At 43.1% G+C, this 72,089-nt stretch overlaps 2 protein-coding genes and 1 long non-coding RNA gene across 13 annotated transcripts in view; 1 reads left to right on the top strand and 2 right to left on the bottom strand.

Annotated features, from left to right (window-relative positions):
* Window positions 1-1,934, top strand: part of LOC307025282 (uncharacterized protein) — a gene marked incomplete at its 5' end in the record, with an annotated part of 5,633 nt that extends 3,699 nt beyond the window's left edge. The window contains 3 exons of the mRNA XM_079659920.1: window positions 107-171; window positions 461-495; window positions 1,705-1,934. Of these exons, the coding sequence (XP_079516046.1) occupies window positions 107-171; window positions 461-495; window positions 1,705-1,741 (137 nt within the window). The 3' untranslated portion in view covers window positions 1,742-1,934. The remainder of the gene's footprint in view (window positions 1-106; window positions 172-460; window positions 496-1,704) is intronic.
* A 6,562-nt stretch (window positions 1,935-8,496) lies between these two features.
* Window positions 8,497-18,379, bottom strand: LOC307023732 (uncharacterized protein). 11 transcript variants are annotated; one of them, XM_079657226.1, is made up of 19 exons: window positions 18,159-18,375; window positions 17,125-17,432; window positions 16,812-16,932; window positions 14,925-14,999; window positions 14,236-14,625; window positions 13,912-14,010; window positions 13,446-13,678; window positions 13,141-13,319; window positions 12,883-12,976; window positions 12,678-12,787; window positions 12,054-12,405; window positions 11,878-11,940; window positions 11,525-11,579; window positions 11,209-11,300; window positions 10,808-10,969; window positions 10,610-10,693; window positions 10,351-10,519; window positions 10,009-10,185; window positions 8,497-9,644 (listed from the first exon to the last, which is right to left on the bottom strand). In XM_079657226.1, exons 2-11 carry the CDS (start codon window positions 17,221-17,223, stop codon window positions 12,351-12,353), a joined length of 1,455 nt encoding a protein of 484 aa, XP_079513352.1. In that variant the 5' UTR covers window positions 17,224-17,432; window positions 18,159-18,375; the 3' UTR covers window positions 8,497-9,644; window positions 10,009-10,185; window positions 10,351-10,519; window positions 10,610-10,693; window positions 10,808-10,969; window positions 11,209-11,300; window positions 11,525-11,579; window positions 11,878-11,940; window positions 12,054-12,350. The 11 variants fall into 11 exon arrangements, with proteins under 11 accessions (XP_079513352.1, XP_079513354.1, XP_079513353.1 ...); XM_079657228.1 differs by having other exon boundaries at window positions 10,610-10,635; XM_079657227.1 differs by having other exon boundaries at window positions 10,837-10,969.
* Window positions 18,380-58,380: 40,001 nt separating this feature from the next.
* Window positions 58,381-61,641, bottom strand: LOC307024673. The gene is made up of 3 exons (XR_013803957.1): window positions 61,619-61,641; window positions 61,085-61,182; window positions 58,381-60,879 (listed from the first exon to the last, which is right to left on the bottom strand). It is a non-coding gene; the product is annotated as an uncharacterized lncRNA (long non-coding RNA).
* Window positions 61,642-72,089: the final 10,448 nt, after the last annotated feature.

The raw sequence follows: 72,089 nt of genomic DNA, 5'->3' as shown, positions 1-72,089 counted from the left end.
ATGTCACACAGTGGAAATGTTTGTGCATTCTGAGTTGAGCCCTATACAAAACGTACTTTACCTGTTCTGCACATTTGTGCAAATAATGTATTCCATACAATTACAGATTGCTCTCACAACCAACTCGAGGTGTTCCCTGTCCGCGAAATACTAAGGAAAAGGAACCGGAAGGTAGGATAATGATTACCTGGATGACAGTGTTTGCTGTTGGGTAACTTTTCTGAATGTGTATAGCAATTACTTTATCTTACCTTGAAGGAATGCTGTTGTCCAATTCACAATATTAAGCTATTTGTGTAAACATCCTGTAAATCCCTCAAGTCTGTCAGATGTCTTTTTTCATGACTATTTTTTTAAATATATGCAAACTATTTGAACAATACATATATTATAAGTACTTGTGAAAGTTCAACGTTCAAATAACATGCAGATGTACAATGTCTTTGTCTGCCTGCCACAGAGGGGGACGGAGCACCTTTACCAGTGCACCATTTGGTATGTTAATTTGCTTTTGTACAATTAAATCTATGTGTGCTGCTAACATTTGTGGTAATTGTTGGCACGCCATTATCTTATCATTTGTTAAAGAAAAATGCAAAAAGTTCTGCTGTCTGTAGCACCAGCTGTACACAAGTTCATTAATCTACAGATGTGCGAATTAACAACAGTGACAATCAAGTGGTGAAACCGTAAACTACAACAAAGGGTAATATATCAGTACCCTATTATTGGGCAGATCAAATTGTAACGTAACAAACGAATCTATCAAATGCTATTTGATCCCTTATCTTGGAATACAATGTGCCTGTTGGAGTAGTTATTATTCACTTGAAATGTTCTGCTGTAAGGCTCTAGGGATGCAATGATTTTACATGTTGATGTTATGATAATAGTCTGAGGAAACATCACCTTTGTCAGGGTTTTACAATTATTACACTAAGGATGGATGAATGTGTACTTATAATTCGAGGTTTTATAGGATCTTTCCACAACATTTTGGCATTTTCAGCTGCTGTGCCTATTTACCTTTATTAACCCGATTAACCAGTTTTCCATATTTGTCAATGAGCAACAGTTGCTGTAATGAACCTTAACGTACCATAATGTAGTTGTTTAGAGAGTGAGAACAAAAACACTCAGTGTAGCTGAACTGTTAAAAGTGACATTGGTTAAAGGTGGGGTAGGTAAGTTTGAGAAACCGGCTTGAGATACACTTTTTTTATATTCCATGGAATGCTCTTAACATCCCGATAGCAATGAATATCTTAAGTGCTTTGACAAAAAATCCATACAAAAATATCCTCTCTGGAAGCCATCATCTGAGCTGGCCCGGCTAAAATAACTGGATGGCCTACCTGCCTGTCAGCCTTCCATCTGTGCACAAACTTATCTCGTGCCCTCATTGGTCATGTGCGTGTTCGTGTGTGTTGGAGGAGGGGCTCTGTAAGGAAGTGGCAGATTTTTTCCTGCTGTGTGTTTTCAAATCCTAGCGCACTCGAGCTGGTTTCTCAAACTTACATACCCTACCTTTAATCGCTGCATCCATACACTGGAATACCAAATACTTCATACAACACTGCACTTGTCTTCAAACGTTTATAAAACAGTATACAAATGTTACAGTAGCCTAATGAAAATCGATTGAATGTGTATTACTGCTCACTAATTCTTCTTCACCCTCCCTTTATTTTATTTTTTTCTCAGTGGTATGTCCTGGCCTCCATCCTGGCAAGCAGCCTGATTCCCACTCCATGCAAATCCCAATGCAATGCAAATAAAAATGATTTGGTGTTTGTATGTAATTAAAGTGCAACAGTTTAACAACTGCAACAGACTTACATTGTTTTTGACTTGAAGGATCCCTGTATGCATTGTTTTATGGCCACTGGCAATTAATTTCACAGGTGAATTGCATATTGATGTAAAAGGAAGCTCAGCGCAAGTTCTTTCAGGAAGACTGGGTATATATATATATACATTCACTCCGCAGCTGCATATAATCAGCTCATCACAGTCGTTCTCTTTAACATATTACATTTCACCTCATTCTCCAGCAGCCAATCACCGTGCTAGAGCCAAACTTTAAAATGGCAGTCAGCTGTTATTTCAGGTGTTCATGCTGCCTCCCGCCTCCTCCCCATCCACCTCCTTTCATCACATCCAGTGCCAGGAGAGCTAATCCAAAGACCTCATCACACCTCCTCTTCATCCCATCTCCTCATCAAATCCAGATCTTCAGCATCATCACCAGTGTCTAGACCCCGGGGGGTTCCCTATACAGTATGCTCACGGCTGCTTTTCCCCCTTTAGATATACCATTTCAGGATCGGGGTCTAATCGCCAAAGACTTAACATTTATCGTATGGCATGTGTCAATAAATGTTCTTTAAACAAAATGAAGTCTCTCCTGATTGAAATACACAGAAGCAGCCCACAAGGGGTCCTTGAGACGATAGTACATTATTGAAAACATTAATAACAGAATGCTTAATGCACAAAACATCAAGAAATAAGTAGCCAATGCTTCAATCCTTTGAGAATACACTGTTTGTAGTCTATTTTAATTTAATAATAGATTACATTTATAAAGCGCTTTTCCTGGTGCTCAAAGCGCTTATAAGCAAGTAAAACAAAAATAACAACAAAAGTAGAAAGTGCTAAGCTAAGTGGAATAAAGGCAAGGGGTTAGTTGATTAGGAGTTGAAGGCAAGAGTGAAAAGGTGAGTTTTGAGGGAATGTGTGTAATCGGATCTATGGGAGTCCGGCTGTTTCCGCACGGACATTTTAGTTAGCCGGACTCCCTGTTTCCTGTGAAATCCGGAAAAGTTTTTTAAAAATAAAAGAATACTTTATTCCGAGTTTGCTTGCTTTTCTCTTTGGAGGTCATGACATAACGGCAATATAATACACGGTTCGGCTGCATTAAATATTACACATCTGCCGTAGTTCTGTATTTATAGAGCCCTGATGAGAAGGCTTCTGGACAAACAGGAAGAACTGCCCCCAAAACTGAAAACGTGACGTGAATGATAAATATGTCAGCAATTAAACAACATCTTAGATTTATTTTCACGCAATACGTCTCCTTTCAGTATCAACACTAATTCGGCTGACTTTTATATTCGATCCATTTGGTAGATAGGCGATATTTACACCATAACGGTGGACAGCTGATAGAAAGCAAGCCTATTGGTTGAAGCACGTTATTGAATTTTAATATTTTTATTATTAGATATTAATAGGAGAGACAGACAGACAAACTAATAAGTGAGAATGTGTTGGTTTGTTCCAATCAGAGGCACATTTAGCAAATATGGCAGTAGCCATCGATCATCATAAGATAAGATATACTTTATTGATCCCAAGTTCGACATTTTTTCGTTACAGCAGCATGTGTAACAGTTGTAAATATGCAGTGGTGTTTATTTGTAAATCATTTAGTATAATCACACAAATTCTGTGTTTTATATTTAATAATTCTGTGTTCTTTATTTATTGAATGTTCAATACCTGACAGTATAATACATATGTATAATATCAGTTAAAATAAGTGCTTAAACATAGCCTACAGTAGTTAACATGGCAGGAAAGCAATATATCAATACTTTGTCAGGCTTAGATATTAATAGGAGACACAGACAGACAAACTAATGGTCTAAAGGCCTCTTTTGAATAAGAAAAAAGCTATCTGCTATACTACTATCATATTTCAAAAGAATCAAAGGAACAGTTCAGCGCCCCACAACTTCATTGCAAACAGTTACAACCTTGACTTTACATCAGAAAAAACAAACATTAAAGAAGTGACTAACTGCATCAATTAGGGTTAAACGTGTATTCAGCTAAAACATATACATCGCTGCAGTTATTATCCAGTGGAAAGCCCTTACCTACTGGCCTAGTTGAATGAAAGTGGTTACTTTTTTTACTTTTTTGTGGCAGACAAAGCTATTATAGTAGGAACCTGCGACCCAAGTTTTTCATCTCCGACCTTTTTCATCTCTGACCTTGTTAAACATTGAACATTCAATAAATGAGGAACAAAGAATTATTAAATATAAAACATAGAATTTGTGTGATTATACTAAATTATTTACAAATAAACACCACCGCATATTTACAACTGTTACACATGCTGCTGTAACGAAAAAGTCCAACTTGGGATCAATAAAGTATCTTATCTTAACCTCTCTGAAGAACCAGCACCTTACCGTGGTAGAGAGGTTTGTGTGCCCTGATGAACCTGGGGGCTGTGTTGTCTGGAACCTTGTGTTCCTGGTAGGGTCTCCCATGGCAAATTGGTCTCAGGCAAGGGGCCAGACTAAGATTGGTTCAAAAGACCTCATGAAAGACGACACACGAAGTGAGGATACCCGGCCCGGAGGAAGCCCGGGGTCCCCTTCTGGAGCCAGGCCCAGAAGGAGGACTCGTCGGCGAGCGTCTGGTGGCCGGGCTTGCCACGGAGCCCGGCCGGGCACAGCCCGAAAAGGCGACGTGGGCTACACCTCCGCTTCTCCGTCCCGCGGGCCCACCACCTACGGGAAACAGCGATGGGGTCGGGTGCGCTGCCAGAAGGGTGGCAGTGAAGGCAGAGGGTCTCGACGGACCAGACCCGGGCGACAGAAGCTGGCTTTGGGGACGTGGAACGTCACCTCTCTGGGGGGGAAGGAGTCGGAGCTTGTGCGGGAGGTGGAGCGTTACCAGTTGGATCTGGTTGGGCTCACCTCTACGCACAGCGTCGGCTCTGGAACCTTACTTCTGGATAGGGGTTGGACTCTATTCTTCTCCGGAGTTGCTCAAGGTGTGAGGCGCCGGGCGGGTGTGGGGATACTCACAAGTCCCCGGTTGGGTGCTTCGTTGTTGGAGTCTACCCCAGTGGACGAGAGGGTTGCCTCCCTACGCCTGCGGGTTATGGGGGGGAAAACTCTGACTGTTGTGTGTGCTTATGCACCCAACAGCAGTTCAGAGTATACGGCCTTCTTGGAGACCCTGGAAAGAGTCCTGTATGGGGCTCCTGAAGGGGACTCTTTAATCTTGCTGGGAGACTTCAACGCACATGTGGGCAATGATGGAGACACTTGGAGGGGAGTGATTGGGAGGAACGGCCCCCCTGATCTGAACCGGAGTGGTGGTTTGTTACTGGACTTCTGTGCTAGTCATGGATTGGCCATAACAAACACCATGTTCGAACATAAGGATGCTCATAAGTGTACGTGGTACCAGAGCACCCTAGGCAGAAGGTCCATGATCGATTTGGTTATCGTATCATCGGACCTGAGGCCGTATGTTTTGGACACTCGGGTAAAGAGAGGGGCGGAGTTGTCAACTGATCACCATCTGGTGGTGAGTTGGGTCGAGTGGCGGGGGAAGCCTCTGGATAGACCTGGTAAGCCCAAACGTGTAGTTCGGGTGAACTGGGAACGTCTGGAGGAGGCCCAAGTTCAGGAGGCCTTCAACTCACACCTCCGGCGGAGCTTTTCGGGCATTCCTGTGGAGGTTGGGGACATTGAACCAGAGTGGTCGGTGTTCAAAGCCTCTATTGCCGAAGCCGCGGCGGGGAGCTGTGGTCTCAAGGTCCTAGGTGCCTCAAGGGGCGGTAACCCTCGAACCTCCTGGTGGACACCGGTGGTCAGGGAAGCCGTCCGACTGAAGAAGGAGGCCTTCAGGGATTTGTTATCCCGGGGGACTCCCGAGGCAGTTGCAAGGTACCGACAGGCCCGAAGGGCAGCAGCCTCAGCCGTGGCCGAGGCAAAGCAGCGGGTGTGGGAGAAGTTCGGAGAAGACATGGAAAAAGACTTTCGGGCGGCACCAAAGTTGTTCTGGAAAACTGTCCGACACCTCAGGAGGGGGAAGCAGGGAACCATCCAAGCTGTGTACAGTAAGGATGGGACGTTGTTGACCTCAACTGATGGAGTGTTAGGGCGTTGGAAGGAGCACTTTGAGGAACTCCTGAACCCGACAACTCCACCCTCTATGTTAGAGGCAGAGCTGGAGTATGAAGGGGGATCGACACCAATCTCCCGGGGGGAGGTCACTGAGGTCGTCAAACAACTTCACAGTGGCAAAGCCCCGGGGGTGGATGAGATCCGCCCAGAAATGCTGAAGGCTCTGGGTGTTGAGGGACTGTCATGGTTGACACGTCTCATCAACGTTGCGTGGAAGTCGGAAACAGTACCGAAGGAGTGGCAGACCGGAGTGGTGGTTCCCCTTTTCAAAAAGGGGGATCAGAGGGTGTGTGCCAATTACCGAGGCATCACACTACTCAGCCTCCCCGGGAAAGTTTACTCTAAGGTACTCGAAAGGAGGGTCAGGCCGATTGTCGAACCTCAGATTGAGGAGGAACAATGCGGATTCCGTCCTGGTCGTGGAACGACGGATCAGCTTTTTACTCTCGCAAGGATCCTGGAGGGTGCCTGGGAGTATGCTTATCCAGTCTACATGTGTTTTGTAGACTTGGAGAAGGCATATGACCGGGTTCCCAGGGAGTCACTGTGGGAGGTGCTGCGGGAGTATGGGGTGAGGGGGTCTCTACTCAGGGCCATCCAATCTCTGTACTCCCAAAGCGAGAGCTGTGTCCGGGTCCTCGGCAGTAAGTCGGACCCATTTCAGGTGAGGGTTGGCCTCCGCCAGGGCTGTGCTTTGTCACCAATCCTGTTTGTAATATACATGGATCGGATTTCGAGGCGTAGTCGTGGGGGAGGGGGTCTGCAGTTCGGTGGACTAAGGATTGCACCACTGCTTTTTGCAGATGATGTGGTTCTGATGGCTTCATCGGTCTGCGACCTTCAGCACTCACTGGATCGGTTCGCAACCGAGTGTGAAGCGGCTGGGATGAGGATCAGCACCTCCAAATCTGAGGCCATGGTTCTCAGCAGGAAACCGATGGACTGTCCACTCCAAGTAGGGAATGAGTCCTTACCCCAAGTGAAGGAGTTCAAGTTTCTCGGGGTCTTGTTCTCGAGTGAGGGAACAATGGAGCGTGAGATGGGTCGGAGAATCGGAGCAGCGGGAGCGGTACTGCAGTCTCTTTACCGCACCGTTGTGACGAAAAGGGAGCTGAGCCAGAAGGCAAAGCTCTCTGTCTACCGGGCCATTTTCGTTCCTACCCTCACCTATGGTCATGAAGGATGGGTCATGACCGAAAGAACGAGATCGCGGGTACAAGCGGCCGAGATGGGTTTTCTCCGCAGGGTGGCTGGTGTCTCCCTTAGGGATAAGGTGAGAAGTTCGGTCATCCGGGAGGGACTCGGAGTTGAACCGCTCCTCCTTCGCGTCGAAAGGAGCCAGTTGAGGTGGTTCGGGCACCTAGTTAGGATGCCACCTGGGCGCCTCCCTAGGGAGGTGTTCCAGGCACGTCCAGCTGGGAAGAGACCAAGGGGTAGACCTAGAACCAGATGGAGGGATTATATCTCTTCTCTGGCCTGGGAGCGCCTTGGGATCCCCCAGTCAGAGCTGGTTGATGTGGCCAGGGAAAAGAAAGTTTGGGGCTCTCTGCTGGAACTGCTACCTCCGCGACCCGACCACGGATAAGCGGGAGAAGATGGATGGATGGATGGATCTTAAGATGATCGATGGCTACTGCCATATTTGCTAAATGTCCCTCTGAACCTTGACAAGTGCATGTTTCAGGCTTATCAATTAACAACAGGAGGGGTCACAGACATAAGACCAGCTGTTAAATAAAGCTCTTCTGACCTTAGCTGTCATGTGGTATATATTAATGATGCCCATTATGGACACAAGCAATTTTCACCCATGTATTAATTATATGTTTTAAATTTGAGTTTTTCCTATCCCCTAAACCTCCAGGGATGTACACAGTTTAATACTGGCAACTTATAATTATGGGAAATACGAAAACGTCTTATAAAACTACAACTCCCAGTAGAGACGTGCCATAGAACATGTTGCAAAACACACAATAGCCAGCATGTGTAGTTCTGGGGACGGGGTGGGGGAGGGGGGGGTGGACCCGTCCGAGTCCAGTTTTGGATAGTCTGCCGTGGTTCCATCCCATTTCAAAGTGCTGTTTGACACTCGGCGTAACGGGCGTAACCCTCTGCGCATTCCAACATCCAATCACAGCTTGAGGACTAATCGCGGGGGTTGTCAAACATAGCGGAGAGAATACTTACTTCCGGGTGTAAAATTCTCTAAAGCAACTTCTATGAGCTGCTCCGACCCTCGGTCCTGACGGACTCCAAATGTCCGACATTATACAATCAAACAAATAAACACAAGGATAATTGTGTCTTATTGTTGAGTAAATAACACTGTGTGGTTTAGAAAATAAGACAACATTAGAAGTACGAGTTGGGAGTGAGAATGTGTTGGTATTTACCCTGCATTATGCACATGTTACTAATAAAGGATTATGTTATTGTATGAACTCTATTTACAATGTATTCACATTAATAGTTAATAATCAACGAATGACAAAATGCAGTGACAAGAAAACAACCATTGTATAGCATTTGTTTGAGTAATAAGAGGCAGTTAAATATAAAGGCAAGGCAATTTATTTTCATACACATCAGCAAGTCAAAGCGCTTTAAATAAACGGAAGTACAAAATATAAACACATTTTCACATTACTATGAACTCGGGCGAAACAAGTGCATAGTTTCATATCGTTCTCATATATAGTGTTTTATAAATGTTACATTACATTGCATTTAGCATTGCATTTTGCTTTTATCCAAAGCGACTTACAATAAGTGCATTCGACCAGGAAGATACAAACTTGAAGAAAACAGAATCATATAAGTACATCAGGTTTCATAGAGCCAAAACATTTAAAGTGCTACTCAACTGGCTTTAGATAAGCCAGTCCTTTGTTAGTATATAAGTGCTTTGTTAGTACTTTGTTAGTAGTTCTTTGTTAGTAATTCTTTGTTCATAATTCTATCGCTCGAAGTGGAGTCTAAAGAGATGAGTTTTCAGTCTGCGCCGGAAGATGTGTAAGCTTTCTGCTGTCCTGGTTTTTAATGGGGAGCTCATTCCACCATTTTGGAGCCAGGATAGCAAACCCACGTGATTTTGCTGATGGGAACTTGGGTCCCCCTCGCAGTGCGGGTGCAGCGTGCTGTTTGGCCGATGCAGAGCGGAGTGCACGCGCTGGGGTGTACAGTTTAACCATGTCCTGGATGTAGGAAGGGTCAGATCCATTCGCAGCATGGTACGCAAGTACCAGTGTCTTGAAGTGGATTCTGGCAGTTACTGGAATCCAGTGAAGGGAGCGGAGGAGCGGCGTGGTGTGGGAATGTTTTGGAAGGTTGAAGACCAGACGAGCCGCTGCATTCTGTCTTTATTTTGTATGGCTTTAAGTGTGTTTTAAATGTGTTTTGTCATTATTATGGCGTGCACCAGCATGTGGACGTGACACGTCGCTTGCGAAAGAGCTCTCCAGTGCCTCTGTGTTGCTTGGCAGAAACCTTTACAGGTCTTCTTTCTCAGACTCAGGGCTAGTGTAGCCATTGTCATCCGACTCCTCAATGTCCTGGTGTAATTGAAGATCATGGCATTAGCGGCTACACCGCTATACGCATGTACAGCCTGTTTGTGTTGGCTTTTGAGGAAGTGCCACCTCCGACTGAGGACACTCTTGAGCCCATGTGCAGCATCCTCTGTCAGGTCACCAAAATCTGTAGAGGAATAATCACACAGCAAAAGGGCTCAATGTAAACAAACCATGACAATTGCAAATCTCTTTGCATTGTTCAATGCTGCAAATGTAAAAACACTACAAAATAGGTAAATCCATCTTAAACTGAAGGATGTTACTATATATTGGGTGCCAAATGGGACATGTTGATTAATGTTTATATAGTGCTTAACAAATAGTCAATAGACAGAAAATAATAGATTATGATCTTGATAATGAATAGTTTCAGTAATTTACTATTTAGTTTCGGCCTGACACAGTGACAGATGTGTTCTACTTATGTAAGACATTTAATGTGTTGAAGAGGTGATGAAAATATTCAAATGTTAAGATCTCAGACATACTGCTGGTTTTGATGCCCTCCAAAGTCTGTCCTCTGAGTGCTTCCACTTCTTGCACTTCCTTCAGAAGGAACATGATGTGCTGCGACATCTCTTTCACCAGGATGCTCTGCTCCTCCTCCAAACGTCTGACCAGCATTACCTGGTCAAAGACAGACCTCTTCAACCTGAAGGTGTTGCCTTTAGGTTGAGGAAAGGAATGGAGTAGTGGACAAGGAATATTTATTCATATATTATATTATTACAGAATGATTTTCATTTCTGAGACACAAATCTTTGTAGCGATAGCATTGGTTCTTTCATATTTTGGTATAAAACAAAAAGCCAAACTAGCAATTATCCTACCATTTCCATGCCTCTCCCATGGTAAGATGTAGCCCTCTGTCAGACTGCAAGCCAACTCCTCGTCAATCTGTTCTTCCTGCACTCCTGAGTTGTATTGCACAACTTTTTCGCGAAGCTTCTTCTTCAGCTCTCATTCTCTTCCTCTTCCTTTGCCTTGCCTGGTTGCTGTCTGCAAAGTGAAACAAAACTGTGTCATGGTGCCAGAATGTTTTTGTTGTTTTTTTAAAGGTAATTTCAATAACTATGTTTGACAACAAACCATGCTGACGATACAGATCTTGCTTCCTGCGCAAAAGAGTGACGGTGATGTTCTCAATATCCACCCTCAGTTCTTCAGTACACCCTGGGGCGTAGACTCTCTCCAAATAGTTGCAAAAAAACAATTGGAGAAGAGATACAATCAGTGACAGTCTCAGTTTCAACATATGGCCAACTTATATTGTGTGTCTAAACTTACAGTTATTAACAGATGTATATATGGAAAACCTGGGGTATGTCTTCATGTGACCGCCCATTGCCTGACATCATACACCCACTGCTGTATGGTCTCCTGATCAAGGTTGTGCTCCTTTTTGAAGTCGCTGAAGCTGGCAGTTTCCACCTTTGCCCTCTCTGTGATCTTTACAAAAAAAAGAAAATGTCAGCGAAAAGCACCATGCAACACCATAATGCAAAGAACACCAGTTTTCAGTACAAGACCTTCAGAAGAACAGTTGAAACATTCCATGACACCATCTGACTTGCAAGAGGAAGTGTGGATAAGGGAGAACATAATGTATATAGCTATGAGGTTACATTGCAGACATCCTTCATAAATATGTAATGTCAGATGAGAAGACAATTGTAATTTGCCCTTACTTTGACATATCTGTGGGCTAAAACTTGATGAAGGTTGTCCCTCTTCCTTCTGTTCCAACCCATGGCCTGTTGAGTGAACATGTTCCCTCTTCCTAAAAAACACAAAAAATATATCCACAAACAAAAAAGTAAGTATTCACATCAAAAAGGCAATACTGAGTGAGAAACCTGATAGACATGACTAAACCCAATAATTAAAAGGTTGTTGAACTGGTCATTACAGTAAAGTAATACACCAATAATGTTTTTAAGGAGGGAACTCTCTGTAAAATACTTATCAGGGCTGCCTTATCACATGTGTAGTGTTAATACCAACCTGCTTTTGTCATGTATTTTGTGACCAGAGCTGCCCTGGAGAGAAAGCTGTTCACCTATAATGAATGTTACAATTAATGTTCGGTCACCATTACATAACAATATCACCTACACATCATAGATCTTGAACTGGATGGTTTAAGAGAAAACTTGTGTACTGACTTCTTACAATATGCATGCATTTAGTGTTGCTGAAATTATGAGCTGCCTATCTTTCATTTGAACTCAGACATAAAGGATATGCTTGAAACTAATCAACAGGCTTGTTACTGAGATGACACATACATATTTGTACTGCTTTCTATTAAGACTTTTTGTATCCATACAGTTACAATAATGCCATTAATAACATACCTGCTCTACTTCCTCTCCCAATGTGTTTCCTGCTCCGTCCTGACTTCTGCCACCCCATCTCACCTGCAACACAGCGCAAGTAGTGTTATGTAGCATTTCTTTAGAAGTTTTTGATATCCAATAAGGCACGACATGCACAACATTTAAAAATCCTTTGCATTAAAGGTGTTATGTACCTCGCATTTTGCTGTATGGGCTTTAGCATGCATCACTAAGAAATGGCCTCATTTCGGTCAACGGCAGAAGCTCTGGTAATCCCCCGGCTATTTTGTTAAGGTATGGCCAGTACCTAAGAAGCAGGAGCAGCATTTTGTGACAATATCAATATCATCTAAAATGACTGCTGAGGCATGGGCCATTTTAAAAATTGTTGTGGATGTGCAATATGACAGTGAGGATTACCTGCATGTTACATCCATACAGAAGAAGTCAACATTTACCTTCTTCGACATCTCTTTTTGGAGAAACATTGGTTAAGCGTATATTTCTCCACGGAAGTGGTTCAGTCCTCGTAAGAGAAACCCATGTCTGATTAATCAGAAGAAAATCTAGTTGTTAATAATAAACTGACACAGCAAGGCCTGGCTTAAGCACTCATCTCTGTCATCTAGGTGGCTATAACAACAAATATCACTTGGATGCTACAAATGATGGATAAATTCCGCTTCACCATCAAAAGTGTTTAATGCTTCCAATTCTTACCAAGACTTAGACTTTGATTGCTATTAAAACTGAAATAATGAGACCAGACTCAAGAACCAAACACATATACACACACAGACACACTTACAAATACATACCTGCAAACTGCCACTTGAATGCCCTCCTCGTCTATCTGGGCACCAGACTTTTTTGACATCTCTCTGCCAGCGGTGAATTTGGCAGTACCACAGACGGCACTGTCATTTCCCTATAAAGTCAGTTTATTACACACAAGTTTTGACATATATAAAAAAGAACACCACAGGTGTAACTGCAACTATCATAATAAGAAAAAAAATGTACACTTTTCATGTTGCCTCTGACAAGGTCAACAAATGTTGCGACTTCCTGGTCCTTGGCCAGGAACAAGCCCTCATAGATTGGCGGCTCCTCAGTCCTGTCCATGATAAGTTAACATACAAGTCAATAATAAAAATCACAAAGCACTACATTACTATGATTTGTTTTAATGTCTGTTATGGCTACTCAAAGACAACCCCAAGGGCTACTATTTGTATTAGCGGTGTGTTCTTTATCATTTTCATTAATACCTATACCTACTCTTTTGACTTGGAAAAGCGGTAATGCTTGCAGTTTCCATCGCAGCAGACAGCCAACATGTCTGGAGAACATGCTGGACAAACAAAGTGATGGACCTGGCACATATCCTCTTGTTTGTACTGACAGAAGCAAAACTCGAAGAAGATTCGCTGAAATGTATCAGCACAGATACTACCTGTCTGTATATTGATTTATTAAAAGTGGATTAGTAATTGTTTTGAAAGCAATGCCAACAATTAATGATATGGTATACAGTAATATGATATTGTTTTTTGTATGTTTTCGTGTGATTCAGGCAGATTTACCCGTCCAGCTTGAACAGATCTGTGCTCCAACATTTTCAGAAATGCCTGCCTGGACATGGCTGGTGCTGTCACCTTCATGTGCTCGAATGAGGTGAACACATCATATTTGTAAAGCGTCTGGCAGCTGGTGTTAGCTGGCCAGTACCGATACAAAAGCAGGTCTTTAACCTCAGGAGTCCATTCTGCAGAGCAGGATGGACCGGATTTCCGAGGCAAGCAGACATTGTATCGTCCTGTGAACAAATGGACAAAGTAAAAGGTATTTCGGTAATCAAACTGTGAGTTTGCCTTAACATATTGTATTTTATACATAGATGTGCATATATGATATATTAGCTATTTGACATGGCATTTGGATGTTGTCTGAAAATGACCAGGTGATAAAAATCTTTGCGTTGCACAAAGTGGTAAAACTCTGCCGTACAATACTACTTGTACAAAAAGAAGGGCTTTCAGAACAACTTACCGTTGATGGTGACCACAGAAATATGCTTCCAAGGAGTAACTGTGACGTCATCGGAGCATTCACAGATTGACCTTGGAGTAGGAACAGGCAGTTGACATACTGCAATATAGAAAATATGTTAAGAGGGGGTATTTACAGTTTTTCCTTAATTCTCCAGATTATCAAGATATTCAATAACATTTAGCATAATTTCCACATATCTTGCAGCCCTAGTCAAAACCAATCATACTTTTTTTAATCAGCTATGTACACTTCCCATTCACACTTAATTTTGGGAACTACACTATAATGGGACATTGTAATGTAATGTTAATCTTTACATACTTTGTTCACAAAACTGAGGCTGGCCATTTTCATCCACCACCACAGCAGTTGTAGGGGGAATGGGCTCCAGAAATCCATTGAACACAGCCTCTCTGTCATGGAAGATATTCCTCTTGTGGGCCTCCATGTCACAGGTTGCAAAGAGGAACTCCATGTCCAGTGGAACACAGTCCAGGCACCTAATAGCCACTTCTTCTGCACAGCATCTGTGGCACTTCTGAATGGCTATTCTCTCAGCTGAGAGTTTTGCATTAAAAAGCATTGGCCTAGCAGTTTTCATTCTCACATCTGTGAGAAGCTGCCTTTGTGCCCCAGCAGAAACCGTTCCGTCTGTTGCCTCCAGAACCTGGACTGCAGTTAGGGTGTCCCTTAACTCTTGGAGATGTGTTTCTAAAAAATAAAACAGCTGTTAAGACACCCTAAAACTGGTATGATGGATATTAAGGTAGTATACTGAAACACTTTTGAGTTGGAAAAATATATGCGGACTAATAATAGCAACATGCTATGAATCATTATATGCATCCAAAGCAATATTAGCAGGTGATACTTATGCCAAATATGCATTCACTTGTCATGAAACAGTCAACACTCAATACTTTATTATGATTAACTAGATGAGTATAAAAATGGAAAAATTGGGAAAAACTTTAGTGCCAGTCAACTGCTGTTATAATCAATATACTCACCAAGACTACCAAACTCTTGATGTTCTAGCTGAAGGCCTTCCTCATGCACAGGATCGTCTCTTCTGGCTTGTGAAGCTGCAGAGACAGTCATTTTTGCTTAACCCTTCAATCAATCTAAAATTACACCAATTAATTGTAATATGAAAATGCTCTTTAAGGACTGCAGGTAATGAAACTAAGAACATATTACCACAGCATCACAATGACAATTTACATTTGCCATACTTTTATCCAAATCGAGGTACACATGTTCAAAAATACAACACAAGCAAGGATTGTCAGTCACAGGCTCTTACAATATCTTTTTTTTTTTTCAAAATCTTTGTATTGGCTTTTTGACAGACATCACAGTTGCAATACATTAGGTACAAACGTAGAGAAGATGGTCTGTAGGAAGATTAAATAGTTACCCCACCCTCGCTCACCTTCACCCCTATGGGCTATGATCACATTATAAACAAGACATCAATCAAAAAGTTACAAAACACCAACATAAAAAAATAATAATAAAAAAAATAAAAGGGGATAAAAATTACATGAAATACGAAGACCAATAACTGAAAATTACATAAAAATACAGATGCTTCTTCATGTTATTAGTCAGTAAAAATAAATACCAGGGAAATAATGGTACTGCAAGTTACATGAGGAAACAGAGAAGACAAACAAAGCAATGGTCGATATATTAGGGAGATAAGGAAAGGGGGAAGTGAAGGTCTCTTCCGGCCCCCCCCCCCCCCCCCACCGGGTTCATTCACAACTCATCAGCATCAGGGTTGATTGTCAGGTCATTGATTAGCAGTAGTAAGGGAGTCCAGGTCTTATGAAAGAGTGTCAGGGATCCTTGAAGTGAAAATTGTATCTTTTCGAGATTAATACACTGTAATAGTTCCTGTATCCACCTGTCATGTGTGGGCGGGGAAACGTGCTTCCACTTCAGAAGAATGGAACGCCTGGCCAGCAGGGTTGTGAAGGCGATGACCCGCTGGGTCGTGGTGGGCATGTTCTGTGTTGGGGGGATGCCGAACAAGGCAGTTAGAGGGTTAAGGGGTATGGGTGTGTTAAGGGCCTGTTCAAGGGTTTTGAAAATACTAGACCAGAATGCATTCAGGCTGGGGCATGACCAAAACATATGCGTGTGATTGGCAGGAGATTGCTTGCATCTGTTACAGGCATCGCTTCTAAGAGGAAATATTTTGGCTAGTTTAGCATTGGTAAAGTGAGCCCTGTGGAGCACCTTACACTGCATTAGACCGTGCCTAGCACAGATAGATGAGGTTTGCACCAAACGAAGAATGTCCCTCCACTTACTGTCAGATATGTCTACACCCAACTCACCCTCCCAGGACTCTTTTACAGATGTAGTAGAGGCTAGGTCAAAGGAGGCAAGTTTTCCATAAATAGTAGATACCAGCCTTTTTTGGTCACAATCAAGGGTGAGAAACTGGTCAATTCCTGACTCAGGGGGGCGGTTGGGAAAATGGGGAAATTGCTTTTGAGCAAAATGTCTAATTTGGAAGAAGCGGAAAAGATGACTATTTGGCAGGTGATATTTGGCTGACAAGGATGCAAAGTCAGAGAAAACCCCATCCTTGTAAAGATTACTGATTGTGACAAGCCCGTTACCAGCCCACATACGGAAGGTGGGGTCCGAGCAGGATGGGGAGAATGAGTGATTATTTAGTATTGGAGCTAGGATTGAGGCTCTGTGTAAGCCATTCTCTTACAATATCTTGATTTAATTTGAAAATATTTTTAAACATTGCAACAGATTTGTCAAGAGGTATCTTTACATTACATAATTTCTTACTGTGTACACCAAAATAACTTTGTTATGAATTATCTTTATTCTTAGATTTAGAAATCATTATATAGTAAAGAACAAACCTGATGCGGAGCGTTGAGTTTCCCGTTGTCTCTCACGTCTGCGTGTGACCACTGGATTAGAAAGGGGTCTCTTCCTGCTTTTTCTTTTCTTTTTCGGAGGGATGGCAGGGGTTTCAGTAGACTATATTTTTTCAGAGGTTGAGATCAACAACAAAGTTGTAATACAACATAAGACAGCAGCTCTTATATTTGAGCAAGTATTTAACGGTTGCATAAAAAAAGGTCTAACGGACCCTTTACATTACATCAATAAAAAGCAATAGCAATGATTATATTACAGACTTGGGTATTTGCTTATCATGAAAAGCCTCACCCTGGCCTCATGGACAAGAGCCTCGCTAATCAATGCTGCCATGTGCATCCTGGCCTCATTGGGATCCTCAAAGACCCTCACTTCACAGTTGAGGGACATGGGATACAAAGAGAGAGTGAGTGATTAAAAGAGAAAGTGAGAGAGAGTGATTGAAAAAGAGAAGGTGAGAGAGTGATTGAAAGAGAAAGTGAGAGAGTGATAGAAAGAGAGACAGTGAGAGAGAGAGTGGCTCTTAAAAGAGCCGTTGGTTTTATATGTGTGTGTGTGTGTGGATATGTGTGTTTTGGTGATATAGAGTTGTAAAGAAGCTGTAAAACAGGAAAAATAAAAACATGATTAGGATTATTTAGAATAACAGTAACATCTGTGCATTACTCTATTATGCAATAATAATTTAGTATAATTTATACTGTGCATATTGTTATATTATGAGGGACATGGCATACAAACAATACAGACACAATATACAAACAATACACAAAATGAAGAGAGTGCAATAATAATTAATCTGTGCATTACTCTATTATGCAATAATAATTTAGTATCATTTATATATCTTATATCTTCGACTATATATTTTAATTCTACAATGTAACAATCCCAATGTCCCCACTGGCCAGTCAAATCCTCTGGAAAAACTCCAGGTCCACATTTTTGTTCCACTCCATCGCCGATTCCACTATTACAACTCTGTGTTGAAAGCTGTCTTTACAACACATGGGCAAATACAAGCATTTAAACATATTTTTCTCACAGGCACCTCCACTATCCAACTGTGCCGGGGACAGCTAATGTCATTTAGCTGTATAAACTATAAATGCTATCCAGCTACAAACTTTGACCGGAAAGCCGGAGGCTAGCTGAACGTGGCCGCTAGCTTGCGCGTAGCCTATTGTAAAAGCTAAACACACTACAAAAATCAACATAATATCCAGGAATGAAACGCTATAGAGACTGTGCTACAGTGGAATAAATAAAAGCAATATCATTTCGTGTTTTAAAGAAATAAACTCCCCTTGATTTTAGATACTTACTGTAGTCCGTTGTGAGATGAAATGAATGAAAGTGACGTGTCGTGGGCAACGTCACGTGACTACGTCACTGCCGTCAAGCGCAACATAACGTTGCCGTGGTAACGACGGCATCTTCTTCTGGTTTATCGTTGTTATAAAAAAAAAGATTATTATTTCTATTAATGATCAAATATGAATGTAATTGTCTTTTAAATAACGTAAACTAAAGGGAACAATCTAGTTGACACAGCTGAAGCTCTGGCCTTCCTTAAAAAATAACTAATTTAATAAAAATGCACCGTTTTTTGAGAACAAACATTGGTAAATAATGCACCATAATACATTCTGACGAAAAATTAAAATTATTATGAATACAAATAAAGTAAAAGAAGCCTCCCGTGAGTTACTACAAGCTATAAAGTAGATTTTTAAAACGTTTTATAGAATAAAAAGCTCACTGCAGGACGTTGTAGTAATGCGTGTGTGCACCACGAAAAAGGAGCCTCATTCACTTTACATTGGGGTTGTTTGCGTGGTGCCGACACGCAAATATAAAAGATTCCGTGACTCCACCACGCAATGCGGTGTTAAGGAGTCATGGAGGAGTCACGTATTCTGGTGAGATCAGGTTGACCGGAGGGGAGACGCGAGATACGGCTGATACTTGACGATCTGGCTGAAGAGTTTATCGCCGGCCACTAGAGGGCAGTGTCACTGCTGTCGCTGCCCGGTTATGCCGTGCTCTGACCCGGAAGTGCCGAGCGGCCATTTTAGTTCAAACATTGTTCATGCACTCCGCCTCGAGTTGAGACGTTCGTCCACTCATTCATGTAAGACTGTTTCCACTATTATATTATACCATATATTATACTATATATATATTATACTATTATACTACTATACTCTGTTTCGTGGTATATATTTGTGTTGATTGAATTGCATGGATGTAATACTTTGTCAGCTTATCTTGCTGCATTATTCTGTTTTAGGGTGTCGTCATCCTTGTCAATAAATCACCGAAACTGACATTGAGGAGTGTGTTTCTTCATGACGACACCATGGTCGTTGTTGGATGCCCTGTCCCCGGCTGCGAGTTCAAATCCGATGACTTGTCTGAAGCACTCGTCATTGCTATATTGACGATTCATGGATGTAGCCACCAGCACGCAGCGCCTGTCATGGCCGCGCCAGCCCAGGCCCCAGCCCCTCACGGCCCGAGACTCGATCGGCCCAAAGTTGATGTGGGCGTGTCAATAGAGGAATGGAACGTGTTCATCCGCCGTTGGAATGTATTCCGCGCCGGCTCAGTCATAGGGGACGCACAGGCCCCCTTCCAGCTGTTTCAGTGCGCTGGGCCTGTACTTGGAGACAGCCTGTTGAAAGCCGTCCCCGACGCCGCTTTCGGACCCTTGCCAGACCTGATCACCGTCATGCGTTCCCTAGCTGTCATCCCAGTTGCTACATGCGTCCTGCGCACCGAACTACTTCAGTTACGCCAGGAACGCGACGAGACATTCCGCGCATTCGCTGCCAGAGTGCGGGGTAAAGCAGAGACATGCGCATATAATGCGGTATGCGAGTGTGGTAAGGACGTGGACTATACCGACCACATTATCCGCGATGTGCTGCTCAATGGCATCTATGACTCGGACATACGCCGCGAGACGCTAGGGACAACTGACGTCCTGGTCAAGCCAGTTAATGACGTGATTGCACTCGTCGAGAACAAAGAGATGGCCCGTAACGCTCTCCCGTCGTCCTCCCTATCAGCCATGTCGTCATTCCGGCGCTTGAAGACGACTCCACAGGCGAGCCCCGCCCCGAGCCCCGCGGACGGGGCTAAACGTGCCTCGTGTCCGGAATGTAAGAACGTCTTTAACGTCTTCACGGAGGGGCCTCGCGGGTGGAATCCTAAGCCTCACCAGGTGTGCATCGGCTGCTACAGGGCCCGCCGACAACAGAGGCGTCAACAGCCGTCATCCGACAGTCAACAGGCCGCCATGGGGTCGGAGCTGGTATCCCAGGTCTCGTCGGTGCAAGCTGGAGCCCGCCCTGGCCGACGTCGCGGGAGCCTTCGCCGACGCCGCGCCCCTACGTCGCACGGCTGTGTCGACAGGCCTTCAGCTATCATACTCGAGCACCACATCTTCTCCAAGGGCGAATGGAGGCGAGCCAGGCTGAGAGACCACCCCCGGGCGTTAATCACCATCTCGATGGACATGCCAGTCGGGCCGAGGGATGGCACCAGCAACCGGGGCTCGGCCGACGGAGCTCGAATATCCGCCGTCGCAGACACTGGCGCGCAGTCGGACCTTTGGTCTCTGGAGGAGTTCCTGGCCTGCGGTTTCGCGCGGGACGACCTGCGACCCGTCAGCCTCAGCCTGTTGGCCGCCAACCGCTCCCCTATAGCCATCGAGGGAGCGTTCTTCGCTAGGCTCTCGACGACCTGCAGCGGGGGCCGTACTACATCCTGCCGTTCCATGGTATATGTGAGCAGCTCAGTCCGGGCCATGTACCTCTCCTACGAGTCGTTGCTCAACCTCGGCCTCTTTCCCATTAACTTCCCGTCGGACGACGTTGCAAGGGGGCCCAAGGACAGGCGTAGCCCTGACACGGCTGACACGCCAGTCCAGCCCCTGTCCATCAATGCGACGAGGTCAACCAACGGCGGCTGCGTGGGGCCAAGTGACCCCGGGGACGCCCAATGCTCATGTCCTCAGCGCACGGTCCCCCCGGCGCGCCCCGCAGCACTGCCGTTCCCTTGTACGCCAGAGAACAATAACCGGATGAAAGGTTGGCTACTCGGGAGATATGCCTCGTCGACATTCAATACTTGCCCCCATCGGGCACTACCATGCATGGAGGGGCCGCCTATCGAGATGCACGTGGACCCCGCAGCTACGCCTAAGGCATGCCACACCGCGGCTACGGTGCCTCTACACTGGCAGCGGAGGGTTCACGATGACCTCCTGCGGGACGAAGCCCTTGGGGTCATTGAACGCGTGCCGTACGGTGAGCCGGTGACGTGGTGCCATCGTATGGTAGTCACTCGGAAGCACAACGGTTCCCCCCGCAGGACCGTGGACCTCTCCCCCCTCAACAAGTTCTGCCAACGTGAGACCTTCGCCACTGAGTCCCCGTTCCACCTCGCACGCCGCGTCCCGAAGGGCACCTGGAAAACCGTCACGGACGCCTGGAACGGCTACCACAGTGTTCCCCTGCGTGAGTCGGATCGCCACCTCACTACCTTCATCACGCCCTTCGGCCGTTGGCGCTACACCAGGGCACCACAGGGTTTCCTGTCGTCAGGGGATGGCTACAACCGTCGGTTTGACGCCGTCCTCTCGGACTATGAACGCAAGGAACGTTGTGTGGATGACACCATCCACTATGACACCGACCTGGAGCAACACTGGTGGAGGACCATCGACTTCCTGACGCGTGTCGGCCGATCGGGGATCGTGCTGAATCCGGACAAGCTTCAGTTCGCGGAGAGGTGCGTCGACTTCGCTGGCTTCAGGGTGTCGGAATCTACCATCGAACCGCTCCCAAAATACTTGGACGCCATCCGGGACTTCCCCACCCCAGGCTCCACGACGGACATCAGGAGTTGGTTCGGCCTTGTCAACCAGGTGGCTAACTACGCCCAGTTGCGTGACACGATGGCTCCATTTAAGCCGTTCCTCAGCCCACGCTGTGCGTTCCTATGGTCCCCCGTTCTGGAGGAGGCCTTCCAGACGTCCAAGCAAGCCATAATGGAGGCCATCCGCGAGGGCGTGGAGATCTACGACATGCAGAAGCGTACCTGCCTCCGCCCTGACTGGTCCATGCGTGGCATTGGCTACTTCCTGCTCCAGCAACATTGTCACTGTGCCTCGGGCATACCGGACTGCTGTCCAGGAGGGTGGAGGGTCACCCTCGCGGGCTCGCGTTTCCTGTCCCCTGCGGAGCAGCGCTATGCAGCCGTCGAGGGAGAGGCCCTAGCTGTGGCATGGGGCCTGGAACAGACGCGGTACTTCACGCAGGGGTCCGACAACCTCGTCGTGGTCACCGACCATAAGCCGTTGGTGAAAATCTTTGGCGACCGTACGCTGGAAGAGATCACAAACTCGCGTCTGTTTAGACTGAAGCAGCGCACCCTCCCATGGCGCTTCGACATTGTGCATCTGCCTGGCAAGAGCAACTATGCCGCTGATGCCACGTCGAGGCATCCTTCCCCCTCGGGTTCAGCGAACGGCCTCTCATTGGGGCTGCCGAGCGGGCCTGACGCCATGGAGTCAGCACTCATGGCCTCCATCCGCGACGACGCACGGGAGCTCGGAGCCGTCTCTTGGCCCCTCCTCGCACGGGAAACAGCGGCTGATGGATGCCTCGGCCACCTCCTCCAACTCATCGAGCAAGAGGGTGGGATTGACGTTAACGACCCTGCCCTGGCGAGTCTGTCATCGGTCTGTGAGTCCGTCTACGCCCAGGACGGCGTCCTGCTCTATCGGGACCGCGTCGTGGTTCCCCCATCCCTCCGTGGGAGGGTCCTTCGGCATCTCCATGCCGCTCACCAGGGGACCTCAGCCATGGGGCAGCATGCCCGAGCCATAGTTTACTGGCCCGGGATGTCCGGGGACATTCAGGCCACCAGGGACGGGTGTGCAGACTGCAACCGCAATGCTCCGTCACAGGCGGCTACACCCCCCCGGCCGTCCCCACCCCCGTCCACGCCATTCGAGGCGGTGTTTGCTGACTTCTTCGACTATGGGGGCCGTCACTACCTAGTTGTCGGGGATCGGCTCTCGGGCTGGGTAGAGGTCCTGAGCTCTACGGCGGGTACTGCCCTGGCGGGCTCAGCTGGCCTGGTCCAACACCTCCGGTCGTTCTTCGCCACCTTCGGCGTACCGGAGGAGCTCTCGAGCGACGGTGGTCCGGAATTCAAGGCGAGCCACACCGAGGACTTCCTCCGCTTATGGCACGTCGAACACCGTGTGTCTTCCGTTAGCTTTCCGCAGTCGAATGGGAGGGCGGAGGTTGCGGTTAAGACTGCTAAGCGCCTCTTGATGTCCAACACCGGCCCGTCGGGCAGCCTTGATCAGGACCGCTTCCTGCGCGCTATGCTGCAGTTGCGTAACACGCCTGACCCCGACTGCGACCTCTCGCCAGCACAGATCATCTTCGGCCGCCCACTTCGTGGCTCGCTCTCCTTCGTGAACCGCCTCGAGAAGTTCTCGAACCCGCATATCCGCCTGCTATGGCGCGAGGCATGGGCGGCGAAGGAGGACGCCCTTCGGACCCGTATGTCCCGTACCACCGAGTCTCTGGGGACTCACTCGAGACCGCTCCGCCCATTGGCACTCGGCGAAAGGGTATTCCTCCAGAACCAGCAAGGCCCGAGCCCCCACAAATGGGACAGGTCGGGGATCGTGGTGGAGTCGCCGGGCCACGACCAGTATCGGGTCAGGGTTGACGGTTCGGGACGTCTGACACTGCGCAACCGGCGGTTCCTCCGTGCCTACACGCCGGCCACACCCTGCGCCCGCGAGCAGTCGGCTGCGCCGTCGCCGCCGCCCGCTGCCCTGGGTCATCAGCCCCCACCTATCCACCCGGGCTGGGCGACGCCCCAGGGGATTGCTCAGCGGCCGGCTGTCGGGCCCCGCGACTCGGCTATTGGCGCTTCCCCACCGACGCCTGCTGATGGGGCGTCCTCTGACCTCGCTGTTCCTACGGGTGCCTTCCTGGGTGCACCGCTCCCGGTGCCGCAGTCGCCGCCGACGCTGCCCCAGCCGACTCGGCCGGGCCGCTTGAGGAGGCCGCCTGCACGTTACGAGCCCGAGTCTGGCAGCTGGATACGGGATGTAGACCGTTAACCTATTCCGGCCCATAGCTTTCCGGCCTGGGGGGGATGAAGAGTTTATCGCCGGCCACTAGAGGGCAGTGTCACTGCTGTCGCTGCCCGGTTATGCCGTGCTCTGACCCGGAAGTGCCGAGCGGCCATTTTAGTTCAAACATTGTTCATGCACTCCGCCTCGAGTTGAGACGTTCGTCCACTCATTCATGTAAGACTGTTTCCACTATTATATTATACCATATATTATACTATATATATATTATACTATTATACTACTATACTCTGTTTCGTGGTATATATTTGTGTTGATTGAATTGCATGGATGTAATACTTTGTCAGCTTATCTTGCTGCATTATTCTGTTTTAGGGTGTCGTCATCCTTGTCAATAAATCACCGAAACTGACATTGAGGAGTGTGTTTCTTCACTGGCGGAGAAAGGTCGTGGAGCCTCCGTTGATATGCCGTTGTAAATGGCTTGATGGAAATCAGGTGTGTACTCTGGGAGGGTGCACAGCTGATTGCAGCAGGTGAGTGGAGGTTGAGCCGGGAGCCAGGAGTGACAGCCACCACGCACACACAAACAACACAGACAGGGGGAAACAAACAAACAAGCACAAAGGAGACGGCTGGAGCAGTACAGCCACCACAGCGTTACCTAATGCAACTCCACACTATGTCTTACGGTGCCGTGTACCGGAGGGGAGAGAGAGAGAGAGCAGCGAATGGGGGGGGGGAGAGAGATGTAATACGGTTTCCTGATAAAGCTGTGGAGAGTATGTGCTGCAGGGAGGTGGATACACAACGCACCCAGGAACGAACGCTAGCTCCGGTCCTTTTCCCGTGAGGGAAACTGTGGACTCGATGTCCTGACAGGCTGGTATTTGTGCAACCTGCAAAAACACAATACTGCACCATGATTACAAATGGTGAAATACAATGTAAAACTACCGAAAAATACCAGCTCACCAGTGGCGGCCGGCCCATAGGGGCGCTAGGGGCGCCGCCCCACCTCTTCCCACATACACATTTTTTTTTTTTTTTTAATTAAATTAGAAAAAAATATATATATATATATATATTTCAAAAATATATATATTTTATATTTTTAATTTTTAATGAACAAGGTAAATATCATACAATTGTTATCAGTAAAATGTATAATCTACAATAAAATCTTGTTTAAAATTGTGTTACGATGTCTAAAGTTACATGTTACATGTTTCCTGCCTGGCCTTGCCCTTGGCATTAGTTTATCATTACGGGGCGCTGCCCCCGAGCCAAACAGCAGCAACCAGCACGTTGCAAAAGTCTCAATAGTAAACTGTGCCGCCGAAACATAATTTCAGCCAATCAGCGCCGTCAAATATTTTCGTCACGAGAGCGCTCACGTTGGCGCCCACGTTGCTTACGTGCGTTGACGTGAGTCGTTTTTTAGACTCGTGAGGAACTGGGGTAGTATCTATAGTAACGCAATGTAGGCGGAGCCGTGACGTCATCTTCAGTGAGCTCCCCAGAAAAACAACACAGCCGTTAGCTCTTAGCACTCAGCGCTCACAGCTCTTCATATCTGTTCAGAAACTAGACAAAAGTTAAACAAGTACAAAACACATACTGTCTGTGTCATGGCGAATACAGTCGCTGGTTTATTTATGTCTGTATAGGCCGTTGTTGTGAGTGTGGACGGTCGGAGCATTTACAACGTTAGCTTAGCCAAATCTCCATTAGAAAACAAGCATTTTAAAAGGTTTTTCTCGCCTGCCGTCTGTCTGCAGACTTGTCAAAGCCTTAATTCATGGTTTTTACCATCCGGTATCAGTATGTTGTTACTTCGGCATCATTTTGAAACGTGTATTAGAATTAAATTACGGTCAAATATGTTCATCTTGTTGTAGTTGTAGCCCCCTTGACAGCGATTCTCTCTCTAGTTTAGACTGCGGTCAAGCCAGCCAGCCTCACGTGATATTGGGGTGCGCGAATATCCTATGCATTACGGTGGAGTAAAAACAAAAAAATCCTCCCTCTGTGTTTAGATGAAAATAAAACAAAAACTGTCCAGTATCAAAGACTCATTTCACTTCAGGGTGATAGCAGGACATCCCATCTAGTCACTCAGAAAAAATCAGGACATTCTGATGTACAGTTTCAAAATAAAAGACCTTTGGGGACAGGGATGATAGCTCATATATGAGACTTCAAAGGTATTTTATTTTGAAACTGTACATCAGAATGTCCTGATTTTTTTTGAGTGACGACATGGGGTGTCCTGCTATCACCCTGGAGTGAGATGGATCTATGATACAGGACAGTCTTTGTTTTATTCTCATCCAAAAACAGGGATGATAGCTCATATATGAGACTTCAAAGGTCTTTTATTTTGAAACTCTACATCAGAATGTCCTGATTTTTTCTGAGTGACTAGATGGGATGTCCTGCTATCACCCTGAAGTGAAATGAGTCTTTGATACTGGACAGTTTTTGTTTTATTCTCATCTAAACACAGAGGGATGATTTTTTTTTACTCTACCGTAATGCATAGGATATTCGCGCACCGCAATATCACGTGAGGGCTGACTTGACTAGGTTTTCCCGAGGCTGGCTTGACCGCGGTTAGTTTAGCATACTCAGCCCGACTCAGCCTGGTTGTTCCTGGCCCTAGAACCACGATTTTATGGGGCCATTACATCACCAGAAGTCCCAATTTAAGGGGTCATTTCTCCCCCCAAAAAATTTTTTACTCACTATATCAACAGCCCCACCAAAAATATTTTCCACCAACCGCCACTGCAGCTCACTAAAACACAACCGCTCTCAACGCAACTACTAACTATATATTATATACGTTTTTAAGAGCAGAGCTCAAAATTGCTCCTTTCCCTCTGAATTGCTGCCCTTATGTCTCGTAAAACATACCAAATCCTACATTCACTTTTTTAATTGTAATTTTCAAGCAAGTTTAAGCATAAATGTAGAAAGAAAAAAACCCCTGCAAGATGCTCTTTAAGGGCTATACTGTATATGAGGCCCTAAAGCAACTGCTCCATTATCTGTATCAAATGCAAACATTGGTGCCACCAAATCACACAATACAAATAGCAATTAATTAATTGGAGTTCATTTACATCTTAAATTATTATTACACAAAGATTTTTACAAATATCCAAACTTCAAATTGCTATTTTAAATCATAATTGCTCTGCCCACTTGCTAGAGAACATTTTTGATGAAATCTCAGTTATAGGGCTGCGAGATTATGGCCAAAAGTATGCTGTACATTTCACAGTAAACGATTTAATCATCACCAAAAGTCGATGTTATTATGACCGATCAGAACTCAGCTTTATGCACATACAGACATACATTTAGCTTGGTTTAGGAAACGGGCTCCGTGTTACAGGACGGGCCGCGCGGTTTCGCGGCTCCGCTGCAGACTCTCCTCAATGAGGAGCAGCGGAGTCCGGGCAGGGCTGCGGGCTGCAACTCCTGATCGGAGCAGAGGCACACGTTCACTAAGCCAAAAAGCTATATCCGGTCACAGAGATCTGCTATTTCAAAGTAAAGTCAACACATATCGACAATAAATATAGTCTATATTAACAACGAAAAAAGTTTTAACAAATTTGCGAGGGTGATGATGTCAGAGCATCGTCCTATATGCCGGGGCTTGGCCCCGGACAGCCCCGGCCCAATTTAACCCCTGGATGTAAATTACTACTGTATATTACTATATATTATACATTTACTTTTCTCTCACTTAATTTAAGGTTTTGTCATAGCCAATATAATGCTCATTGTTACAATATTGTGTATTGTTTAAGTATTACTATTGTTAATTTAGGAATTGCAATAATGACTGAAAAAATTATGACCTTGTGTAATAGATATAAGTCATGGTTGATGACCTTCCGGGTCTGTCCAGCAGAGGGCGCGTGTTGCTTGCCGCGGGTGCATAATACATAAGACTTGAAGCAAGCTAACATCGTCTCTGTTTCCTTTGTCTTATATTTTCCCCATATTAGGTGAGTTCATCCGTGAGAAACGTTATATATGTAGAATGACTGTGTATAATATTAATGTGAATAGTGATAGTTGTTAGAGGTATTTTTGGAGGGTTTCTCTAGGTTCTGTAATTGTTGTAGCTGTGTATGCTAGCTTTGCGAGCGCCGTTAGCTATGCTAGCGCAGCTAGCTATGATAGTGTAGTTTAGCTCCAAGAAGGGGAGTTTGGGTGTTAATTTGGATATGTATGTTTGTACTGTGCATTTAAAAAGTGACATCTTGTGTGTTAAATTGGATGTATGTTTGCAATACGCGCATTGTTAGTGGTTGTTTTATATCAAGAATCCATGTTCTGTATTATACAGCGTGCTATGTGTACCATGTTGTTGGCGGGCATAATACATAAGACTTGAAGCAAGCTAACATCGTCTCTGTTTCCTTTGTCTTATATTTTCCCCATATTAGGGGCATAACATTTGGAGGCGCTGCTGGGAGATTTGATTTGAGGACCATCCCTGAGTTGTTAGTGGAATCCTCTGATCAATCATCCCCTTAAACAACCCAGTCATCGGAGAAAGGAGCTTGGAAAGGCAGTCGAGGTCGTTTTCAGACAACGTTGGTAACCTGCATCCTGAAGTGTGAAAAGTCACCACTAGGGAGCAGCAAAAAAACCTAATTAAGTAAGATAAACCCTCATTTGCTATTTCTGCCCACTTCTCTGATACAATGGAGGCTGAATTGGAGAAGCTGCAGCTGGACATTACAGGTGCATTGTATACACTGACTGTAGAACAACTGATTAAAGTGTGCAATGAACTGGAGATTTCAGGACCGGATAATGTGCATGTGACTGGTAAATCTCGCAGTCAATTAATTTCTCATGTCACAGAGCATAATGAACGTGAAGAAATGGCCGAGCTAGAGGATGAAGGCATGTCCGAACTTCTTAATGTGCAGGATATCATAGACAAAGCCAAAATTACAACAAATGTACATGACAGTGTCAAAAGGGAAGATCTCCAGAAGGAGGTAGAGGCACTAAGGTTGTCATTACAAGAAAAAGAAAATGCAATGCATGACCTAATGAACACAAGCATGAACCACCCTGCCGGGTTCAGCCCCCCAGAAAGAAATCTGGCCCAAGTACTCCCCAGTAGTTCTATGTGGCGCAAAGATCTTAAGATCGCAGGCCAAATAGGCGAGCCAGGACAAAAAGATAGGCTCACATTTTCTAGTCTGGCCAGACAAATTGAAAATGGCTTTAGTAAGGGCTACCCAGAGTCAGAGATCATTGATGCTGTAATCCGTGCCATCACACCAGGCCTGCAGTTACGGAGTTACCTTGAAGGGAAGGAAAACCTTACACTGCCTGCCCTTCGCCGAATTCTCAGGTCTCATTACCAGGTCTCATTACCAGGAGAAAGGTGCCACAGAGTTATACAAACAACTCACCTCTGAGGTTCAGAGTAGTAAAGAAACGCCTCAAAACTTCCTGATTAGAACTATGGACATGAGACAGAAAATCCTGTTTGCTTCTCAAGAAGCCGAGTCAAACCTAAAATATGACCCAGCACTAGTCCAGAGTCTCTTCATGCATACTGTCCTGACTGGTCTACAGAATGACAATATTAAAAGTGACCTGCAGCCTCTCCTCATGCAGATAAGTACTTCGGATGAGCTGCTGCTGGAGAAAGTGAACATTGCGTACACCAATGAAAAAGAGAGACAGGATAAAAAGAAACTTGCTGCCCCATCACGAGTAACAAATGTGAATACAGTCAAGTCCACTGAAGTTCCGGTGGAAATGAAAAGCACCAGCCAGCAAAACACAGTTACTCTGCCCACTGATCTGCTGTCAGAAATCAAAGGAATGCGCTCTGACATGGTGCTGTTGCAAGCCCTGAGAGCTGAGGTCTCCCAAATCAGAGAAACGATCCAAACGGCCACATCTGCACCCCCACAGCATCCCTCACCAAGCAGAGAACCAGCTAATATTTCCGCCCCTTATCCTGTGTTTTCACCCCAACAACCCTCTCCCTATAGGGCTGAATTCAATGCCAACAGCGTGTACCACCAGCAGCCACCAGCAGCAGTGCAGGAGTACCGACCGGCATTCCACCCGGCACGAGTAAGAGAAACGGCTCAGTTTCAACAAGGGTATGCACCGCAGCGATACTACCCAGCACCACGCCCCCGACCTAGGTGTGTTTCCTGTACTCATGCAGGCGAAGAGTACTGTCAGCATTGCTTTAGGTGTGGAAGCAGTGAACATTTCGGAGCAGGTTGTAAGGCACAGAGGGTAGAGGGACCCACTAGGCGGAGCCCTTTAAACTAAGAGGGGTTGCTCCCATGGGACATGCAGCAACCGGCCACACAGATAAGTCCCAATCTTGTGCAAATTGCAATGAAGAGAAAAAGAGTAGGGAACTACAATACTGTTCAACTTGCAAAATTACACTGTATTGTTCTAAAGAATGTCAGGAGAACCATTGGCCTGCACACAAAAGGCATTGTAAGACATACACATGTTCAGGTATTAAGAAAGCGACACAGTCACATGACAAATCCAAGCACAAACAAAATATTGCAAAAGAAAAAACAGCTACTGTGAGAGAGTTAGTAGGGAAAAAGTGCCTCATCAGGTGTTTCCTACACGAACAGAAAACTCAGGCCCTCTGGGATACAGGCTCACAAATTTGTGCTATAGATGAGGTATGGAAAGAAAGCCATCTAACTGATGTACCGCTAAGAGATGTAGCAGAGCTAATTGACCCTATAGACTCTTTACAAATTGAAGCGGCCAATGGTACAGAAATGCCATATGTTGGTTGGCTTGAAGTGTCCTTTAAACTTACTGCAAGTGATACCGAGTTGCTAATACCCATGCTAGTGCTAAAAGGTAACCAACAGCAGTGTCCCATTATTGGCTTTAATGTCATTGAGCACCTTGTGATAGCCAGTCAGCCAGGCCAGAAAAGACATGGGGATAAAGAGAAGCTTGTACAGGCAGTAAAAATTGCCTTTCCTCATCTTCGAAAAAACTAAGCAAAAGCCTTTATTAATGCTGTGAGTGTAGGACAGACATGTGACTATAACGTAAGAACAGCAAATGAGAGAGTTAGTGTGCCTAAACGTAACTCCATTCAACTCGAGTGTCGAGTACAGGCTCCATTTTTCAAAGAGGATAAAACTCTGGTTTTTGAGCCAAATGAGAACCCACAATGGCCTGAAGGATTAGAGTTTTGTGATACTCTTGTGTCCGTGAAGGCAGATACAGTCCCAAGAATTATTGTTAGTGTGCAAAACACAACAAATCATGACATTACGATGGCAGCAAGAACTATTATTGGAACTGTACAGTCAGTCAGATCAGTATATCCTGCAAACATATTTAAAACAGACCAAAAACCTGCTGCATCAATCCACCATGTCAACGCCCAGATCTCCAGTGAAAGCCCCCCTGTGCATGAGCAGTGGGATCCTCCTGTGGATTTGACTCACCTTGATGATCACCAGAGACAAATAGTCAGTCAGATGTTAAGAGAAGAATCAGACTCATTTTCCAAGTCTGATGACGACATAGGCTGTGTGGAAAACTTGCAAATGAAGATTTCACTACAAGATGCTGAGCCAGTGTCAAGAGCCTACCGCTCTGTTCCAAAACCCTTATACAAGGAGATGAAAGATTACTTACTGGACTTGATAGCACAAGGGTGGGTTGAAAAGTCCATGTCTTCCTACTCCTCTCCAATCGTCTGCGTAAGAAAAAAGGACGGAACTCTACGTTTATGTATTGACTACAGGGAGCTCAACAGGAAAACCCACTCAGATCGCCATCCCATCCCCAGAGTACAGGACATTATGGATAACCTGGGAGGAAACACACTCTTTTCACTGCTGGACCAGGGTAAGGCATACCACCAGGGTTTCATGGCCAAAGACAGTAGACACCTAACAGCCTTTGTGACCCCCTGGGGCCTTTATGAGTGGGTACGAATCCCGTTTGGACTCATGAATGCCCCTGCAGCATTCCAGCGCTGCATGGAAGAGTGCTTGGAGGGCTTAAGGGATGAAATATGTGTGCCATATCTTGATGATGTTCTTGTGTTTAGCAGGACATTTGAGGATCATATCAATGCTGTCAGAAGGGTGCTGCAACGGCTGAGGGAGCATGGGATAAAACTAAAGCCCAGAAAGTGTGACCTGTTTAAAACACAAGTACGTTACCTTGGAAGAATTGTGTCTGCTGAGGGAAATAGAGTGGACCCTGCCGATACTGCTGCAGTAACAGCCCTGAAAAACAAACACCCAGGAACTATCGGTGAGTTAAGAGCAATAATGGGACTATTAAGTTATTACAGGCAGTATATCAAAGATTTTTCACGTATTGCCTGTCCCTTGTATGACCTGCTTAAAGCACCTACAGAAACTGAAATGCTGAAAAAAACAAAAAGAAACAGTAGAGGAGTTTCATCCAACACACCCATCAAATGGACTGACATGCATCAGTTAATATTGGAACAGTTGATAGACTGTCTCTCGCAGCCTCCTATTCTAGGTTTCCCAGAGTTTTCACAGCCATTTGTCCTCCATACCGATGCTTCCAACCAGGGATTGGGGGCAGTATTGTACCAAAAGCAAAATGGAAAGCTTTGTGTGATTGCTTATGGTTCACGTACTTTAACAACAGCAGAGAAAAATTACAATCTACACTCAGGCAAATTAGAGTTTCTTGCCCTCAAATGGGCAATCACAGAAAAATTCCGTGATTACCTATACTATGCACCATTCTTCACCGTCTACAGTGACAATAACCCACTTACATATGTACTGTCCACTGCCAAACTGAATGCAACAGGTTGTCGATGGGTAGCAGAACTGGCAGACTTCCATTTCATAATTAAATACCGTCCTGGTAAGGAAAACATTGATGCTGACAGTCTGTCCAGAATGCCTTTGGACGTGGAAGTATTCATGGATGAGTGTACAGAGGAAATGTCATATGATGTGATTGGAGCAGCTACACAAGCAGTGGAGAACCAGGATGAATCCAGTGTGTCATGGTCCATGGGTGTCTCATTAAGTTGTGCAGCATTAACTGTAGACGCATCCATCATTCCATTGACAATAGGACAGATCAAACATGACCAAAGAAATGATCCCAATGTTGGAGCAGTGATTCAGTACAAGCTGGCAGAAAAGAAGCCATCAGGCTCAGAACTCAAACAACTCAGTTCACAAATCTTATGTCTGCTAAGAGAGTGGGACAAGTTGGAGATGAATGAGAGTGGAGTGTTGTACAGGAAAACTTCAAACAGAACACAGCTTGTGCTTCCAGAAAAGCACAAAAGTACAGTATTAAAGGAGCTCCATGATGAAATGGGCCATCAAGGTGCAGACAGGACTACATCTTTGGTACGGGACCGGTTTTACTGGCCCTACATGCAACGAGAAATCGAAGATTATGTCATGAGGAGATGTGTGTGCCTCAAGCACAAGAAACCAAGCCGTCAGACAAGAGCGCCACTGACGAACATTGTCACCACTCAACCGTTTGAGCTTGTCTCAATTGATTTCTTGCACCTTGACAAATATAAGGGTGGTTATGAATATATTCTTGTAATTGTTGACCACTTTACACGTTTTGCCCAGGCCTACGCCACGACTTCCAAATCAGGAAAAACAGTTGCAGAAAAAATCTTTAACGACTATGTGCTGAGATTCGGCTTTCCGACAAGAATACACCATGATCAGGGTGGTGAATTTAAAAACCAATTGTTCACACAATTGAAAAAGTATTGTGGAGTTGCTGGGTCGAGAACCACTCCCTACCACCCACAAGGAAACGGACAGGTCGAGCGGTTTAACCGAACATTACTCCAGATGTTAAAGACCCTCACAGAGAGACAAAAGACAAACTGGAAAGACTCACTAAATAAACTGATTTACTCCTACAACTGTACTCGTAGTGATGTAACAGGTTTCTCACCCTTCAACCTGTTGTACGGACGCTCTCCACGGTTGCCAGTTGATATGCTGTTCGACTTGACCGTGGAGCAAGGGGACAGTAATCATCATCGTTACATGGAAAAGTGGAGGCAGGGCATGGAGGAGGCATACGAGATCACAAGAGAAAATGCTCACAAAGCTGCTATGAGAAGCAAGACACATTATGGCAGTAAGGTGAGAAGCTCAGTATTACAGCCTGGTGATCGTGTATTAATCAGGAACATGACACCTCGCGGTGGTCCTGGCAAACTGAGAAATCACTGGGAAGATGCTATTCACACAGTTGTGCGTCAAGTGAGTCAAGATATCCCTATTTATGAACTCAGACCTGAGAGAGGGACAGGGAGATCAAGGGTTTTACATCGTAATCTTCTCCTCCCATGTGACAACCTGCCGCTGGAAACTCTAGTACAGCCACGTGCAAAGAGAAAGAGTCAGGAGAGAAATGAGGAAGCGGAGCAAACAGGGGAGGAGGAAGAGGATGATGAGTATTATCTAGCACCACTTAAGCAGCAATCAAATCCATGCCCACCTGAGACAGTGAATCCTGCGTGCACTAGTACACCTGTGGAGCTTGAATGCATACACTCTGAGGAAAACCTGTCAGCTGAGCCAGAGAAAGAACAAGAAATGGCACACGAAGTTGGGTACTTGCCGGAGGAGGAGAATGACAGCTACGTTGAAAACAGCTGCGTTGAGGATCTACCTGTGGAGAATGACAGCTACGTTGAGGATCTACCTGTGGAGAATGCTGTCCCATCACCTGCTCAAAGTGACCCCAGTAGTAAGGAGCTTCAAGGGCATCGACGACAATGCAGACGACCAAAGGTCTTCACATATGATAGGCTTGGCTCACCAGCCTGCTACAACATAAAAGCACCACCTCTGCATACAAACTTAAAGGTGCCATGGACACACACTGTACCGCCATACCACTTTCAGCAGTACTATGGATATGAGGGTAGTGACATTGCACACCATTGAACTGAGTAAATGCACATACATTACACTCAAAGAACACATAAAAAGGAAAATGGACGGCAGAGGTCACATTCAAAGTGATTGTTGACATGAGATACATTTATGGGCTGTGTTTTCACACAATATATCATTACATGACACTGTTACAGTCAATCATATCTCACTCACCTGTTTTAAAGGAGTGTAGTTCACTTGGACATGCTGCACAGGCAGAACTGTTAACAAGGTAGCAACGGACTATGTTGAAACTATGTGTGACAAAGGAGGTCAAAAACAAATGTATGAAAAGAGTTCCAGACTGTAACATTGCACTTTATAGGTAAATGTACTAAACATGTTTAGCCTGAAATAATGCATATTCGAGACCGTTTCTTCTGGCCACATATGCAGCAAGAAGTAGAGCACTCACACACACAACATACATTCAGGGACTGTAAAAAACAAAAACAAACGGAGAGCTTGTGAACATATGTTTGTCATGCAATGATGGACTTTCTACTAAGCCAAGGGCTTAAATGTGTAAATTGAGTGTGTGCACTTTTGCCAGACTGAACAGTGAGCGTGGTATGTGTTTAATAAATGTTATAGATGTTGCTGACATGTAGGCATAATATTGTGGATTAGAATGTCGGGACGACATCTGTTTTGAAGGGGAGTGTGTAATAGATATAAGTCATGGTTGATGACCTTCCGGGTCTGTCCAGCAGAGGGCGCGTGTTGCTTGCCGCGGGTGCATAATACATAAGACTTGAAGCAAGCTAACATCGTCTCTGTTTCCTTTGTCTTATATTTTCCCCATATTAGGTGAGTTCATCCGTGAGAAACGTTATATATGTAGACTGACTGTGTATAATATTTATGTGAATAGTGATAGTTGTTAGAGGTATTTTTGGAGGGTTTCTCTAGGTTCTGTAATTGTTGTAGCTGTGTATGCTAGCTTTGCGAGCGCCGTTAGCTATGCTAGCGCAGCTAGCTATGATAGTGTAGTTTAGCTCCAAGAAGGGGAGTTTGGGTGTTAATTTGGATATGTATGTTTGTACTGTGCATTTAAAAAGTGACATCTTGTGTGTTAAATTGGATGTATGTTTGCAATACGCGCATTGTTAGTGGTTGTTTTATATCAAGAATCCATGTTCTGTATTATACAGCGTGCTATGTGTACCATGTTGTTGGCGGGCATAATACATAAGACTTGAAGCAAGCTAACATTGTCTCTGTTTCCTTTGTCTTATATTTTCCCCATATTAGGGGCATAACACTTGCAATTTATCGTGTTTTTATATCAAGTTTGGAACAGTCAATTAAGATGTATGTGTGTCTTTGTTATTAGGCTCATGGAGAAACCCTCGATGTGATCCTGAAAGGAATGCAGGTTGGACTGTTGATTGGACATGAAGGCCCTCTGCTTGACTCATTTCCTCTGGAAGCCTTCAATGTGGCTGTGGTGGTAGAAGAGAAGATCATCCTACAAGACCTCCGAGATGTGCCCACAGGCTTCACCATGTTAATGGGGGCAATCTACTGCCTCAACTTTGAGTACCCCCGCAACATGAAATACTCTTTTGAGTTCCTTCAAAAGGTCGTCATGACCACAGGGCCGTATTCATGGAGTCAACATTGGGGGGGACCAAAAATTCAATAAAAATTGGAATACTAATTTCCTGCCATTCTAAAGGAAAATACATAAAAAATCACTAACAAATAGGATACTTTAAAACCTGTTAAACCCCATGGCCCTGCCCGTGGGGGCAAAACACAACAATAGTCACGAAACTGTGTATCAGGCATGGGTGTAGAAAGCATCCTCAATGTGGGTGGGACAATTTGACGGGGGGTGTGGGCGGGCGGGAGACCTAAACTCCTCTAGGGGGGTCCGGGGGCATGCTCCCCGGGGGGATTTTTTTTAAATGTTGAAGTTAAAAGCACCAATCTGGTGCACTTTGAGAGCAACATTAGGGACTAAATGTATGGATACATCTCATCAACACCCATGTGAAACAGAACTGAACAGATGTACTTTTTCTTTATGCATATTTTACAAATCACTCCCTTTTCAAACTGTAGTATGAGTTGGAATTAGGCTTGGGCGGTATGACGGTATTACGGTATACCAGGGTATTTCGAAATACCGTCAGTATGATTTTCAATACCGTGACGTCACAGACTGTGCGCCAAATCATAGATGCGTTTCATTCTATTACACTGACACGGAGTTTTGACAGGGACGACATTGGTTGTAATGCACAGCACGCGCCAGCAGAGGGCAGGGGAGGGCAGTCCGTCTTTCCCGCTCTCAGAGCTCAGCACAGAGCTGAGCTGAGCAAGATGGCGGCAGCATTTGCCGGCCCCGAACTCGGACAACTAGTAAAAAAGAAAAATGCCTCTGCGCCTGTTTGGGACTATTTTGGGTTTACTCCTCGCCAGTGACTTCATCCAGCACAACGAGAGACGGAGGCACTTCTTTGGGAATGTTTAAGACGGGGTGAGTGAGTGTTGACATTTTTTAATCCTATGCAACTGGTTGATGGTTTTGTAGTCGAGGTCGGACGGTTTTAAAAACGAAAGCATTTACGTGCTAAACATTCACGCGAGTAATCCAATGAATCAAATGGAAATAAGGTTTTTAACACATGCACGGAATAATATTGCCAAACTAGTTCGTGAATATAGCAAACTTTATTCAATAAGTGTTAGAAATTAAAATCAATGTTTTAATGGGGAAATGTAGTTTAAACATGCCGTCAGTTTTAATGCTCTTTTATACTGAAAAACCAGAAATTCTTGTGCACAAGCAGTTAAGCTTTTATTCTGAAAATCCTTAATCTACGCATGTAGCATGTGGCTAATATACGATTTCCTAAAGAGGTGAATTTAGTAGCGAAATGATATGGAGTGGTGCAAACCGAAACCTACTGATTTAACACTACAACTATAGATGTCGAGATACTACCATGCTGAATATTAAATGAAGGTACAGTTTATTTGAATACATTATTGTTTACAGACGAGAGTAGCATGTGACAACATCCGGAATGACCGGAAACCAAACGAGCCGAGAAGTATTTTTTAGAGTATTGATTACAGCGTTCAGAATGTGTTAAATGAAAAGTGATGAAAGAGAATATGAGGAGAAAAGGCGTGTTAAGCATATATTGGATGTGAAAGGAGCCAATCCTCTGTTTAAATGCAACAACGGACATTGGAGACGAGGCGAGCCGGCAGGCGGGGAGGAGCAAGCAGAGGATATATAACAGCACCGGAGGAGAGATCCAACTCTTGGCTTCCCTAACGAGGAGCGGATCACAGCTGTTTGTCTGACTGAACAATATCATGCTTGTGACCAACCCGCGCCTTTTTTAATTAAAGTACCCAATTGAACTTTCACAGAGACTCCATTTAGTCTCCTTTTAAAGCTTCTCTCCTGGACGGGAGAATAACGAACACAGTTTACATAAGTCAAGTATTTACTCCCGGAAAATGTTTATGTATGATGATATATTGTTAACTGAGCTCACTATGGAAACAACGTCGGACATCTACAAACGCGTCCTGTATCCGATCTTAAAATGTGCCATTTGCACAATGTGTCATGTATGCAGCCCTTGTTTTGCACTTGCGCGCACGTCGCGGCACTTTACGAGCGTCTACCGGCTCGGGCTGTTTTTTACACCGAAAATATAATATACCGTTCGAAACATCTATTTGCCGCCGAACGCCACCTCACTCAAGTCGACCCAAGTCATACCGTCAGTGGTGGCTGGTGGAAAATATTTTTGGTGGGGCTGGCTGTTGATATACTGAGTAAAAAAATTTTTGGGGGGAGAAATTACCCCTTAAATTGGGACTGATACCGTCATATACCGTATACCACGGTATGATGTCAGCAAGGTATGACGGTATGAAAAAAATGATACCGCCCATGCCTAGTTGGAATGATTTCATACCTGTTATTCTGTTATTTTGTATAACTATAATGAACATATAAAGGTGTGCCTTGGAAATACTTGTTTTGCATCAATCTTGATACAGGGTACTTATTATATGTTATAGTTTGGATTATAGTTTTACTATCCCATCATTCAAGGGTGGTTTTCACAATAAGTAATGGTTTATTTTTTGCACGGACACTATCATTTACATTTTTTTACTATGTTCAATCTGAATTTACTTTAAAAACATCTATATTGATTCTGACTTTTTCTAGATCCAACTCACAGGTTTATCATTGCTTTGAGAAAAAAGATTATTCATTTAACCATTTTTAGAAGTGAAGATATAGTCAATTGTTCTGGGAATGTCATTTTCAAACCTGAGACCTGAAAAACAGGCTTGGGGCTTAACTGGTTAAAATGTTTTACCATAATGTCTAATTGTGCATTGTATTACATCGCCCTATTTTATCTAGTTTAGCTTTTCTTGTTTTGTTGTTTGTAATGGCAGAGATTAGGGATGAATAAAGTACAACTATAACCATAATCACATTAAAGCATTTAAATCCATAGAAAGGTCTGTGCCACGCAATTTCAGTAGGAACAGGAACACTTTATTGCCCTTTTGTTTTACAGCCACGACTCGCACTAGCTGCTTGCCGCTCATTCAAAATTAAAAAGCCCCCCAACTTCCTCCCAGACACCCGCCCAAAAAGCCCAACCCTCAAGTAAAGGACCCAAAAGCCTTTTTGCGCTTATCGCTGGCATATTCCTTCAAGGTCCAGTCTGTCCAGTTTCTTCTGGTGCACATGACATATGGCCACATTATTCAGCCTCGTTTGACTCATCGATGATCTAAGCCATGTCTTAAGCCTCCTCAGGGCACTAAAACTCCTCTCAGCCTCTGCAGAAGAGGCAGGGACGACCAACAGAAGCCTTACTAAAGCTTCCACCTGACCGAAGAGACCTCTCACCTCTGGCACCATTTCCCGAATAGTGCTAGCAACATCTGAGCTTGTTTCATAGGTGTAATTAGCCCCAAACATGGCCAGCTGCACCTGCAGTAGTCTTGAATTCAATTCAGGATACTCTTCTACCACCTTGTCCATGTCTCCGTGTAGCAGCACATTTTCAAGCTGCTGTAGCTTGTGGAATCCAGCTTGTTCAAACCTCTCTATGAATTGAGTATTCACTGTGTCCAAGGCATTGTCGAATTGGACTCTGCACAAGGACTGGGCATCGGGAGGGATATGGGCTGCAGCCTGACCGGTGTAACGCTTTGGACGTGAGGGGATCTGAATTGGTTGTAGGTCCAACTTTGTTGCCACAGCAGTTGCTTTCGAGAACAATACATCAAAATGCTCCTCCGTTCGTTTGACCTGCATGCTTGTTTTGACATGGTCTACAGCCTCCTACATGCCTGAAACGGTCTGTTTCCTAAGCTGCAGGGAGGTGTTCAGGCACTCCAAATCCCCAATCAGGTCTTCAGCCATTAAAAGGCTGAGCACAGTGTTCCCTTTAAGAAATGTTCCATGAAGACCATTGGCGTTGGCTGAAGTTTCAGGTGAGCTGCATGATGCCATTTCTTCAAGGGCCATCAGCACTGACTCATACTGCTTGAGAACTGAGCGGATGGCAGGGGTACGTACAGTCCACCTGATGGGACAGAGAGGCTTCAATGAGGTGAAAGTTGAACCATGCTCTGATTTTGCAATATTCTGGAAAATCAACTTGAACCTCCCAGTTTGATTAAAGAAGCCCCCCAATTCATGGACCAGACCCATTGCATCTCTTACTAGTGGAGAGGCTCCACAGGCAGCCTGCGTAATTAAGTTCACGCAGTGGGGACCACAGTGACAATACACAGCCAGCGGTTGTTCTTTCCTTAAAATGGCATGTACTCCCTGCAATCGTCCAGCCATGTTTGCGGCACCATCATAAGTTTGTCCTCGGAGTTGAGACAGAGGAAGCTGTAGGCACGTCATCACATCACATGCCATCTTGGCTAAATGTTTTCCCCTGTTGTTGATGACACTTGGTAGATTCCCAGGAATTCTTCCTTTGGTTGTAGATCTGCATCTACAGAGCGCACACATATTGACGCCTGCTCAACTCCTGATATATCTTGGGTGCCATCAATGATAATTGCGAACTGGACCACTGGCATTGATGTGAAGTATTATTTGAATTATTTGAAGGATTAAAGTAACGTGTTAGGGCAGGAAAGTTCAATCTGGTATATTCATTTTAATGTCACCTTATTTAGAATGTGTGTTAAACTTGTGATTTCTGCATTGAGTGACTTCTGCCTAGCAGATACCAAGAAGAGGCCCCTAGGGTCTCTCTTTTAATTATCAATAGTCCTTGCAATTAACAGGGGAATTCCCGGATACATTTTCAGATATAAGGCAGTTAAAGTGTTGTAGAATTAATGATTTATCTCCTACACATCCTGCAGGCCTTGAGACTTGGGTCACCCAGCAGTAAACGAGATAAACGTCCTTTTGAGCTTATCAATAAAATGTATTCATTCCTAGTAAGCTGACTTTGGGGTGAAGGGAAGTTCAGGGAAGCCATTAAGCCACAAGAACAATTAACTTATGTTGGTTGACTGATTCAGTGACTGTTATGGGACGATGGCGTTTGGATATTTACAAATATGGCTTTCATAGAGAAAAACAGGTGGCTGTTGTGTGAAAAGATACATGATATGATGTTTGTGTGTGTTGAAGATGTTTCGGGGGAATGAGTATGTGTCCTGTCAAAGAGTCCTCTGTCATGACTCCAAATCATTGATTGGGGGATCTGCCTAAGGGCGGAGGGACACACACACACACACACACACACACACACACACACACACACACCCCCACACACACACACACACACACACACACACACACACACACACACACACACACACACACACACACACACACACACACACACACACACACACACACACACACACACACACACACACACACACACACACTCTCACACACACACACACACATACACTGTGAAGCAACAGATGGAATCAACAACTGCGGACTTACTACCTGGGGTCCCGCCCAGAAGTGAGACCGACCAATGGAACACTGCCAACTCACTGGCTAGCTCGCTCAGGAGTGAACTCGCCAATAACAAATAGCTAGGGAAGAGCAAGCGATAAAACTCCTCCCCACCTGTGTATAAATGTTGTGATCATTTTGTTGCTCGGCGCTCTTTTTTTTGACTTGCCGTTCCTGACACGTGTCTCACACGGTGGTAGAACCTGAGCCCGGAGTACTCTGCAGAATGCTTCGTGATTAGGTGATTGGGTGATGTATTGTATGTTTTTGCCATTAAAGCAGATTATTGTTTAACCCTTATCCTGGGTGCTTTGACTTTTCCTTCTTTTGAGAACCCGCTCATATAGGAACGGCGCGGAGCAGAGATTCTGCCCCAACAGATGTTATTTCCGACACAATTTCTTTGATGATTGTATTGGCCATCACCTTCAACAGTTCGTTCTGCAATTCCGGATTGGTGAAATCGAGGGGATCTTTTAGCCAGGAGGTCAGCTCTGCATTGCCCGTTGCCTTGTACTTTAGAAGCTGGCTTAAATTCCCACTCTCCTTCTGATCGCCTCGAAAAGCCAGACCTTGCCGCGCCAAGTACCTCACACCCTCAACAATCTTCATCAGATTTCTTCTTGCTTGTTGCTGCTGTCTTTCAAGCTCACGTGAAAGTTGCACATTAACAGGCTCTGGCTCCTGAATCCTAGTCATCACAGCTAATTTGTGACACTGGCTGTGTTTATGCACACTAAATTTCTCCAGTGCCTTCTTCCAATTGTTAAAACCAGTCTTGACAAACGCTGAATCTGCTTTTGACGCAAGCTTAGACTTTTGTGCTGCAAAGTATTTAGCACAATAGAAACAGAGGACCCCTTTTACAGAGGGGCTGTAATGGAGCCATGTATCTTCAAACCACTTCTCCTGAAAGTAGAGTATTCTATTTGATATGGTTTGACTGGGTATGACTTTGACATTTGGATGATTTGGGCCAAGTCCAAGCTCCTCCCCTTCCTTTCCTGTACCTTCATTTTCGCCGGCCTGGCTGCTCTCTCTCTAATTGTCAAACTCCCTCTCCCTGCTTGATGGTATTATCTGAAATACATATGAGGATGATCTCATCTTAAATTAACATTAACATTAGACTGCTATGTTGTAATTATTCTGTCTTAACCATCAATATAGCTCCTTTCTGGCTTACCTCCATGTCACCAGCGCACACTCTCCCTGTCTGGTCGCCATGCTCACATTCTCTCTCTCCCTCTCTCTCTTTACTCTGAACAAACCAGAGTGAACATGGAAGAAATATCAGTAAACTATTGACTAGAAAGACTGTTGATACACATTATACATATGGGGGGACACAGGAGTCTGTACATTAACATTAGACTGCTATGTTGTCATTATTCTGTCTTAACCATCAATATAGCTCCTTTCTGGCTTACCTCCATGTCACCAGCGCACACTCTCCCTGTCCGGTCGCCATGCTCACATTCTCTCTCTCCATCTCTCTCTTTACTCTGAACACACCAGAGTGAACATGGAAGAAATATTATCAGTAAACAAGCTATCTGACTGGTAACAATACTCACTTTCTCATTGCTCTTAACTTACTTTTTTTCTTTTTGTGAGGCTGCCCAAAAAACTGTCTCATGTCACTGCCACCCTTCCTCTTGCTTATGCTTACAGCTTGACCTCGGCGATCTGCAGTTGCTGATGTGATGAATACGGGTCAGCAGCGCTGGATATAAGATAATTAAACATGTTTATTAGGAATTCTGAGCGTTCTAAACCCAGCACAAGCTATGATGCACACTGCAAACCTCCTGCGTGTGAGTATCTTTTAAATGCTTCTGACGATTATGAAATACTATTTCATAATAATTGTAGAGTATTTATTATTTAATTAATTCTGGCACCTTTGGTATTCCATAGGTGTCACACATCACAGTTTTAAATCTTTCCACCCGCTACAAATTACAAAATAAAATTGAAATAATCCACATGAATAAATATCTATTGGATTACATCCAAAACGACACCGTCATTTTCCACATAGCTGACACTAGCCCACCAAACCCTGGCTAACAACTGAAACCAGCTAGCCCACAGCTAGTTAGCTACTATTCCTGAAAAGTTCGGCTTTAACATCAGAACTACAAGTTACTTACACAAAGAAGCTAAACCGGAGGGTTCATTAACATTACCATTACGAAATAAAATAATATAGATTACTTTAGGGCTAACTAGAAAAGATACCAGAACTGATGGAGGGCAAATTAAAACATGACTGACCTGCTTGGAGCATCAAGCTAACTGAAGGTGGACTCAGACGTGCAACAGCGAAATACACCCCCGGGTACAAAATAAGGAACGAATTTACATAATGAAAATAAATATCATTTTGGTGAAGTTCACAATAACAGAAAATATAGATTTTCAAGTATACAAATAACCAAAATAAAGAAGTCATAGAATAGCAATATTATTTTAATTAAAAAATTAAAAATTAAAAAATAAAAACTTTTTTTTTGTTGCTATTTATTGGTGGGGGACATTTTGAGTGTATCTGAATATTGGGGGAGATGTGTCCCCCCCAATGTATATGGTGAATACGGCCCTGCATGACCATCAAACCAGCGCAGTGCTCCGCAAGAATCCATGGACTCAGAAATAAACTGCTGAGATATCACCTCTAAACAATGTCATAGCTCCTGGAAGAAGGTGTTTGGTGCAGTGGATAGAGCCTTGGTGTTGGGAACAGGGGGCCACAGGTTCAAACCCCACTGCAGTCAGCATGTCGTTGTATCCCTGGGCAAGATACTTCACGCCAAATTGCTCCTGTGGGGATTGTCCACAGTATTGAGAATGTAAATCGCTTTGGATAAAAGCGTCTAACAAATAACATGTAATTTAATAATAATAATGTAAAAGAAGGGAGTTTCTGTTTTGGACTGTTAGTCTACATATTTTTCTTGTTTTCAGCAGTGTAGTTTGTAAAGTGCAGGTTAGATATGAACACAGCTGCTGAGATTGTTAACAAATTAATGCACATTTCATTTCATTCGGATGTATTTTATATTTGATCCAATCAGTATATTGGTATATTTACACCATAATGGTGCAAAGCTGATAGAAAGGGACACCTTGTGGTTAAAGCACCTTATTGAAATGTATTATTTTTATTATTAGATATGAATAGGAGACACAGACAGACAAACTATTAAGGCTTTATTTAAACATTAAAGGAATACTTTAGGTTAAGGTCTTATTTTGAATAAGAAAAAAGCTTTGGCGGTATAAAAATTAAGCCTGACAAAGTACTAATTTATTGCTTTCCTGCAATGTTAACTACTGTAAGTTTAAGCACTTATTTTAACTGATATTATACATAGGCCTATGTAGTATACTCTTATATGATGTATGTAGATAGTATAAGAAATTTGCAGAATACGACAGTTTAATGGTGGAGGTATACACACATATTGATAGATGTCTTGTAATGCACTGTTGAGGAACCTGTGACCCAGGTTTTTCATCTCCGACCTTGTCAGGTATTGAACATTCAATAGATAAAGAACACAGAATTATTAAATAAAACACAGAATATGTGTGACTATACTAAATGATTTACAAATAAATACCACTGCATATTTACAACTGTTACACATGCTGATGTAACGCAAATGTTTCCAACTTGGGATCAATAAAGTATATCTTATCTTAAGATGATCGATGGCTCTTGCCGTATTTGCAAAATGTGCCTCTGAACCTTGAAAAGTGCATGTTTCAGGCTTATCAATTAACAACAGGAGGGGTCACAGACATAGGACCAGCTGTTAAATAAAGCTCTTCTGACCCAGCTGTCATGTGGGTAGGCCTATATATTAATGCTGCCCATTATGGGCACAAGCCATTTCCAGTTTAATACTGGCAACTTCTTATTGTGGGAAATATGAAAACATCTTTTAAAACAAAAATTCCCAGAGACGTGCCATAGAAGTTAAACATGTTGCGAAACACACAATAGCCAGCATGTGTAGTTCTGGGGACGAGGTGGGGAAGGGCGGGACGGGGTGGACCCGTTCAAATCCAGTTTTGGACAGTCTGCCGTGGTTCCATCCCAGTTCAAAGTGCTGTTCAACACTCGGCGTAACCCTCGGTGCACACTCAAACATCCAAATCACGGAGCTTGAGGACTATAACGGAGTTTGTCAAGCGAAGCTGAGAGAATACTTACTTCCGGGTGTAAAATTCTATAAAGCAACTAGGCTAATGAGCTGCTCCGACCCTCTGTCCTGACGGACTCCAACATGTTAATCAAATTAATCAAACAAATAAATAAACACAAGGATAATTCTGTGTTATTGTTGAGTAAATAACAGTGTGTGGTTTAGAAAATAATACAAAATTAGAAGGAGAAAAACGATGAAACAATACAGATTTCAGTATTCTGAGCCCCTACTCTCCCCATCACTGACGGCAACGAAAGTCCTACATTATTCAATTAAAATAAAGAAGTAAAAACAATAAGTGTGGCTTAATATTGAGTAAGAAAAAGGTTGATAAACGCTGTGAGAATGGATCTGCGGGTAGCATTCGCTCGCGATCTCAAGTCGTCTACAACAGGGGTTCCAAAACCTTTTCTGTCAGGGCCTCCCCTTTGGAGAAAAAAATAAGTCGGGCCCCCCCAACACAAATAGTCAGGCTCAGTGGCGGTGCCAGATATTTATTTTGGGGCGGTGCGGGGTAGCTTGACGTTTCATAGAGGGTGCTCAAACATTTAGGGTTTCCCATTAAGGTACCAGGCGCTACATTGGACATTTCTACTGCAACAATCCCCACGCAAATACACATTGTGACAGTATTAATGAAGGCTCGAGGCATATAGGTGTAAACAGGGGTAAAGTGCTATTTTTATAGGTACTGTGTGGGCCTCACATAGGGGGGTCCGGGGGCAAGCTCCCCCGGGAAGATTTATTTTTAAATATTGAAGTTAAAAGCATCAATCTGGTGCACTTTGAGAGCAACATGAAGAGATCTTAGATACATCTCTCAACACCCATATGAAACACAACTGTAAACAGATTTACTTTTTCTCTATGGATATTTTACAAATCACCCTTTTAATAGTATTTCATACCTGTTTTTCATTTATTCTCTTATAGGTCCGGACCTCGGTAATATTTTTCGAGCTGTGTATACAAAACTTGTGAAATAATTGCACTGAATGGGGTTCTTTGTAGTACTTCCATTTACTGCCGATGGGGGCGCTGCATAACTGCGTAGCCTCGATTAAAGCAAACAGAAGAAGAAGACATGTATCAACAAACCACCGCAGCCGAGCAGCCCGGACTTGTACCGGAGCAGCGAAGGAGTGATGAAGTATCTAGAGATCTGAGTCCAGCTGCTGCTTTTGTTTCTGTTCATCAGGACATCATATGACTGGGGTTACGTACTGTAACCCAGTTTCTATGAGTATAGGCGCAGCCCTCTAAGGCTATTGCTATTGGGTAATCCCCACTGCACGTGTGCAGCACTGACAGACTTAATCCACGCCCACCTATGACGTGGGCCCCACCTCCGGGCTCACTTCCGTATAAATAGGAAGTAGACCCTACAATCCACTCCCACACAACAGCTTTTCTTCAGCTATTCGCGGAGCCAGTGGGGCCCGAACCCTAGAGGGCTGCGTTTATACTCATAGAAACTGGGTTACAGTACGTAACCCCAGTTCTATATCGTATAAGGCTTCGCCCTCTAAGGCTATCGCTATTGGGTTAAGGGTGAAGCAGGATGTAGTCTACGCCCCACTGGTTCCGTCCGTTACCAGAAGCACAAAACACACCTACTCAGTTAATAACCCATGTCCATTTCGCCATGCGTAAAATGGAGCATCACATTCCCAGGGAATATAGCATTAAAAGTGAATATTCTCCATCAGGGAACGAAGGTAGGCTTAACTAGGCTACCTGTCGTTTATAAAAAGTAGAGATCGAGTCTCACTAGTTAAAAACGATCAAAAGAGGGGAAAAAAGGGCAGCTCTCTAAGTGCCGACAGGCAGAAGAGAGGGCATGCAATTAAAAACCCCGACATTACTCATTCTGGCAGGCTATTCAGTACTGAATGTGTCAGAGAGGAATGGGAGACATCCTTCAAGTAAAAACGAATAAAAGAACAGGGTGCAGACCAAGATGCAGCAGTGCAAATGTCTTCCACTGTCATTCCTCCGTGCAACGCCGTAGAGGTTGAAACTCCCCTGGTGCTGTGCGCTTTAATGTTCTCCGGGAGATCCAATTCAGAGGAAACATACGCCTGTGACACTGCCTCACACAGCCAGTGTGACAGGCGCTGTGCAGATAGAGGCTGCCCTAATGAGCGCTCTCTATAATGCACAAACAGACGCTGGGATTTGCGTAAAGCAGCCGTACGTGCAATATAGCATGCCAGCGCGCGCACGGGACAGAGGAGATGAGATGTGGCTTCCTCTGAAGTGTGAGGAGGAGGAAAGAAGCCATCCAAGGTTATCACTCTCGATCTAAAAGAGATTGTGATCACCTTTGGCATAAAAGCCGGGTTCGGGCGCAACACGGCTGAGCTGCCATCTCCTTGGATCTGGAGACATGACGGAGCCACCGAGAGAGCAGACAAGTCACTCACCCTTTTAGCTGATGTCAGAGCTAAGAGCAGAGCTACTTTGGCTGACAAAAACTTCAGGGGAACCTGATCTAAAGGTTCAAAAGGAGCTTTACTCAGTGCGCACAGCACTACAGCCAAATCCCATTGAGGCGCTAAAGCGCGTGATACCGGTCTGAGTCTCTGTACTCCTCGTAGGAAACGTTTTGTCAGAGGGTGACTAAACACTGTGCTGATCTCAAAACCTACGTGGCATGAGGAAATGGCAGCAGCATATGTTTTTATCGTGCTATAGGCCAAATTCCTGTCCAGCAACAGCTGGAGGAATGACAGCACGTGAGGCAGGGGACACGTAACGGGGTCCAAGCCTTTCTCTACACACCAACGCTGGAACGCTGTCCATTTGGCTGTGTAAGACGCCCTGGTGGACGCGGCCCTAGATCCCTGAATAGTACTCACAACATCTTGAGAGAGGCCAAGCCCCTCTAAGTGTTCCCGTTCAGGGGCCATGCCCACAAAAGTTGGCCTAACACTGGGTGACCGCTGATCGCTCCCTCCACCTGGGAGAGAGCATCCCCCCGCGACGGAATTTCCCACGGTTGCCCCTCTGTTCAGCTCGCCGGGAATATATACTGCTCTGACAGAGAGTACGTGTGTGCGCGCCCAGCACAACAGCCTCCTGGCTGTGTCCAGCAGCTGCACTGATCATACACTTACCTGACGATTTATGTATGCTGCCGCTGCCTTGTTGTCTGTTCGAATCAACACATGATGATTCCACAGTAACGGGGCGAAGTGCTGGATTACTCTCCATATGGCGAGTAATTCCAGCACGTTTATATGAGGGGACATATGAGGCGGCCACTATCCCACCACTGCCTGCGACATGCATGTTCCCCCCCACCCCGAGAGCGATGCGTCTGTAAACACCGAGGTGTGTGACGTCACTCTGCCGAGGGGAACCCCCACTGACAGGACGTGGGGATTTTTCCAGTAGGTCAGATCTAAACCTACGGACAGAGGAATGCACACCATGCGTCTCCTCTGACGCACGGGGTCGATGCGCAGGCGAATAAACCACCTCTGAAGTCTCCTCATGTGAAGGAGACACAGGGGGATCACCACGTGACCAGCTGACATCATGTCCAACAGCTGCATCACGGAGAGGGCTGTCACCATCCTGCCGGGTGTGACGCGCCTGAGGAGAGCTGTCAGATCCTCCACTCTCCGCTGTGAGAGTCGTGTTCTCATGCGGGCTGAGTTGAATTCCACTCCCAGATACATGATAATCTGGGAGGGACGAGGACAGCTCTTCTCCCAATTGATTATGAAACCCAGGCTTGACAGGTGAGATACGAGTTGTACCGTCTGTAAAGCAGCTTCCTCTCTGGAGCGGGCCAGCAATAGCAGGTCGTCCAGATAAAATAACACTCTCATCCCTCTTCTGCGTAGCGACTCCAGCGCCGTCTCCACACACTTAGAAAAAGTGCGTGGAGCCAGGGAATATCCGAACGGCAGACGATTGAACCGGTAAGCTATTCCCTGGAATGAGAAACGCAGGAGTTTCCTGTGTTTTGGGATGATGGTTATGTGGAAGTAAGCATCCTTCAGGTCTATGGAGGTGCACCAATCTCCCTGGTGAACACACTCCATTACCTGTTTGATTGTCAGCATATGAAACGGTCTTTTCCGTATCACTCTGTTGAATGCTGACAGATCTAGGATGGGTCTCATCCCCCCGGTCTTTTTCGGGATAAGAAAATAACGGAAGAAAAACCCCCGATTTTCTTTCCCCTTGAGGAACCCTGGAAATTGCTCTCTTTAACAGGAGTTTACGCAGCTCTGACTGGAGCGCAAGACACTGTTCTTGGGATGACAGGAGCGTTTCCTGAATCCCCTCGAACTGCGAGGGGGGGTAAGGCAAATTGCAGAGAGTACCCTCTGCTGATCAGCCTGCTCATCCATCCGTCCATTAAACATAGCCGCCTCCACTCTGAGCACCGCTCTGAGAGCGGGCGTACCTGTTTTTGTTGTGCTGTGGTAGTCATGGTGACAAGCCATGCCAGAGCCCTTGCCGCCCTTGCCTATGAAGCAACCCAAGGGGGGGCCCGCCCTAAAGGGCTGTGAAGGGGTCTCCACACGCTTCATCACACACCGGCTCTCATCCTGTCTCTGTTTAGGAGAAGGCTCATAAACAGGACCCCGAGGCGGGTTTATGCTCCAACTCGTGGAGGTGTGTGCAGTGCTATTCACCTCGTGCGTAATAGCCGTGCTAGGCTTAATACGACTGTGTGTAGGCACAATTGGGACAGAGGAAAAACCGCGCTGCTTGTTACCCGAAAGGATAGAAGCAGCCGATTTAAATGTCAAGCCCTGCCGTCTTGGTCATGGTTTGCCGTCCGATAACCGTGCTGGCCTGCCTAGCCCCAAAGAACACCGTGAGGTTTGGTTCTAGAGGAGGCACGGTCGGGAAACCCACATTTGTGAATCCCTCTACTCTCGTGAGGGGCACGTATGTCCCTATCGGAGCCTTCATTACTCCAGGGTCTGCAGCCGCCCCCTCCTGGTACTTCCTTATGGCCGGGAAGCGTGGCCAGATCGGGTCAATCTGACCCTGTGTACCCGGGAGAACACCCCGGACATATCATCCGGAGGCAAGCTCTCCTGAGCTAGGGGAACGGGGGGATTTCTCCAGGCGGCCGCCTTAGATATAATCTCCGGGAGTTCTAGGAGGATCCCGCCAATTGACGGCAACGCCGTGGCGGCGGAGATAGGGATCACTGGATCATACACCGGACCTACACCGGGCCCCATACCTGTCTCCTCCGTCCGGAGGGGAGAGATGATGGGGGAATTACCCGGTGATCCCTGAATGGAGGGGACGTAGTCGTCCGTCTCGTGCCCGCCACTCGGATCCAGGACGTCAAGGGCTTTGTCCCCGGAGTACTCCTCCTGGATGGGCCAATCGTCCTCGGCGGCCGCAGCAGCGAGAGCGTCCGCTCTCTGCTGTGTGAGGGCCAGGAGGAGACGGACACAATGCGAGCATGATACCCCGGGAGTGAAGACCGTTCGCATGCTCTAATCCCAAGAAGGACTCACACTGTGAGTCCTGCCTGGGATTAGAGCTCATAATGTCAAAGCTCATAATGTAGCCCGACCCGCTTCCGAGGCAATCCCTGACACAACCTTGACTTTCCTGCCCAGTCTCCATCTTACCAGAAAAACTAAGCTTTTTAGGAGGAATGTTTGCTTTTCAGTAAGTAGCTCTTAAAAGAACTTGTTTGCCTGACAATGCTTCTGCAACGGTGCTGAAGAAAAGTGGGAGTGGATTGTAGGGTCTACTTCCTATTTATACGGAAGTGAGCCCGGAGGTGGGGCCCACGTCATAGGTGGGCGTGGATTAAGTCTGTCAGTGCTGCACACGTGCAGTGGGGATTACCCAATAGCGATAGCCTTAGAGGGCGAAGCCTTATACGATATAGAACAAGCAGATCCTGTGTGAACTTATATTGCAGTTATACTTTGGTATACATTTCGTGAATAAACTAGCTAGAGAGCTAAAGTGAATTAAATTCATTCAATGTCAGAAGGATTACCTTTTAACAAACGTTGTAATGCTTTTCTTTCATTTCAATTTGAGTAAAACAATGGAGATATAACATTGTATTTTTTTCTTTTTACACTGACTCAGATATAATGAAAAGACTACGTTAGTCGAAGCTCAGCTTTGGTAAGGAAGAGACAGGACAGGCAGAGAGAAAGAGAGAGAGAGAAAGTGATGGAAGTCAGGGAGGAACTGCAGGTATAGTCATATATATCTACACTGAACAAAAATATAAACGCAACACTTTTGTTTTTGCTCCCATTTTTCATGAGATGAACTCAAAGATCTAAAACATGTTCTATATGCACAAAATAACAATTTCTCTCAAATATTGTTCATAAATCTGAAAAAATCTGTGATAGTGAGCACTTCTCCTTTGCCGAGATAATCCATCCCACCTCAGAGGTGTGGCATATCAAGATGCTGATTGGACAGCATGATTATTGCACAGGTGTGCCTTAGGCTGGCCACAATAAAAGGCCGCTCTGAAACGTGCAGTTTTGCTTTATTGGGGGGGTCTGGGGGGGTCCGAAAACCCTAGGGTTAAACCCTAACCCTAACCCTAACATGTCACCCATCTCCTCCGCATAGAGTTGATCAGGTTGTTGATTGTGGCCTGTGGAATGTTGGTCCACTCCTCTTCAATGGCTGTGCGAAGTTGCTGGATATTGGCAGGAACTGGAACACGCTGCCGTATACGCCGATCCAGAGCATCCCAAACATGCTCAATGGGTGACATGTTAGGGTTAGGGTTAGGGTTAAACCTGACTGGTTTTCGGACCCCCCCAGACCCCCCCAATAAAGCAAAACTGCACGTTTCGGAGTGGCCTTTTATTGTGGCCAGCCTAAGGCACACCTGTGCAATAATCATGCTGTCTAATCAGCATCTTGATATACCACACCTGTGAGGTGGGATGGATTATCTCGGCAAAGGAGAAGTGCTCACTATCACAGATTTTTTCAGATTTGTGAACAATATTTGAGAGAAATGGTTATTTTGTGTATATAGAAAATGTTTTAGATCTTTGAGTTCATCTCATGAAAAATGGGAGTAAAAACAAAAGTGTTGCGTTTATATTTTTGTTCAGTGTATATATATATATATCTATAACAATAGTCTTAATTTACAATAGGCATAATTGTAAAACAACATAGGCCTACATCTATTGCAGTTATGATGTCATAATAACATACAATTGTATAAAACACAATTTGCTTACATCTTTGTTCTCTTTTGAGAATTAAACAAAACAGATTTAAATAAAACATAAAATGTAAAACAAACAAGTGAGATGAACTAAATTGCTGAATTGCTTTTAATTCACTGGCAGGAGCGACAAGTGAGAAGGAGCAAAAAGTGAACAACGAGGGAGAGATTGAACAAAGAGAAATACTAGAGGACAGAAAGAGTAATGAACAGGAAGAAGACAGAGAGACTCAAAAAGATGGAAGAGAGGCTGCAGGTTATGGAAAGGAGAGAGACATGGAAAATGAATGTTGACAATGTGTTGTGATCATTTTAGCCTCTTCTGCATGTCCTGATCATTAATAGTAACAATCAACTGATTCTTATGCATTACACTTTCAAAAATAATTGATGCTGCAGCCCACTGACATGGTTTGAAATCAATATATTATCCAATTCGTGACCCCCCACAGGACTTAAAAAGTACCTAACTAGATCATGAGAATCCCCAAAATCTCGGGGGGTGTCCCCCGAACCCCCCTAAAAAATGTGGACCTCGGTATTTAGGAAATCCTGGATACGGCCCTGCGTGCACGCACGCAAAATGGCTCGTTCCACACACACACAGAGCTTTAATGAAACACAGAGACCCAGACGTAATAGTACTGTATCATATTATTTTCGAATCAATAATTTTACAAATTATGATTTTTTTTTTTTAATAACCATTTTCCCTCCTGGTCTCTCGCGCCCCTCCTGTCATGCCTGTGCGCCACACACTTTGGGAACCACTGGTCTACAACATACGTTTAGGGAGCTATATAGAAGCCTATGGACATCCCGGAAAGTTGAAAATGTACGCGCTAAGGGCCGCCCCCCTTGCATTGGAAAAAGCCGACATGGTCACCCCCCCCTTGCGTTGGAAAAAGCTGACACGGCCGCCCCCCTCTTGCGTTGGAAAAAACCGACACAGGGGACTTGACATAACGTCAACATAGGCCGACCTGGGAGTGAGGATGTGTTGATGAAATACAAGTCCCCTGAAATAAATAAATATGTCATTATGAAATACAAGTCCCCTGAAATAAATAAATGTGTCATTATGAAATACAAGTCCCCTGAAATAAATAAACGTGTCATTATGAAATACAAGTCCCTTGAAATAAATAAATGTGTCATTATGAAATAAAAGTCCCATGAAATAAATAAATGTGTATTTAAATGTACATGTATACATATTTATTGCCTCATTTATTTATTTCAGAATTTATTTCATCGGCATATTTATTTATATATATATATTATATATATATATATATATGTATTTATTTAATTATTTATGTATTTATTTAATTTTGGCTTAAATGGCATTCCAATTGTCTTTTAAACCTGCCATAATTCCCAAACCCTACATTCCTGAGACATAATTTGTCATGACAAACTTAGGAAAACATCTCGTAGCTTGAAAAATTAGGAAAGATTAAGCTAAATAATTAAACAAAATGCCTCTTGAGGGCATGAAGTGACAAAAGCTTTCAACATGTCTCCAATAAACCCCATAAGTTAAGCCTCATCGATCCCCACCACAGCAGCCGCACACCTTTAGTTAATCTGCCAAAAATGCCACATTATTAACCCGAAAGTACACAAAAAGTACACTTCAGATGCTCAAGTTCCTTGACATGCTTCACGCTTTGAAATTTCACCGATATCTGTTACGGTTCTTCAACAAAACTTTCACATGTAACAGGTTTATCTCTCATTCAGAACAATGGAAAGGCTCTCCTCTCACTGATCACCATGGAAACCTTTGATCCCTGGACACGTCTTTAGCTCAAATATAAACACCTGTGTCATGGAACACGATGATGTCATAACTCCAACAGACATGCTCAGAGCAGCAGACTTCAGATAATGGTTAATGGTCCTGCCCTCCACAGCTCTACGTCAATTGGGGTGTCATCATATGCCGTTTCCATGGAAACGCATCCCTCGCCATAAAAGACGATGTCGCTATACATTAACTCCTATGAAAATGTTCAAAAAGTGCTCAAACTTCACATGTGTGCTAACAGTCCAGCCGTCAAGACATCTACGGGACAGTTTTGAGATTTCTTCAAATGCTGTTGCCATGGCAACACAATGCTCGCCATGAAACACGGTTTTCTCATAACTTCAGTGAAAATGCTCCAAATGGCCCAAAAGTTCACAGATTTGGCAACGATGCAGCCATCAATCAAATGCCGTTGCCATGGCGACAGATCATTCATCATCAAGTTAGTTCAAAAGTTTGCAGTTCAAATATTCTGCTGCTTTTCCAAACCTTTTTACTTTCTTTTCTTCTCTCATCACACATTCAAGCCCCCAGTGTTCATGTATCATTTCAATCTAAATTCTTCACTTTCTTCTGCACATTACATTTCAGCATAGCAGTTTAGCGTCAGCTTTTCAGCATAAAGCATTCCCACTAGCAATTTCTTCAGGAATTGCTTTCTCTAGTTCTTTCTGTCAGGGTCTACGAAGCTAACATTGAGGACACTGAGGTCTTCTCCTTTGTATATTTTACTAAACTTGAGAGGGTTTAGGGTGCTGATATCCTGCAGTCCTTCCATTGATCATGTTTGCATTATTAGATCAAACCAATGTGAGATGTAGATTGTTTTCCTGGTAATAGTTAGGGCTACAGGTAAAATCATTGTGATATGTATTAAACATGTGTTGAGTGAATCCAGATTGTCAAGTAAAAACACTTGTCTAAATAAGTAATAGTCAACTTGTTGCATCACTGTAAGGGATTTAAAGAAGAGAAACACATTAGAGAGGAGCAGATGAGTGTGAGCATTGGTATCACATTCTGCTGTTAGCCTAATCCTATCCTCTAAACAGCCCATCCATCCACGCATTTCATTTATCGTCCTGTGAGTTAGCCAAAAGCACATCCACAAGATTTTCATTGGTATTCTCACCAGTAACCATTTACATACTTGTCCTTCTCTAGTCCACCACAGACCCCATTTCGATATATACAATACAGGGTGTTGGACAATACTAAAACCCGTAAGGACTGTTGTGGCATACATTCTTTGCTTCCAGTTTGTGATGTGTATTTTACTCGCATGAATAAGGGATACAAAAGTTTAATATCTTATTTGGATATTTACCAATTGCCTATTTATACAATAATCTCATACCCGTGTTTTGGGCAGCATGTTTTAGTCCCTTTTTCTTATAGAAAGACAATTTAAGTTATTGTCAAACATCCATGACTAAATGAGACTACTAAACGCTATCACCCCGAACATTGGCTTAGCTCCACAGTGGTGACGTGAAGTCACGCAACCTTGAAAAATCCCATTGCTTTTACTCCAGGGAGCCCTTGCAATGCATACATCCTGGTCGACCTACAGAAATACATTATCACTGCACTCTATTTAGTGTTTTCAGATACTATAGGTAATGCATAATAAGTACTTTTACTATTGGTACTTTAAGTATATGTTGATGCTACATTTTTTTACTTTTACTTGACATTTTGATTGCAGGACTTTTACTTGTAGGGTATTCCTACACTCTGGTGTAGTGGCTTTTACTAAAGCACAAGGTCTTATTCGGCCTCTGACAGATGTGACTGATGTTGACAATTTGTTTCACTTAGTAATAATAATAATAATAATAATAGATTTAATTTGTTAGCGCTTTTACAGGTGCTCAAAGACGCTTTACCGATAATAGTGAAGAAAAAAGAAAAGAGAAGACAGGAACAACAAATAAATATATAGTTAAAGTTAAAGTCAAATAATACAAAAACAATCACACATGAAAAGCCAGATTGAAGAGGTGAGTTTTTGTGAGTTTTTTGAAGGTGGTGAGGTCGGTGCAGTCTCTGAGCCATGTTAGTTAGTTGTTAACTTAGCCATGTTAGTTAGTTGTTAACTTAGCCATGTTTATTGCAGGTCTGTTAGTGTTTCATATCACCAAACGCTAACCCTTATGATTGTCTGATGATAATCATGATTGTGTCCCCTTTGAAAGAGGATGGGTCACTGCAGCGAGGGCTCTGGACTGTCCCTCTGCTATTCTTATCTCTGAGAGCTCTTCCTCTCCATGCTCTGCCAGCTTCCTGCCAGCTCCCCTGTGTGTCCGGGCCACAGGCTGCTATACAACTGCTGACCTCCATTGTAAGTTACACTGCTAACAAATCCCCCTGAAGGACATCCTGGATGGATACGCTCCCCTGCTACAGCCATAGAGGTTGTCCAGATGTTTCAGGCAGGGCCAGGCTCCCACTACAATGTGTTAAGTATCAGTTTGACATTTTGGGAAATGGGTCAGTGACATTTTATATTTTCAAAATGGCAAAAAAATAAAAATGAAACAGCAAGTCAGTTTCAACATTTTCTGAGTGAATTCAAATATGTATTTTTCATTTGTGCATGTGCCCACTGAAAAAGGTAACACTATAAGGCATTTTTATGCATTTCATTGATACACCCCTTGAAAATGTCATTCGGCAAAACAAGGCTATTTTCCATATGATATTAAAATCAATGACAATGACACAGTCACAGATAGTGAAAAATGTAATTATTGATCTATAAGGAATCTATATCCAGGTATAACATTTTCACAGCAAAACTACAAATATTAAATATTTTGTCTTTTAAGGCAATAGCTTTTCATCCGTCAACATTTTTTTCCTACATTATTCCAGTACAGGTAAAAATGCTTTCAAATCATATGAAACCTCTTATTATAATTAAATTAACTTTATTAATTTAATTGTTTATGTCAAGTAACACACTGTTTTATATATTTGTTGTAAAATTCATTGTTTTACTGTATGACGTCTTTCGTTTTACTGAATGACATACTACAATATGCCATTGCACATAGATCCAATAACTGGATTTAGTCCTACATTTAAAAAAAGGATACCAAAGACTTTATAATTGAACTTTACATTTATTGACATCAAAAAACAGACTCAGTCTCATAACATCGTTCTCCATTCTCATAACACAATAATGATGTCAAATATGAATCAGTAAGTATCTGATTAAAGTTTCTTTTTTATCACTACAACAGAATAATAACAATAACAACTCCTGTTTTTATTTCAGCTGCTATCAACAGGTAAGTGAACAGGCAACAATAGCGGCAATTCTGTTTTTCTTATTGCATTTGAAATATATAATTTAACATTGTTTTATTGCAATTTATACTTTACTAAATAATGAACTCATTAGTGTTAAGAAATACACAGTACCATTGAAGGCTGGTCAGTGTTATTTACTGACTGTTTCAGACTGATAAGAACTTATCCCAGTCATCAGCTGACAATTTGGAGCTTCTACTAGAAGATGGCTCTGGTTCTGAGATAAGCGTTTTCACATCTGATTGAAAGTAATAGATGACATCGGGATTTTGGGGCCATGCAAAGCAATTCTTTCTGCCAGACTGTTGCATACAGGACACCTCAACGTCATCACCAACTACCTTCAGGACTTGCCCTACAAATAGCTTTTTGTCATAAGACACTATTACCATCTTTCCAACCATGTCATCAGATTCTGAAATGGTGGTGGAGGGTGTAGCTGTTTTGGCATGAAAGTCTACCTCAGAGAGGGATTCACATTCACAGGTAAGTCCCATTCGATGGCAAAAACAGGACACATCTCTAAACATGATCTTCCCTGCGGTGTTTGCAGTTACCTGGTGAATATTCAAGGTGCCTTTAACAACCGGCACGTCATTCGGCAAAGCCTCATCCACTCTGGTGATGTCATCTTCGGATACCCAGTAGAATTTTACATTTGAATTCGATTTTTCCAGAAAGGAAAACAAATCTTGAGGCTGCTGAATATCACTTCCTTGCAACACAAATGCATCAGCACCTCTCTTGACTGAACCACCAATACCGTCTGGTGCACCCTTTCCATGGGCCTTCTCTGAGAAGTTCCATGTTATCTCTTTAATGCCTCTAAGGAAAGGCATGGTACACATCAAGTAGAAATTATTTCGGTTTCTGTACTGGGTGAGTGGGCCGTCACTCATGAAGTGCACTGTAGTTATCCCTGTATTGGATAGGACCTCATCCAACAAAGGTTTCAGATGTCCCCATACTGCCCGTTCGTCATGTCGGAGGGAGTCGGAAATGGTGGCATAGGCTTGAGATTTCCCAGCTGTGTAGACCATGCATGTGTGAACTGTTGCCTGTTTTCTACTACCCCCAAAATGAAAAGAATGGACCTCAACATTCAGCTTACAGGCATAATTTTCAGAAAAGTCCATATGGACTACAGCCTCATGGTCTTGGAGGCTGTTCTTGAGGGCCCTGCACTGTTCCACTTGATGGATCCATATGTACTGGTGCTTTGCCAGTGCGTCCAGCTTTTCATTAAAGCTTTTCAGGAGATCCTCCCATGTTCCTGTTACAGCTTTCTTCACAAAATGGGAATAGGTTTTTCCCTCCGAGCAGACCCTCTCTCTCTGCCATTGGTGCCATGTAATCTGCTCAGTGTTTTGGGGGATGGCTGATTCAATGTCGGAGTTGCAACACTTTGCACACTGCCTGAACATGCATTTTTTGTTTTTCAAATTACACACAATTTGAGAGAGTGTCTCCGAAATGCTTTTGCTTCCTAAAATGCCAATTTGATGTGATTTGTCAATGAGAATGAAAATGGACGCAGACGGACAAACTGCCTGTAGGATATGGAATGTGCCACTCCTACCTCCGTCTTGAACTCTGAGTGAAGCTCTCTAAGAGACTTGGTAAGAACACGCCGCTGTTCCTTGACCTTATTTTTAGTGACAGTGTCCTTCTTTCCTGGTAAAAGACGACTGTTTTCATCACGTGTGAGAAATTCAATCACACTTCTTCTTCTTTCTGGACCTTTTCTGAACACTTTTGGTCGATACTTTTCATTCACTGCTTTATGTTTTGCTCTATTCAGTCTCTGTACTTTCTTGCAGAATGCATCTGCTCTTCTTTTTTCTCTTAAAAGTTGCTTTCTTAACTCTTCTATTTCCTCCCTCAGTTTCCTGGTACGGTTTTCACTTCGATGGCTGGAGTTTTTTTTTTGCTTCCACATGAAGCCTTATCAGGTGTTGAGGATGAGAGTGGTCCCTCCCAAGGTGAGGATGGCTGAGCAGAAACAGATGGTCTAGGAAGTGAGGATGGATCAGATGGTCCAGGAGGTGAAGATGGCTGAGATGGTCCAGGAGGTGAAGATGGCTGGGATGGTCCAGGAGGTGAAGATGGCTGGGATGGTCCAGGAGGTGAAGATGGCTGGGATGGTTCAGGATGGGCAACTTGTGGAGGCTCCTCAAAAGAGTCCTCAGACAGAGGTGTGAGGTTCATCACAGCTTCCACCTGCCTCTTTCTTTCCCTACGTCGCCTCTAATTGAGCCTCCACTGTTCCCTCTTCTTTTCAGCAGCAGATGCTGTCAGTTCTGTGACGGACGGATGATCATGCTGTCCAGTTTGCATCCTCTGTTTATACCTACAAAGTATTTATTAATTTAGTCATGTATTTATTTATTAGATATTCATTTGTTTATTCTTTTTAATTAAGATTTAAGCCAAGTTAACTGCCAAATGCACTTTGTAGTGGTACTGTAGATATGGAAAACAAATTCAGGCTTATAGACAATCCATCCTATACTGTTTACTGCCATTACTGCTCTCATACACCTTCACAGTTATACCTGTCCCTTCTCTTTGCTAGTCTCTCCTCCCTAGCAGCAGGATCTGCCCTTATCCTTGCACGGAAGTGTGCACCCCTCTCCTTGTTGGACACAGGCATCTGTTAAAATGTTTTTTTAAATAATAATAAAAAATAAAAATAAATAATACAATTAATTCAGTTATAGAAACTCTATAGCATGTTAAAACAATCAATAAAGAAAGAAAGAAATCAGTTAAATCCACTGTGTCATTCGGGATAACAGATGTCATTCAGACAAACGGTTTTACTGAATGACAAATTCTGTTTTGCTGAATGACAAATTTAATAGAAATTCATTCCTAACAGGCAGTTGCTTGGTCGCCTATTAGCAACAATGACCTTGACCTCAATTTGTAAACTTCAAATTTCATCTATAACTTAATGTTTTTTAAATTAAAAACTTTATAAACACTTTTTTGACGTTTCACCGAATGACATTCAAATCTGTGACACATGGTACCACACATGGAAAAGGTGTAATCATCTCAAATTTAGGAGCAAAATGTAAACTTACCTTCAACTTGGGCAGTCTTCAAGGGTCCTCTGAGTGATGTCATCACATGTGGCCTGACTAAGGTCATGTGACTATAGTTCAAAATGGCCTCTGAACTTTGTTTTACCGAATGACATACAGGAAAATGTTTCTTTGCGGAACAAAGTCTTTAGATATTTCTTTATGTTTTTAAAGGTGCATCTTATCAAAACTTTAAAATGTTTATCAAGAGGCTTGAAAAAATATGCTGCATAGAATAGTTCATGATTTTAAATTATTTTCATCATTTTACAAACAATTGTCTTCATTGACTTTAAGTGAGAAACGTTTTACCGAATGACATCTTAACACTTTAATACTAGAAAAATCAGCCAATTTAGTATTATTTACACTATTTACGAATAGTGGTCAGTAAAGTGATGTGAGATTAATGCCTTCATACAATATTTAACTATTTTTATATAACAATATAAAGTTAACTGCTTGTGGAAACAGATATCTAGGCGTCACGTCACTGACACAATTTGCCTCCAAATCTCATGGAAAACTGCCTCCAGGGTGTGATTCGCTTAGCAACAAAGACTGGCAGCAGGGATAATACGCCTATTTTAGAGATTACCCTATATAGACTATAACAATTTGCAGACAAGTCACAGGGGACAGCATGTGGCTTTGCAGGATGGGTTTGGTTTAGTTGTACTATTCTATTCAGTTTGTAAATAAGCACATATACATAAATTATACACAGATGTGTTACCTAAATTGACTACATGTCTGATCCCATGAATCCCAGTATGTGCATTTTGTGCTGAGATGTGTTTTCTGTAAATGAGCTTGTACTCTTTATACTTATGTTAGTATTCCTAGATATGCAGAGGATTTAATTACACGTTTTGTTCTGGAATGATTATTGGTTTGGATTATGGAGCCTTTTTCCCCATGTTCTATTGGAATATGAAGTCCATTGTAAGGGTCTGAAGGAGATGTGAGTGTATACAGGTTTGAGAGAGGTTTTCCATCACAGTGGTAAGAGATGAGATGAGATATCTTTCCTCGTTGTGTTTGAGTTGGTTTGCTATGTTTGTATCAGATTTTCCGTAATGTTCAAAATGGTTTTACTTTAGTCTTTGTAACATTCATTTAGTGTTTTTATGGATGACGTTGTCAAGTTGAAGTTCAGTATTTTTAATATTAATGTTTTCCATGAATCAAATACTGTGTGTTGTGTGAAAATGTTGCAAATCTATCAGTGGGACCAGTCAAAAACTTGATTCAAGTTTCAAGTTTTCATTATTGTGTCTCGAGCACTGATGCCTGCTGCCCTGCAGAGGGCACCAAATAACCAAAGTACGTGTTAACATACTTATTTTTAAACTTAATCAAGGAGAAATCAGAATGTATGGTGTTTGAAAAGTAGATTGAAAATACAGTTTCTTTTGGAAAAGATTATTGCCACAAAAAATCAAAAAGTGGCTCAACACATCATATTATGGAAAACAATCAGCTCTAACGAGGAGTGGGATTGTAAGTAACAATACACATGCTGGGTATGTTATGTGTGGGGTTTTAGGGTTGTATTGGGCTGTCAACTAATGACATGTTGAAGCGATCCTATTGACTGTTGTTTCTATTTCTATTTATGTATTCATTTGTTGTCTTGTTTTGTTCTTCTGTTTTTGTCTAATGAGTGCTCTCACACTTATTGTATTGAGATGGGAATGTCATCTCCCTTATGTTATTGTTATGTCCATGTCCAAAGACATGTAAGTACATGTTTCCCTTTTTGACAGAATACATTAATCAAATACGTGTAATCAACTATCCAGATGCTGCTTTTCTCTTCACCATTGCTTCACAATCAACAATTCTTTAAATCACTTTCGACTATTATTCATCAACATCATTATTTCTCTATTGTTTTGATCAGGATCAAAAAAGTTTGCCTTGTCAAGTAAAAATTCAAGTCAATATTGATCTTTTAATCATAAAGTTAAACATTTGCTAAACATTTAATTAGAGTCTAGAGAGGTACAATTATGTTCATCATGACATGTTCCAAATGTAAAGTATAGGACAAGCAGAGAATGAGCATGTCTATCAGCAATCCAATATTCATGTTCTTCCTATTTTATATTTAGATTCACACAGGAGTCCTGATGATGGCCCCTTCAATGAATGATTTAATATGACGCACAGGAATCTGGTACCAGGTCCACTCCTACGGTTATAAAACGTCACGATCGAAGATGTAATATTATATGCAAAGTACACTTATATATATATTTTGAAATGTGACCTTCAGCTTTCAGAAATATATATATATTTATATATTTTTTCCAGCATGTTACAAACTCAATACAGCGGATGCTCGTTCTATTTAGATTGACCCCTTTTTTGTCATTCAACCTTTATTTGCTTGAATTTCAATAATATTGTTTTAACTTCATATTAATTTGCAACTTTTATTGTGTTGCTAACATTTAAACCTCTCTGTATACGCTTATCCCTGTGTAACAAACGTGCGTATAAAAAAAAAAGTGGCTGCTTATGGCTTCCTAAAAAGCAACCAGTGAAGGGGAACCAATATGTTCAGTTTGGAGCTAGTTGGGAGATTACAATTGATCTCAATGTGGAAATTCAGCGTTAACGCATATGAACGCAGTTTGTTTTGAACGGCGCTGCAGATTTCTGCTGTTGGAGGTGTAACTGCTTGGCTTTGTAAAGGTTGTTCTGGATGGATGTCTGTCTCCACGAAGAGCTCTTGTCAGCAGGACAAAAAGCTCTGATGGCTCTTTGAGTGCCTCTCTCAGTGTTTAGTTTACTCAGCCAGATTCACCACTTACACTGACCCACTCACACACATATAACGCTCACGCACACACTCTCTCACACACAGACATGCATGATCATTGTTCAGCAGACATTAACCTCTCATAGGCCGTCAGTTGTCTCTCCTGTCTCCTTCAAGTGGACAGGAAGTGGGAGGAATGTTAACATGTGTACACAGATACTTTATCAACGCCTCTCTCTTTCCATCTTTGTTCATTTTCCCCATTTCCATTTACTGGATTATATCTCAAATGAAATTAGATTTGTCTTTTTTTGTTTTACAAGATATTGTTAATTTGAAACTTTATTAAACTTTACTAAATATATAGGAAGTCCCAAGGTTCCAAGGACTGTGCATTTTTCTCACGCAGGCCAAATGTGTTTAAGTGATGAAAACCGTCTTAAAGAAGCACCGAGCGTATCCTCTGAGTGCAGCAGTCTGCAGACCTGGGAGTATTTGCAGAGTCGTCTTTCTGTCTGCTCCGCTATGGACTCTCTCTGAATGAAGAGGTCAAGATCATCCTGCCACGCAGATTTATCAAACACTAAGAAGAGGAAGTCGAACAAAGGTAATGGTCTCCGTCTGTAGGCTCAAGTTGAAGTTGCAGGTAAAGATATCTCTTGTCAGAGGTTATACAGACAATATTAGAAAGGAAACTATTTCCTGCTATCTCAAATGACAGGTGCAATGCATAAGATATGGCTAGAATTTACATTTGGTAATGTGAAGAAGTAATTGTGACATTGTGTCAAATACGTCTATGTATTGATATACTGTATCTACTAGCATTTGCAAGCTAACGTTCAGTCTGCCCTCCGCCCAGAGGAAGGTTTTACAAACCCTGACTGATGGCTGACAGGAATGAGTCTTTAAACCAGGAAATGATTGAAATGAACTACATCACAGTCTCATGACTCACGTCCACCAAGCTAAGCTAAAGGCGGACTGATGTTCGGTCTCATTTAGACAATCAATAGCAGTCGCCGTTATTAAGACACATAGAGGCTTTTGATATTCACCAGTGGGAAATTTACTGACGTGTTTTATGTCGTCAAACAAAAGATTGAAAACGTTTCAGTTGGTTTTAACCACAGACTTGAATTCAGTAATCTAGCCACAAACACTTTCAATTTTTTTTTAACTTTGAGACAAGGGAGCCCAGAAGTGCTAAATGGCTAAACATTTTCTGGGTTTAGGACTCATTCCTGGACAGCCTGTCCTCCTACAAAAAAACGACCATATAGGCCGATTGTTCATGCCCTTATTACGACCCAGAGACACGTTTTAAAGTGTATGTTGTTTCTTACACGACCACTAGAGCTGCTCTAGTGGTCGTGTAAGAAACAACATGCTCCCGGCCCGTTCATTGCAAATGCTCCGGAGGGACGTTTATTCACAAATAACCCTCTCTGGAAAATCCTAAATTGTGGAATAGTTTGGCCATTAAAATACTTTTTGATCAGATTTCTGGCGAGAAGTGTATATTGTACTCTTAGAATCCACGTCCAGTCGATGTTTAGGATCTATAGTTTGATAGATATTACAAAGATGATTTGAGGTCTCGCCAGGATAAGGTGTATGCAGCTTCCATGTAAAGTTAGCGTGGGTGAAAACAGTTTTTCCGGTCTCAAAGTTTTCATAATAAAACCGGATATATTCCCCTCACTGTCAAATGATTACACAGTGATATCTGCATTACTCATCCACTAAAAAACATCAGTTTATCCTTGTTAATTACACAATATTGATTGGTTTAAATTGTGTACAATGCTTTTGTGTTTTTAACCTTCGATTCAGAGAAACAAATAGTTTTTTCGGAGTTTAGACACTACAGTTTCCGAAGACATTACACTACCCAGAATCCCCAGCTATCGTTTGGGACTACAACATCCGCCTTGCTTTACAAACCCCGTGATTAGTCATCAAGCCCTGTGATTGGATGTAGGAGTGGCAGTGCGACAAAGTTAGGCTGAGCGTCAAACAGCTCTATGAAATGGAATGGAACCACGGCAGACTTTCCAAAACTAGAATTGGACGGGTCCAGCACCCGGGTCCAGCCCCCCCCCCCAACATGTTCTATGGCACGTCTCTTTATAAGACGTTTTCGTATTTCCCACAATTAGAAGTTGCTAGTATTAAACTGTGTACACCCTGGAGGTTTAGGGCAGGGGTACATTTTTGTTAAAGGTCCACTTGTGAATTGTATACAAGGTCAATGGTCCGGATTAATGCCAGTAAAGTAAAATAACTCTCTTTTCCTCCGTACCCAAATCTTTTAAAAACAGGGGTACAACAAGCGGATACAGATTTGCTGCCGATCTGACGTCAAATCGGCAGCGGACCCACAGAAAATTGCTATCAGAAACAATGCCTGACGTGTTTTGGACCTAATCTCTTCTTTGTTTACATTAGCAAGCCTCGCTAACACTCAGAGCTAACCTGTACTGTAGCACATGTGTTTAAAAAGCAGGAAATAAAAAAAGGAACTCACCTTGTGATAAACCCGCAAGAGAAAAAGCATTTGAGCTCCATACTGTTTCAAAAATAATCTTTGATGTGGTTTAGAACAGGATGGCGTTTTATCACAGCAGAATTTAACTTTATCTCCGGTAGAATTCTGATCAGGCATTAGCTCCGCCTCCTCTTTTTGTTTTTTCAAGCTAAGGACCCAACATCCGCGTTTCTCTAACAGGGCTGCAAAAGAGGGGTATGAGCAGTATGAGGCATGTCTACAATGGGTGAACTGTTTGGTATTATAAGCAAAAAACTTCACAGATATGTTTTGTATAGGTATGGCCCTACAATATAGTTTTCCAATTTAGCATAATAGGTCCACTTCAATTTAAAAAAATTATTTTATATATATATTATTTTTTTATTTTTTTTATAATGGGACACAGGGTTCGGCCCGGATTGATTTGCAGTTCGGTCCGGATCCGGACCTTGGCCCGGAGTTTGAGAAGCCCTGGTTTAGGGGATACAAAAAACAGTGGTGTTATCAAATTTAAAACATATAATTAATAAATGGGTGAATTAATATACCCACATGACACCTAAGGTCAGAAGAGCTTTATTTAACAGCTGGTCTTATGTCTGTGACCCCTCCTGTTGTTCATTGATAAGCCTGAAACATGCACTTGTCAAGGTTCAGAGGCACATTTTGCAAATATGGCAGTAGCCATTGATCATCTTAAGATAAGATAAGATAAGACATACTTTATTGATCCCAAGTTGGGAAATGTTTTTGTTACAGCAGCATACTACTTTGTTCTACTCCACTACAATTCAGAGGTTAACCTGGTATTTTTACTCCAATACATTTATTTGAGTTACTTTGCAGATTCTGATTAATGATGTGAAATATAAACAACCCTTAAATCAGACTTTAGTTACACCTGAGTAAAATTCAGGGAAGGTGATTGTCAAAATAAACTCTGCAATATATTGGACGTTAAGTACTTTGTCAGACTTCATATTTATCTGTGGATAACCCCAAAGTTTTTTTCTTATTCAAAAGAAGACCTTGACTTAAAGTATTCTTTAATGTTTAAATAAATCCTTATTAGTTTTCTGTTTTGCACATCCTCCTGTTAATATCTTTGGACGTCCTGCACTAAACTGTTTTATTGTAGAGATCACTACAGAATCTTCTTGATATTTTCTATCCTATATTTCTATCATGCCTTTTACTTTCCCCCAATTTTGTATGAAGGCTACTCTTAATATTTAAATGTTTTTCATCAAATAAAACTTATTCAACAACAAAATTCAATAACGTGCTTTAACCACTAGGTGGTGCTGGTTAAAAAACCAGTGGTTTAGTTAATAAAACATAATAATATCAAACATAATATGACTATTAACTTTATTGTGAAATTAAAACAGAACGCTAAAGGAAAATACAGTTTCAGTCTCCCGATTTGAAGCTTATGCATTGTTCCTCTCTGTAAACCCGCTTCACACATCCGATCACTTCTTCATTTCATTCTCTTTACCCCTTTCCAAACATAACAATAGTGCTGGGGGGAAACGATTATTTTGAAAACGATTAATCGGGCGATTATTTCATCGAATAGTTGACTAATCTAACGATTATTTTTCTGTTGTTCGATTTATAAAAAACATAATGTATCTCAAATAAATACCAAAAAACATTACTTCATTCATGACAACTGCGCACCAGCTTACGTGCAGCCCTGGCCTGGACATTGCTTGGCTCCGTTAGTTGACATACATTGATACTATAAGCTGACTAATGTTAGTCTAATGTTATGTTTGACTCGTAAACGACCACAACATGAGTTAGCTCTCTGTGCAGTTTGTTCGTTCCGGGTTAGTAGCGGCTAGATAGCGGTGTTCTGCAGACGTAAACTAGCTACCATTCCATCCAACATTAAATGCTGACAAATGTTAACTAACACACAGCTGGCGCCGCTAGCTAGGTAGCTAACATTAACTACTAACCAACCAAGCACGAACAAACTGCACGGAGAGCTATAAGATAGCACTACCGAAGTGCTCAGAACTCAAGCTGCACAACACACTAGGGCTGTTCCTATTTATGAATATGCTTTTATTTTGAAGGAGAGGTAGCGCTGTTGACAGGAAGTTGTTGTTGCTATGGAAACAACGTGACAGAGATTAACGGAGAAAAGTAATATCTACATATAAAGACGGAGAAAGTACAGATGTAGCACTGAATTTCAGACTCCAGTTTACAGCTTCCTGCCTACGACCTGCCTAAGACCAGTATAGAGGAATGTTAAGCCCTCCCACTATTTTCCAAGAGGGCGTTGCCAGATTTTCAATTTCAGGTTTTAACCAGGAGAGGGCGCTTCATTCACAAATACAGAAAGACAAGTTTCATGGACTTTCAGTTGTTTTTTGAAGAGCATTTGAACACATCAATATTTTAGATCAACTAAAGTATATCTAATCTTGTAATTCAATAATATATAGTCTTTATATATTAAATAATCATAATTATAATGTAAATGTTTATATTACACTTCTTTATTTGTTATGCTCATACTTTTACCTTTACAATCGTTTGCTTTAATATGCAGTATATTTTTTGTATTTTTTGTGTTTGCTTCCTCCTGCTCCCTTTCGGACACATACTGTATGATTTATTATTACTTTTAATATGAAGATATTATTAAGATAAGATAAGATGTTACTTTATTGATTGAACATTTTAGTTTAGAATGTGCTGTCCCACGGTAATTCAGAAGGCTCACAGGTCACATTCCGACCATTATTTAAAACAATAGGTGCTTTCACACCGTCTACAGTTTGATTTGTATAGAGGGACCTCTGTGGCTGAATGGCCAGATTAGGTGTGGCGCATTTATCATAGGTGATCAGAGCTAACTGCCTGCCGTCAGATTTCATTTAAAAAACAGATCTGATTTTAAGACTACTTCAGCGCTCATAAAGAATGATAAGAATAAGAATAATGCGTATTGAACTGGTTTCATTAATTAGTGAGTTTATTTAACACTAGAACCGCCAATCGGGTAAATTTGTGTGATGTGTGTTGTGTGTGTGCAATGTAACTTTTTTTCAATAAAATATTAAAGTCTCCCAGTCCGTGACTTTTCCTGAAAGTGTGTTATGTAGCACCCTATGTTGTTAAAAATTGCATTCTAATAGCGGGATTTGACAGTTTTAGGTAGGCCTATACAAAAAACTCTGGCGGTTCTAGTGTTAAGGTAATTAGGTACAGTAGAAGCCCTTTTTTATCAGTAACGAATTTAGCAGTTGAACATAAAAGTCAACTAAGTGAGGGTCACTTGCAATGACAGTGTTGTGTCTAATTGTAAGCTTGTCACTCAGAGTAACCTACAGTTAGTTTAGCTGCTGGAGAAGAAAGATCAGGGGGGGAGGGGGGGAGAGCTGTGGTTGATGGGCCATTAGTTGTGTAAATACACAGTTGAGAGCTGCCGTTTCATTCAGACTGTTTAAAAAACGGTAACAACGGACTATTTTTCTTAGCGGATGCATGTCAATTTAAATCAATACATACAACTATTTTTTAAATCAATACATACAACTATTTTTTAAATCAATACATACAACTATTTTTTAAATCAATACAACTATTTTTTAAATCAATAAATACATTTTCTAAATCCATAAAAGCATTTAAATTAATATTGGGAGTCATGTCGTTACTTTGTTGAGAATGTGGCCATGTAATAAGCGAGTGTCACGGACATGAATTAATAGATCAAGGCAGACTGGTGCACACACTCTCCTGTCCTGCCAGGCGACACGCCCGTTCTAAGCCGTGTCCCTCACTCACATCCCAAGCTGCATCCCCACAAGTGTATTATGTTGTTACATCGTTTCAGATATTATGTTTCAGTTGTGCTTATTAGTAGAGAATAACAAGTAATGAATATACTTTATAGGGATCTGCAGATAAATGTTTAGTCTTTTCAAGCACTAACTATCAAATATCTCGCCTGATTGTTGGCACTTGACAATCACCTTCCCTGAATTTTACTCAGGTGTAACTGAAGTCTGATTTAAGGGTTGTTTATATTTCACATCATTAATCAGAATGTGGTCTAGTTAATGAAACATAATATCAAACATAATATTACTATTAACTTTATTGTGAAATAAATACACACAGCATACAATGCCATAATAACATAATTTGTATTATTAGTGTAGGACACGTATGCATGTATAACATCTGAATATGTGTAGTTTTATTCAAGTTTTCACATAATTTTACAGGATATTACTATAATATTTCACATTAATATCTGATTTGCAGACAGAAAGGTATATCCGTCATTTAACGGTAAGCTATTGAAATTCTGATTCCATAGATGTGTCTCCCATCACCCAAAACCCCTGAATATTCTCTCAACTCAGTAATTACATTCTTATATTCAAAGAAAATTAAAAAAATACAAGTCCCTGTCTGTCAGCTGTGCACCATTATGGTGTAAATACAGCCTATCTACCGATTGGATCAAATATAAAAGTCAGCCGAATTAGTGTTGATACTGCGAGGAGACGTATTGTGTGAAAATAAATTGAAGATGTTGTTTAATTGCTGATATATTTATGATCCACGTCACGTACTGTATGTTTCGGCGGCAGTTCTTCAGTTTGTCCAGAAGTCTTCTCATCAGGGCTCTATAAAGAGAGAACAACGGCAGATGTCTAATATTTAATGCAGCCGAACCGTGTATTATAATGCATTTATGTGATGACTTCCAAAGAGAAACGCAAGCACACTCGGAATAAAGTATTATTTTATTTTCAAAACATGTTTTCAGATTTCATATCGCATAAACACCATATCCCAACATGCTTTGCGGCTAAAACATCAATTCAGCTGAGGACCACACGTCACATCACTACGTCTGTTTCCGGTATTGTGTTTATGACGGATGTATTTTGTTATACACACATTCCTTCAAATTTTCATTTACATTAAAGTATTTCGCGAGGCCTTCTATAAAAATGTTTTAAATATAACTAGGGTTGTAGTTGAAGAGTTTGTAAATGAACATGAACCTAAGTTGTTGCATGGCAACGCAATCGCACAACGTCACGTCCAGTATTTCCACAACCACACACATCGATTTAATACATTTAAATTTGTTTACCACTGGTGGATGAGTTTTTACTATGGGA

Source organism: Notothenia rossii (assembly GCF_949606895.1).
Source record: "Notothenia rossii genome assembly, chromosome: 11".
In the NCBI taxonomy this organism is placed as follows: domain Eukaryota; kingdom Metazoa; phylum Chordata; class Actinopteri; order Perciformes; family Nototheniidae; genus Notothenia; species Notothenia rossii.
Note: the sequence above shows the minus strand (reverse complement) of the source record. Positions and strands in the feature narration are given on the sequence as shown.

What these genes read in the sequence shown, in the direction of transcription:
- LOC307023732 (XM_079657221.1), bottom strand. Translation starts at nt 17,223, where the DNA reads ATGTCCCTCAACTGTGAAGTGAGGGTCTTTGAGGATCCCAATGAGGCC. An exon ending in TCAAGAGTTTGGTAGTCTTG is followed by an intron (nt 14,626 to 14,924) that starts GTGAGTATATTG and finishes TTTATTTTTTAG; the next exon opens with AAACACATCTCCAAGAGTTA. An exon ending in TTCTGTGGTCACCATCAACG is followed by an intron (nt 13,679 to 13,911) that starts GTAAGTTGTTCT and finishes ATTTGTTCACAG; the next exon opens with GACGATACAATGTCTGCTTG.